Here is a 72,089-nt window from a genome sequence, read left to right as displayed (position 1 = left end):
TTGGGGGATTAGGAGTCTGTTGTGCCAAGTTATTTGGATGGCTAAGTATAGGTCACAGTTTGGTAATTTCTCGGTGATAAATAATTAAAGAGAACCAGAATAAATGAGGAGGACATCTGAACTGGTCTGGTGTGAAACAAGGTCCTTATAGCTAGGGGTAGGCACACAAATTAAGAGTGGAGGGGATCAGCTGTTCTGCTCATGCAGCCGTTATGTAAAATGACAGGTAAAAGAGGCTTTCCTAAGCCACCTGGGAGAGCTTATAAGCAGGAGAGCCACTATCCAAGTGAGAACAGAACCCATCATTTCTGCAGTCTAGGGGCCATTTGGGGTGGCTGGTAGGAGGTTGGGGTACATTAGGAGGGTGACATTGGAGTTCTGGCCCTACACCTTTGCCTTCTTCGCTGCTAGGCCCATGAGTTTGGCTTCCCACCATGCCCATCTCCCTGGCTGCCTCTCTGGTTTTCTTCCCAGTATATTCCAACATTTGTGCATACTTGCTTCCAAGTTGCTTTTTCCCACATTCTGATTTCTCTCAGAATTCTTGTTTGTCTCCTGTGAAAAGCAACCCAATTCAGTATTTGTTGACTGCCTATTATGGTCAAAGCCTTGTGCTACTGACAAACAAGAGGAAAAGGGAAGTTTTTCCTTAAAGGCCCCGTCTAATGTGGGGAGGGAGTAGAGACTAAGACAAACACACAGGTAACCCCAACACACAAAGAATCTGGCAAGTGCCACAAGAATAATGAGTTGTGAGAAGATTTTAAGGACAATGGTCATATTCAAAAGATTCGGTGGAGAAAGTGTATTACAGATGATCTTTAATGGTAACCAAGTTTCCTAGAGGTAGAGAAGGATGGGAAAAATACTTGGGGAAGAGCAGGAGCAAAGGCAAAGAGGTAGGGAAAGGTGGTGTATATTTGGAGAATAGCAAGCAGTGGCATTTTGTCTGGGTCCTGGAATGAGTAGAAGACCAAGAGGGCACAGATGTAGGCTGGGGCCATTCAGAAGAGGCACTTCAACTTTCTAAGCAATAAGGGCCCCTGAAAGCTTTTGAGAGGCCAGAGATGAGTACTTCGAGAACCCTGACTTAGTGTGTGCAGACTGGAGAGCCAGATGGATCAAGTTACCCGGTGTGGGTAGGATAAGAGCCTGGTGGCCCTCAGGAGAGGACACAGAGGGCCGCCACATGTTGGTACACAGAGTCCAGGAAACCATGGAATCAAGCTAAGGAGGAAATGCCTCCAGACTCTACTTTTTCTGAGATAAAAAGCTCGCTGTTTTAGACATATTCTTGAGATCTGGAGAGGTCAACGTTTTCCTGTCATACACTAGAAAGACAAAATCAAGTTTTCTCCCCAAGCGGATCTTCTTTCACCATTGACAAATTCACCCTCCTCTAATAACAATAGCTATTCCATAGGGATCAATAAGAAAAAAAAAAACAAAAGTGAGCTGAAGGCCAGAGTAGCCTGCCTTCTTTGTGCCTCAGAACTTCTAAGGAGCCCGAGTGTAAATGATTTTATCCTTTCACATAACAGTTTCCTTCCTCCCCCCATACTCTTAGTTCTATTTCTCCCTGATTTTCACAGCATCTGTGAGGTCTCCCTTTTAAATGGCTCCATCCCTCTTGCTGCTTTTCAATATTCCTCCTGCTCCAAACCACCACGCCTCACTTCAACCATTTTAAGAACCTCTTCACTGTCTGCTTATGCTCTTAAACATTTCCTGGACCTACCCTTCAAGCCACAGCCAGATAGACATCCAGAGTGGCCCTTTTCTGAGTGAAGTAACACCACACAGCTGTCTTATTTCAACTCTCCAACAAGCATGCCCCCATAGGCTAACATCCGAAGTCTTCAGCAGCCTATATGGTCCTTTGTAACCCAGCCTCTGGCTCTGTCTTTTCCTTGCGGTGTACCTACTCAGGCTTGGCCCCTGTTTTCCCCCTCTGCCTGAAATGTTCTCCCTCAGACATTTTTATGGCCCACTCCATCATTTTTGGGTTCTGTTAATGCCACCTCCTCAGAGAAACCTTTTTGGACCACCTCATCACTATCTCTCTGCTAAGCCTGCTTCATTTCTTTTGGTAGCTTTGACCACAATCTTTGTGTAATATCTGTCTCCTCCAGTAGATACAAGCTCGATCAAGACAGGATCTCAGTTGTGCTCACCTCAGTTTGTTCAGGGCCTGGGTAAAAGCCAAGTTCTCAATAGATAATGAATGAATGTGGAGATCTTCTTTGTAGAAAACACTTTCCTCTGATTCTGCTTCTGTTTCTTGGTCCTCATTTGGTCTGGTCTTTGAAGGTTTTGACTTAATACTATGACCTTGCCTCTTGTCTGGCATGGAGCTAAATGTTTCTCTCCTTCATCTCCCACCATTTGTGATACTTTTATGGACTCCTTAAATTTAAATTTGTCCCAAGATTTACTCCTTACTCTCCTTTCCCTCCCTCTTCCTTTTCTCTATCTTTATTTCTTATCTTTGTGCAGATGAGACCCAATATTACTTTCAACCTAGACCTCTCTAAACTTAGTCCTTCCAGTACCTACTGGGTATCCTAAAGGCACCTCATATTTCATATACTTAAAAATTTCTTTCTCTCCCTACCTTTCTATGTGTTTTAACAGTACCATTATCTTCTTGGCTCCCAAGCTAGAAGTCTTAGAATCATTTTTTTATTCCTCTTTCAGACCCCTTTTCCTAGTGGTCACCAATATTACTGGATCTTCCTTCTAAATGGCTCTTAACTCTCTCCAGCTATTTCCATTCCCATAACCACTACCCATTGCCTGCCTGGCCAGAACCAGCTTGACCTCTTTGTTGGTTCCTTTCCTGCTTGGAGGCCCTTATCTAAGCCACCCCCCTGCCCCATCTCTGCTTCAAAAAGTCCCCTAGATTCTGCACCGGCAAGCGTCACTTCACTGATGACGATGCATTCCCAGTCTAGGTTAGGCTTTCTGCTTGTCCCTGTATTGCCCAAGACTCTCAACCCTGCTCTTAACTGGACGTCTAGAGGCCAGGTAGGCCAGACCACTCACTTCACAGCCTAGACCCCAGCTCCCATTTCTCAGAGCAGTGAAGGTTAAGGTTACTTCTTCACCAGCCCCTGCTTCCATTTTCCCCTCCTAATTCCTAGCTTCAGATAAAAGAATCACTTTTGAAAGAGTTGCTTTAAGCCTTGTCTACCCTACTATGAAATTAGTGGCACTCTATTTCCTAAATAATGGAGACAAAATTCCTCAGCTTGAAACTTAAGCTGGACTGTGGTCTACATTTTTTAGCCATAGAATTCCTAAAATGGTCCTAAGATACAAATGCATAAAGGGGCTGGGAAGGCAATAGGAGTGAATAATATATGGGTCCTGTATAACATGATAAGGAGTGGTGGAGACTGTGGCAAACAGGAGAGCCTGTGTCCTGTTTAAAGAGGAAGGCCAGCTCTTGGCACAAAGAAATTTGAGCCTAGGATTGCCAGATGTTCTGATTATTCTACAGAAACTAGAAATTTGAGGTTTTAGACAAAATTTCTGGAGTTTTAAAATGTTGGCCTAATATATATATATATGAATGAATATGGTACAGTACAAGTCATACTGCAGGCTGGATCTAGCCACAGAACCACCAGTTTGGAATTCACTCTCTATATCTCCCAAACCAGCCAAAAGCTCTGAACCCACACTTGTTAAAACAGTAATAATAGCAATAAGCAAGTGTTAGAACAGTGTTAAAGATCTAGCTCCAAACTGAGACCTTGTCTGGTATAATCAGAAGGAAAGAGAATTAGAATGGTGGTAATTTTCTCAGGATGTGAGTCAATGGCATTTGCTGCTTGGTCAGTGTATAACCTAAAACCATCCTGTAGCACCAGCCGAAATGACTCAGTTTATGAAAGCACAGACACAGCATTTCCCAACCTGGTGTAAGGTATATGAGAAATGCTCATTGTAGTAAATAGGTAGCATTTCTAGAGGCCAATAGGATACCATTCTTCAAAGAGTCTGTGTTCCAAACATTTGTTTATCAGGGTTTTGGTTTTTTTCAACATGGTCCCAGAAGCAATGATATACATAGGACCACAGAAGCAATACCACCAATGGATTACTTTATATTTCAATGAAAAGGGTGGCAAAGAAGGCTGTTGCAAGTGTATGGTGTGGTGGTTCAATCCTAGAAACTTCCTCTTTCCTGGTGGCCCTGGTCAGATACAGACCTCTGGTAGGCAGGCCTTCAAGGAGGAGCATGAACACAAGGGTTGAGAAGAGTGTTTCACAGCATGGTTTCTGAAGTCCCGCTAACCACACACCCTGGACTTGTCATTAGCATTGTCCCTCGAATGGCCCTCTTTGACACTGGGGGCTTTCAGGTTTGGCTGAAAGGAAAGAAGGTAAGAGCACAAATGTGGGGGAACATCTTTCCAGCTGTCCTGGAGCTGAAAGGGGCCACAGGACAAGGCAGTTTTCTTTTCTGACAAGGATGCTAGTGCAGTGAGGTTGCAAGTGGGAAGGGAACCACATCTGGAAATGTCTCTAACTTATTCAGGTCAAGGGTTTCTCTTAATTCCCCACTCCTCCCAGTCTTGCCTCTCCCCAGGAGTAGGCTGGAGGCATTTCCTTTACCTAGTATTTCACTCTTTCTCCAGAAGCTCAGCAAGTGAGGCTGACAGCACCCCAGGGGACTCCTACCATTTCCTCAGTCTCCAGGGAGATGCCTCCTGAATGAAAGAATCTAAAAAGAGATACACACACATTTATATATATGCCTTCCTGTTCTCTCAAGCACCAGAATATTTTCTGCTCTGTGCTCCCACACTCTACAGCCTCATTATCTTCTCTGAGATTTTTCTCTCCTTCCTCATACCACTGCCTCTGCTGCCGCCCCCACCACACACACACACACACACACACACACACACACACACGCACTTCTGCTGTTATCTCTGAGGGCTAGGAGAACTACTGAAAAGAGAGAAGCATTTCTAGAGCTTCATCTACCTCTCTTTGGTCTCAGCCTTGACGTATGAATACCAAGAAAGCTGTTCCCAGAAGTGTTAGAGGGAACATTGCTCTTTCCCCAACCCTATTAACTCTCCTCCAATCCCCCCATCAATCACTGACCCCATCACTCATTTCAAGGCTTCTTTTAAACCTAACTTTCTTCAGTCAAGACAGCCACAAAAAACTTTTCCTCCTCGCTTCTTTCCTATCTTTTGCTCCATTCTCCCATCCCCCTAGTTTGGGAGACTGTGCTGGTTTTTCTATTTTTTCCCAATTGGTGATATACAAAGCTTAGAATAAGACACCTCAGGGTGTTCAAAAAGTTTTGTACATTTGTTTGTAAACAGTATTTTAATTAATTTCCAAATAGTATGCTAAATGATTTTCCTCAACCTCCAAACCCCTCCTCAGGTGAAGTATCTTTAAATATAATGCAATGGACCCGATTGTTAATCTGAAAAGTACAATAAAAACACTATGAGAGCTCTTATTCCATTGCTGTCACCGTCCTTGGCACAACTCATCTCACTCAGATCTGCCTGGGAGAGTCTACTGCCATCTGCCACCATGACAAACTTCACAGTAGATCAGATCCGGGCCATCATGGAGAAGAAGGCCAACATCCTAAACATGTCCATCACTGCCCACGTGGACCACAGCAAGTCCATGCTGATGGACTCTCTGGTGTGTAAGGCCAGTATCATTGCCTCCATTGGTAATGGGGAGACCTGCTTCACCGACACCTGGAAGGATGAGCAGGAATGCTGTATCACATTGACCAAGAGGTCAATGGCTATCTCCCTCTTCTATGTGCTCTCAGAGAATGACTTGAACTTTATCGAGCAGAACAAGGATGGTTACAGCTTCCTCATCAACCTCATCGACTCCCCGACATGTGGTCTTCTCAGAGGTGACTGTTGCTCTCCATGTCACCAACAGTGCCTTGGTGGTAGTGGACTGCTGTGTGTGTGCAGACAGAGATGTTATCGTGGCAGGCTACTGTTGAGCGTAGCAAGCAGCTATGATGAACAAGATGGACCAGTCTCTGTGAAACTACAGCTGGAGCCCGAGGAGCTATGTGTTCTCAGGGCTGGTGTCCACTGGCCTGAAGGTCAGGATCATGGGGCCCAACTATACCTCTGGGAAGAAGGAGGCCGTGTCCCTGAAGCCCATCCAGAGAACAATCCTGAAGATGTTGCTGTTACATGGAGCCAACTGAAGATGTGTCTTGTGGTAACATGGTGGGTCTGGTGGGCATGGACTAGTTCCTGGTGAAGACTGGCACCATCACCACCTTTGAGCATGCCCACAATACACGGGTGAGGAAGTTCAGCCTGAGCTCTGTTGTCCAGGTTGGTGTGAAGACCAAGAATCTGGCCAACCTTCCCAAGCTAGTGGAGGGTCTCAAACAGCTGGCCAAGTCAGACCCTATGGTGCAGTGCATCACTGAGGGGTCAGGGGAGCATACCATTGCAGGAGATAGGGAGTTGCACCTGGAGATCTGTCTGAAGGACCTGGAGGAGGACCATGCATATATTCCCATCAAGAAATCTTGACCCCATAGTCTCATACTGTTAGACTGTCAGGAGTTGAATGTGCTCTGCCTGTCTGGTGAACTCTGTCCAAGTTCTCCAACAAGCACAACCAGCTGTACAAGAAGGCAGCTGTTCGTGAAGCCTTACCCTGATGGCCTGGCTGAGGATATTGACAAGGGCAAGAAAATATGTGTGGTGTGCACTTCGATGTCTACAGTGTGACTCTGCATGTGGACACTATCCACTACGAGGGTGGCCAGATCGATCCCTACTGCCTGGTGCTAACTTTATGCTAGGAGGCTGACCAGCCCTGGATCATAGACTCTATCTACCTTGTGGAGATCCAGTGTCTGGAACAAGTGGTTGGTGGCATCTATGGAGTCCTGAACAGGAAGTAGGGCCATGTCTTTAACAAGTCCCCAGTGGCTGGCACCCCCATGTTTGTTGTGAAGGTCTACCTGCTTGTGAATGAATCCTTTGGCTTCATCATTGGCCTGAGGTCCAACACTGGTGCTAAGACCTTCCCCAAGTACATTTTTTTTTTTTTAAGATTTTATTTATTTATTTGTCAGAGAGAGAGCGAGCGAGAGCGAGCATAGGCAGACAGAGTGGAAGGCAGAGTCAGAGGGAGAAGCAGGCTCCCTGCGGAGCAAGGAGCCTGATGTGGGACTCGATCCCAGGACGCTGGGATCATGACCTGAGCTGAAGGCAGCTGCTTAACCAACTGAGCCACCCAGGCGTCCCCCCCAGTACATTTTTGACCACTGGTAGATCCTGCCTGGGGATCCCTTCCACAGCAACAGCCACCCTAGCCAGGTGGTGGCTAGAACGTGCAAGTACAAAGGCCTGAAGGAAAAGTATCCCGGCCCTGGATAATTTTCTGGACAATTTGTAGGCAGCCCTCTCCACCACCCTGAGTGGGACTCTGCACAGCCCTTGCACCTGGCTGACAAATGACCATAACAACAAGCCCTCACATTCTCCATGACACCTTAAGACTGTCCAGACAGTGATGCTCCAACTGACAGGTGCTGGGCCACACTCAGTGCCATCACTCAACATGAACACTTGATGACATTTCTTTCGATATTTATTCCAAGATTCAGAAGCAATAGACATGCCCTGGCAGCAGAGACTTATTTGGCCGATAGGGAAGTGAGATGAGACATGCAACACTTTTTTTTTTTTTTTCCATTTCAGAAACTCAAATGTCCAAAAAGAAAAGGAAAAAAAAGGAAAGAAATATTAATGCACTGAGAGGTTTATTTTGGGTAAATGGCTCATAGTGGATTTTCTCCCAGAAAGAGGGAAGGAATAAGCAGATAGACCTTTTTCTTTGGACAGAAGCCAAAAGGCAGGAAACTTTGTGCGCTGTCACTGTAAGCACCTTCAGCCGTATCAGTGCCATTAGAATAATAAATTTGATGGTGACAAAAATCAAAACAAAATACTGAGAGTATCCAAAACCTGGAAACATAGATAAAATTGGGTTTTCATTGTACTTGTTTAGATTAACAATTAAGCCCACTATTTTAAACAGAATGATTCCTCACATGAAATGTAGTTGTAATTGAAAACAGAAATGTAAATTCCTCCTGTGTTTTTTTTATTATGTTCAATTAGCCAGCATATTAGATTTTGATGTAGTGTTCAATGATTCATTAGTTGTGTATCACACACAAGCACCCTGCCTATTTCCCTGTGATTTGAAAAAAAACTTAACAAGTAGACAATATGATTAGTACACATTCTCCATATAGTCTTTGGAGCTAAATGGATTAACATAAGAGCTATTTGTCTACATGTAAATCCTCTCATGAGGGTGATCAATTCAAATTCAGAGTAAGTTTATAATATATTTATCAGGATACACCAAAAATAAAGATGATTTTAAATTTTGCATTTTAATGAAATCCTAGAGACTCCAATGAGAAGTAGAAAAGTCATAGTGTCCTATTTCTCCTTTTCTCTAAAAATAAAATTCTTTTTACATAAATATTCTATCTATATTACACAATAAATCTAAATAATTGAGAGAGAACTTGTGCTCAGAATCTTGTCACCTCAGCAGAGCTAACTTATCATTTGACCCTGCTCCCTTCTAACTCTGGTGAATAATTACAATGGTGCATTCTCCCATCTTCAATTAACACTACCTCAAAAGCATATTCCATGTTGCTATGTAGTCTTTGTAATTTGAATTTTAATATCTACATCATATTTTTAATTATTCCCCAGTTGTTGGCCATTCATTTTGTAATCTTTTCCATAATAATTAACGCCATGGCTAATCTTCATTTACTTAACATTTTCCCATATGTTCTTCCAAACATTCTAGGAAGTAGGATTAAATAAAGGTCAAGAGCCTAGATGTGAGGAGGTTTTTAGTTCACTCAGTGACCAACCGACTCTTAGGGCTCCGCCCATAGCCTCTTCACCTTTTCCATCAGAGACAGACTATTCTCTATCAGAGATTTATCAAGTGGCTGCAGTCCCCCAGTAGACTTCTGGGACAAGTTCAGAGTCCATTTCAGAAAAATTTGGGCTTAAATATTATGACTTTTAACCCAAATGAGCTTGCTCTATTTTTACTACCAATGTTTCTCAACAAAAAGTAACACCAGCACTTTAAAATTATAACAATTTTGCTGAAAAAAAAAAGTGACCAAGGAGTGATTTAGAAAGTTGTATTCTCCAATAGTAAATATAAAATTTTCTTTGTTTTAATTTGCATTTCTTTTATATTAGCGAGATTGAACTAGTTTTCATATATTTGTTTACTAGTTATTTCCTCTTGAATTAAGTGACTCTTCCTCCAGCTCATTTACTTGTGAGAATCAACTATTTTTGTATAAGCATTTTATATAATATAGATTTTAAGCCTTTTAAATATGTGCTAATATTTTACAGTTTATTTTTTATCATAATTCTAACTATGTTAATAAGCTATATCCACCTCCAATTCTCACAGTATTGCTTCTGAAAGCTTTGGATATAGACTTTGGCTCAAAGGGTAATTGAATTTGTATAAATTACTAACATACATGTTTCCAGAACCAATAACACAAAAGTGTCAAGTGTTGGGATTTTTACAACAAACCAGGGTTAAATGAAGGAAGTATCCTTGGTCAATGCTAAATTTAGGTAATAACTCTTTTCTTTTGTACCATATAAACAGAATATTCAGTTAATATGGACTGGAACTTGAGGGAACCACAATGTAGATATTGGGGTTGGGGATTTGGAATACAGAGAGACAGGAGCTGGGCTTTCTTGTGATGATATGAGATAAGGTCATAGGGTTTGGGATGGACAGATGACGTGTGGACTGGGAGAACTGAGTTAAGAGGAGTTTCTCTTTTCTGCCTTTCTTTTTTTTTTTTTAAATATAATTGATAATATATATTCCGTTCCTTTAATCTAGTCTTTCTGTGGTATTACAATATCTTGCTTACAATTATCGTTATGGTACACTTTTTTTTTTAAGATTTTATTTATTTATTTGACAGAGAGAGAGATCACAAATAGGCAGAGAGACAGAGAGAGAGATGAGGAGAAGCAGGCTCCCTGCTGAGCAGAGAGCCCAATGCGGGACTCGATCCCAGGCCCCTGGGATCATGACCTGAGCCGAAGGCAGAGGCTTAACCCACTGAGCCACCCAGGTGCCCCTCTTTTCTGCCTTTCTACATTCTTTTTCAACCCCTTTCTAATCACCAGCTCAGATTTACATAGGAAGTAGTTTTACAAATATTTTTATTGTCTCCCTTCATTTCCTTTCTTCTTCTCTTCCCAAACTCCTTCGCTCTTTCTTTTTCTTTTTATTATGCAGGACAGTGGAGTCAGACAAGCAATCCATGCCCTATCATTTGATTTTTTTTTTAAAGATTTATTTATTTGAGATAGAGAGAGAGAGTGAGAGCAGGAGAGGGGCAGAGGGAAAGAGAATCTCAAGCAGGCTCCATGCTGAGTGTGGGGCCCAACGTGGGGCTTGATCTCAAGATCCTGAGATAATGACCTGAGCCAAAATCAAGAGTCAGACGCTTAACTGACTGAGCCACCCAGACCCCTTGTTACCATTTGATTATTACTTGACTTTTGCCAGGTTTTTTTTTTGAGTCTCAGTTTCCTCATCTGTAAAATGGAGAATATAATAGTACCTATTTCTAGAAGGCTGCCAGGAAGATTAAAGAAGAAAGTGTTTAAATGCTTAACACAGTGTGCTAGATTACTTTATTCACAAATATTTGATGCTTCCACCTTGGAGAGGATTAGACTCTCCAATCCTATAGATGTCAGTCGTGGCCATGAGTCTTGATTTAGTCAATGAAATATGAATGGAGGTGACATACAACACTTTGAGGCAGAAAATTTAAGAGCCAGTACACAGTTTGCCATGTTTTCTTTTCCCTCTGCCATAATGACTAACAATGTTCCAGACAGAAATTGTTCTATCATTCTGAGTTTCGAACTGAAGAGGGTATAGAATAGTCACAGTCAACATGTGGTGGGCCTGTAGCAGGAACAAGCAAAAAACCAAACCAAACCAAACCAAAACAAAACAAAAACACAGAAAACAAAACAAAAACAACAAGCAAACATTTGTTACATGTTTTAAGCCACTGAGCTTTGGGGGTTGCTTGTTATCACAGCATAACCTAGGCTATATTGATTGATAAACACGGTATCACATTGTAAGAGCTTGTATAATGATTGGTGAGCTGTTAGTCAACATCTGGTGCTCAGATAGGTGTAAAAGACATTTGAGTTCTGACCAGCCAGAATGGAATGTCCTTGATCAAACACAGTAACAACTTCAAAATACATGAAGTGAGAACTAATAGAACTGCAAGGAAAAATAGGCAAATCCATAATTATAGTCAGAAATTTCAATACTTAGGGACGCCTGGGTAGCTCAGTTGATTGGACGACTGCCTTCAGCTCAGGTCATGATCCTGGAGTCCTGGGATCGAGTCCCGCATCGGGCTCCCAGCTCCATGCGGAGTCTGCTTCTCCCTCTGACCTTCTCCTTGCTCATGCTCTCTCTCACTGTCTCTCTCTCAAATAAATAAATAAAATCTTAAAAAAAAAAAGAAATTTCAATACTTATATCCCAACAATCGATTAAACAAATAGAAAATCAATAAGGACATAGAATACTTGTACAACAACCAACTTGATCTATTTGACACTTATAGACTATTCTGTCCAACAATAGCAAAATACACATTCTTTTCAAGTGCATACAAAGCAATTATCAAGATTAACTATATTCTGGGCTCTTTAACAAGTCTTCATTGAAATCACTCAGAGCACATTCTCTGACTACAAAGGAATTAGAAAACAATAAAAGAAAAACATCTGGAAATCCCTAAATATTCAGAAATTACACTACACAATCCTGTACCTGTGTACCAATGAAGAAATAGGAAAACCAGAAAACATCTCAAACAGTAATGAAAATGAAAGCATAATGCAGCAAAATTTGTGGCATACAGCAAAAGCTATGCTTAGAAGATCTATACCTTAATATCTTATATTAAAAAAGAAAAATGTCCAAAACCAAGAATCAAGCTTTCAACTTAAGAAGCTATAAAAAGAAACTTTAAACCAAGGTTAAAGAGACTTTAAACCAAAGTAAGCAAAAGGAAAAAATAATTAGAGCAAAAATCAATAAAATAAACATGGACAAAAGAGAAAAGGAATGAAACCAAAAGCTGGTTTTTGAAGAGATCAATAAAATCAAGAGATAAGAAGGGGCGCCTGGGTGGCTCAGTGGGTTAAACCGCTGCCTTCAGCTCAGGTCATGATCTCAGGGTCCTGGGATTGAGTCCCGCATCGGTCTCTCTGCTCGGCAGGGAGCCTGCTTCCCTCTCTCTCTCTCTGCCTGCCTCTCCATCTACTTGTGATTTCTCTCTGTCAAATAAATACATGAAATCTTAAAAAAAAAAAAAATCAAGAGATAAGAAGAAGAAAGACAACAATATTATAAATCAAAGAAAGGACTTCACTACAGATTCTCTAAATGTTAAAAGTATAATAAATTTATCAATAAACTGACAACTTAAATGAACAAATTCCTTAAAAGACACAATCAACATTGATTCAAGAAGAAATAGAAAAAATGCTTAGCTTCATGTCTATTAAAGGAATTAAATTCCTAATATCTATTTTAAAAATTGAAGTCTGAATCTGAGCCCAAGTCTAGACCCAGAAACCTCTACTACTAGTGAATTTCATCGAAAATTTAAGGAAAAATATCATCAGTTCTACATAAAGTCATTCAAAAAATAGAGGGGAGGAAGGAATATATCCCAACTCATTTTACAAAGCCAGCATTACTAATATCAAAACTTGTTAAAAATCTAAGAAAACAACTTACCAATATCATTTAGGAATGTACATGCAGAGATCCTTAGCAAAATATTAGCAAATAGAACTCAACAGTATTAAAAATTATACTAGACTATGATCCAGTAAGTTTATCTTGAGGGATATGAATTTCAAATCAACCACAAAAACTGGTCAATGTAATTTACCTTATTAACAGAATAAAGGAAAATACAATATATTCATCTCAATAGATAAGAAGAAGCACTTGATAAATGTTTCATTTGTAATAAAATCTGTCAGCAATTCAAGAGAAGGGAACTTCCCAAAGTTGTAGATGAGGACATCTACAAAAGCCTGCAATTAACATCATACTTATTTATAAAAAGACTGCATTAAAAAACACAGGAGAAAGTCTTTAAACCTGGGATACGCAAAGTTTCTTAAAAATAAGGGTAGGGGCACCTGGGTGGCTCAGTGGGTTAAAGCCTCTGCCTTTGGCTCAGGTCATGATCCCAGGGTCCTGGGATAGAGTCCCACAAACGGCTCTCTGCTCAGCGGGGAGCCTGTCCTCCTCTCTCTCTGCCTACTTGTGATCTGTCAAATAAATAGATAAAATCTTAAAAAAAAATAAGGGCAAATCATAAAGAGTGATAAACTGAACTTAACTGAAATTTTAAAAAACCTCTATTCTGAGATAATATTAAGGCCATAAACAGACAAGCTAAAAATTGGAAGAAATTGTTATAAAATGTACATTTCACAAAAGACTGGTATCCAAAATATATAAAGAAGTCCTACAACTCAATAGTATAAGATGAAGCAATCTAATGAAATAAGGAGCAACTAATCTGAATAGATACTTGACAAATAAAGATATATAAATTGCCAGTAAACACATGAAAAGATGCTCCATATCATCAGTCTTCAGGGAAATGTAAAGTAATACCACAATGGATCACCATCACATATCCATTAGAAAGGCTAAAATTAAGAAGACCGAAATACCAACTGTTGGGAAGGACATGGAGCAACTAGAGCTGTTATGCATTGCTGGTAGGAACACAAAGTGTCACAAATCCTTTGAAAAATAATTGGGAAGTTTCTTAAAAAGTTAAACATACACTTATCCTATAACCCATGAATCCCATTCACAGTTATTTACCCAAGACAAATGAAAACCTGTATCACTATATGCCTGTACAAAAGTCTGCAGCAGCTTTACTCCTAGAATTCAAAGGTGCAAACAATCTAAGTGTCTGTCAGCAGATGAACTAATAAATTATGAGATAGTCATACAATAGAATATTACTCAGCTATTTAAAGGAACTACTAACACATGCAACAGTATTGATGGTCAAAAGAAACTAGACATAAAAAAGTACATATATATGATTCTATTTATATGAAATTCTAGAAAGGCAAAATCTGTAGTTACAGAAAGCACATTATTTGCCCAAGACTAGGAGTTGTGGGTCAGGGAGCCTGGACTATAAAGGGGTACAGGGGAACATCTTAGGGTGATGAAAATTTGTGGTTTCTTGACTGTGGTTGTAGAATGGTTATTACTTACTTGTTAAAACTCATTAAATCATAACTTAAAGTGGGTGTATTTTATGGAAATTATACCTCAATAAAATTTATCTCCTTAAAAAAGTTACAGATTGGGGCGCCTGGATGGCTCAGAGGGTTAAAGCCTCTGCCTTCAGCTCAGGTCATGATCTCAGGGTCCTGGGATCAGGCCCCACATCGGGCTCTCTGCTCAGCCGGGAGCCTGCCTCCCCCCCTCTCTCTGCCTTCTCTGCCTACTTGTGATCTCTTTCTCTCTGTCAAATAAATAAATAAAATATTTTTTTAAAAAGTTACAGGTAGTGCTTTAAGGTCACACACACTGAACATATCCTCTTGGGTTGGATCAGCTCTCACTTTTAGTTGTGTGACCTTGGACAAATTACTTAAATTCCCTTTGCCTCAGTTTTATCACCTGTGGCAATAGGATAATAACAGTACCTAGTTCACAGGATTGTTGTGGGGATTAAATGAATTAACACACATAAAGCTCTTAAATCAAATGGCAAGTATTAATATTATTACTGTAATTTTTATTGGTCACCTGGCCAGTCACAGAAAGGCACAAATATTTAAAAATGGGCCACTCTATGTTGTTCACTTTTCTTCATCACATCTTGTTCCTTGTTCATCTCCAGTATCAAGCACAGCATGATAGGCATGGGGTATTTGATAAATATTTGTCAGTGGATGAACTGTTTAATGAATGAACACTTACTGGACATGTTGCATAAAATATATAGTGATAGAGAGTTTCTGTTTGGGGTGATAGAAAAGTTTTGGTGATGGCTGCACAGCATTGTGAATGTAGTTAATGTCACTGAAATATATGGTTAAAATAGGATATTTTATATTATGTCTATTTTACTACAATAAAAGGAAACATGTATATATACCTACTGAAAAAGAACTGCAGCTTTGGATTTCAGTTCTGCAGAGGCTATATATAACCTCAGAAGAGTCACTACAGTTCTTTTGTCTGTGGCTTAAATGTGGAGGAAGATGTTCATTTGTAGTGACTTTTAAGGTCTTAAGATGGGGATATTATCAACATCCTAATGGAAAAAGTGAAAATTTGGATCTACCGTGGGGTGCATTAATAAATAAAAAAGCTTGATCTATCAAACATCTGCCTAGTAAGATAAAATTTCCACCAGCTACACTACAGCTTTCTTCCTACACTAAAGCTATAAAAATATACAAGATTCAGCACCTGTTTGTAAAATTATGAATTGAAATATCTTGAGTTCCAGTGTTACATTACTCAATAACTATATGATTAACATTCTTCCTCTTTAGAACTTATGTAACACAATTTGCTTGCATATCTTGAACACTTCTATAAAAATACTAATTTTGTTGATATGGTCCGTTTTTAGGAAATGTTCTCAAACTGACAGCCTGAAAAGTATCATAAGTTTATTTTAGACACTTCAAGCACTTGAATGAGTGTTCATCTTACGGCTATAAAATATTTACCTGTTCCTCCTTCCCTTACCGGGAATTACTTAGGAACTAATTGTGTCTAAAATGATTAAAATCACATAACAAGTACAGAGGAAAAAGAGTTTCTAGTGGTTAAATTAATTTTGACTTGTATGTAGCTATACTTCCTATCAAAAGCCAGAAAAAAAAAAGATACTCAACAGTTCCACTCAAAAGGAAAGTTTTATTCATTTCCTTCCTCCCCACTTCTCTCTCTACTGCTGCAGGGCAACCACTGGAGAAAAGAGGAGGCGTGTTAGATTCCACAGTGGCACCTACACTGACGTAGAGTGTTCTGCTGCCTGTTGTGTATTTTGGCTCTGATAGACTATCTAAGCTTCCATTCCCTTATTATCAAAATACAACAATGATAAGAGTTTCTCTCCCTCAAGGAATCTAATTTACTTCACAGTTACTAAACAGCAAAGAGCCATAGGGAGATTTCTTTTTTCCTTTTTTAAGAAAAGAGCTAAATGAACCACGTGTATTATTTTCTTTACATAGGCTAAGGCTTTGAATAAAATAGGGATGGGCGTTTACAAGATATTTTAAATATTTCAAAAAGCCAAGTAACAATTCTATCAATACTAAGACAAAGCTACCTGGTTCTACATTTGGTTTCCAATTTTCATAGCATGCTTATTAAATGCTCTAATGAAAGGTTATATATGTTTAATCAGAAATGGAAAAGTAAATTATTATAGGATAAATGTATTTTGTTTATTAGACAAATGTTTTTAAAAATATGAGTTCCTGGGGCACCTGGGTGGCTCAGTTAAGCAGCTGGGTAGCTCAGTTAAGCAGCTTTGGCTCAGGTCCTGATCCTGAGGTCCCAGGATGGAGCCCCACATTGGGCTCCCAGCTCAGTGGTGAGTTTTCTTCTCTGCCTGCCTCTGCCTCCCCCATGCTCTCTCTCTCAAATGAATAAATAAAATCTTTAAAAAAAAATGAGGTTCTTATAAGAAAAGGATAATAAAACAAATCCTTGGTGATGAAAATGATGGGAACCAGGAGCTTATACTAATTATTTGGTAAGTAGTCATCTTTCCATACTGCTGCTGCCTAAGTGGGTATTTATTATTTGTGATTTATACCCTACCATTTTCTGAAAACATTTAACTTGTCTCATGCTGGCTAAATATTCTTTCCATATTTTGGTTACTTTCTTACTTAATGAGATGGTAGAATCCTGAAGGAAAAGGAAGACCAGTCTTAGATGTCTGAACTTCATTCTGTTTTTCTAACAGACATTTTCTGGCAAAGTAGGTGTTTTCACCTTGTCCTACTCATTGACCAAAGCGTGGTTGGAGGAATTTTCGGGTCAGATCCATTTGTGGCCCTATTTCAGCAAATGCATACTGACAGCCTACTGTGTGTCAATCCATGTAACTAATGTCAAGTGTAATTAGGTGAAGGGAATGCATATTAAAAGAGTAGGCAGACTGTTCAAGGTGAAGAAATAATTTATGCAAAAGGCATGAGGCAGGAAAGAGCTGGGCTGGTCTAGGGAAATGAAAGGACAGTAGGTTTAAGTTCTGTGCATGCAGGAGAGCATAGAATGAGATGAGCTTGGAGGGGCTAGTAAAAGTCAAAACATGCCTGGCTTTGTAGGTCATAGTAAGAAACTCTTAATTTACTCTCTGACTGTCCTGGGTGAAGAGCCTAGGACTGGGGCAAGGGTAGTAAGAAGTGTGTCAGAGAAATCAGTTTGGAGACCTGGTTTGGCTTAGACCAAAGTTGTAGAAGGGATATGAAGAGAAGTACATTGAGATTTATTGTGAAGGTAGGAAATAGGATTTATAGATGGATCAGATGTGGGAGAGGAGGGAAAGGGAGAAGTTTCTGGCTTGGGCAATTATATGAAATGAAACACCATTGCCTTGGAAGACTCTTAAGTTGGAAGACTGGGAAAGAACAGGTTGAGCTGGGAGGTCTTGAAAGGGAATCAAGAGTTTGGTTGGGGGTATGTTGTGTTTGAAATGCCTGAGAGATGTTGAAAGAGATGTCAAGTTAGTAGCTATATTTACAAGTCTGGAGCCTATTAGATATATGGTTGATCAGCATATACTGGTGGTTTTTAAAGATATAGTAGAGGAACTCCATATTTTAGAGATTGAAGAGGAAAATGTAAGGAGACAGAAACAGGGAAAGGGAGTAGAAAGGAAATCATAATGTGTAATATACCAGAGGTCAAGAGAGGAAAATGGTCAGCTGAGAAGTTTGCAGCTTGATGCTACTGAGAAGTGAGTAGGAGGAGAGTAAAGTGTCTATTAGACTGGATGCCACCAGGGTTACTAGAGGCCTTGAGTAGACAGTTTCAGGAATGTGAAGGATACTGAAGACAGACTGAAGAGCAGGTGAAATGGAACAAATGAGTTTGAGACAGTACAAGCAAATAACTCGGGGAGTTTAGGAAACTGTATAAAAAGGAAATTCAAGAATGACAGATTTGGGGGGGTGCAGATGGGGCTGAGATGAGCTAAATTTTTTGGTATGGTGGGCTGCAGGTGACCGCAGAGCATCCAAGTGAAAGGGTCTTGCAGAAAGCAGGATTATGACTGGAGAGAGAGTTTTGAAACCATCTATGTGTAAAGCTGGGACAAGAATCTCTGGCCCAGATGCCTTTTTAACGAACCCTATCCATGTTTAAGGTCCGACAGAAAAAATTCAGCGTGTGATCCCTCTTCCAGACATTCATCTTGGACTACTCAGCTCAGCTAGTAATTACTCTAACCTCTCTCCAGAATCTATAAGCTACCTTAGTCCTTTACTTGGCCCTTTAGGGGTTTTCTGTAAATGAAATTTCTAGAGGTAGCATTTCTGGGTTGTGTTGTATGTCTTGAACCAAGATGTCGGAGGACAGCTGCCCCCTGTTAGGGACTATGGGGGATTGTAGAAAAATTAATGAGATATGCTACCTCTCTCTGTTCCTTTTCTGAGTGGCATGTTCCTTCTGCTGGTTTCTGCAGCCTTTGCTAAATAAATCAGGAATTTAGACTCTTCTGGGTTCACCTAGTGTGATATCTGGGCCGTTCTTTCAATAATGGAAAAAAGAGAAGAGCTACGAAAATTAGAGGAGGAGGAGGGATTTTGGATGTGGAACCCATTACATATGACTGCCAAGAAGTTTCTTCAGCACTTTGATGAAGACATTTAAGATTCCTCATTGGAATGCTTTCTTATGAGAGTAGCACATAGATATATTTCATAGGTTTCTTTCCCTTTTTTCAAAATGACTTTAACATACACCTACTCTAAGTTATCATCTTATATGAACGGATTCATTTCTCAATAATAATTACAGAAGCCACTATGTGGGCTCACTACTCCAACAAGAACATAAAGCATATTGTGTATCAGCTTAAGTATGTGGAGAAACAGTGAACTTTTTCTTGTTCTAGTGACATCCATTGACTCACACATGGTTTCTCTGTGTCCTGACACTGTAAGTTCAGTGAAAAGGAGACAGGAACACAACATGGACACAATATAAGAGATGATTTGTAGTTCACCAAAAAAGGAATATCTTGTTACATTAGCTTCCTAGAGCTGCCATAACAGAGTGTCATAAACGGGTAGCTTAAAACAACAGAAATGTATTGTCTTCTAGTTCTGGAGTCCAGGAACCCAAAATCAAGGTGTCACTATGGCCTTGCTTCCTCTGTAACTTGTAAGGGATTCCTTCTTTGCCTCTTTCTAGCTCCTGGTGGTTGGCCAGAAACCTTTGGCATTCCTTGGTTTACAGCTGTGTAACACCAATCACTGCTTTCCTTCTTAGATGGCATTCTCTGTGTCTGCAATGGCCTTTTTTTTTTTTTTTTTTAAGGACACCAATTATATTGGATTAGGGGCCTACTCCACTCTAGCATGACTTTATCTTAACTAATTACATCTATTTCCAAATTTTTGTGACACTATGTCCAAATAAGTTTATATCCTAAGGTGCTAAAGATTAGGACTGCAACATATCTTTTTCTGAAGAGACATTAAGTCAACACTTAACACTCACAACTTTTCTCAAGAGAGTGGTAGGGAAGGAAAGGAGGGAGAGAGGAAAAGTGGTAGTCACAGATAATGGTTAGGCAGCTACTTGTCCCCATTCCTGTTTCCAGACCACTACTTTCTTACCTTTTTATAACTAAAAAGAGGGACCCCTGCTATTTGGCTAAACTATCCTCTCTTCCTTTTTTCTGGTAGGTGCTGTTATATACTGACAGTTACTTCTCTGCACTAAATATTGGGCAGTGGTTCTCAAACTTCATTGTATATTCCAGATCACCTGGAAACTTGGTAAAAATATATAGAAGCCCAGGCTCTATCCTACTTCAACAAGCCTGTCTCTGTATCTTTTAATGGCTCTCTAGGTGATTCTAATATACTCTGAAGTTTGAGAACCACTGGCCTTGGGCACATGGCCTGTAGTCTTTCTACCTCAACATTTGCCATCCACAAATGTGGATGTGACTCATCCAACACCAGGACTCTCATTTCTTGATCTCTTCCCCCTCAATGACCTTCTATTCCACTCCATCATAGCTTGCCCCTTCCACAGCTACACTCTGGATCTTGCCAGCATTATCTCACTAATCTGGAGTAATCAGTATTATAGGGAATAAGCTGCAATCCTTGAGGGCAGAATTATAAGGTAAGTTCTCTTTTTGCTTCCAATTGCCCTTTCAACTACCTCTCTAAACTAGTTCTTACTTTGTTTTCTTTGTTATTAGAGCAGAGTACTAGCTTTTCTGGCTTTCAGGTGATAAAAATTCTTCTCAGAACTCTCAGCCATAAGATAGTCTCAGTGCAATCATTAAAATGTTCAATAGAGTTTGAGACACATTCAAAGCTAAGGCTCCTCTCTCCCTTCATCTTATTACTGCTGCTTGCTGGAAAGCCTGTGGAGGGAGAAGGGAATACCTATGGTCAGTTCTTGTTCCTCTTCACCCTACTCCCAGTTCAGCTGCCTCTGTACACTCCAGGACTGGATCAAGAGGAGAGAGGAGAGGTTGTCAAAGTTTCACTTGGTTGTCATGGACACAATCCACCATGGGATGGCAAAATTCCATTGCTTACTCTTTCCTTCGATGGCCATTTTTGTGGGTTTTGAAGAGATGCTTCCTACTTGGAACACCCCAGTAAGCTCCCATGATGGAAGCAATGTCTCTCACCTCCTACTGGCTTCCTACAATTTCTTCCTCAGTCCCTGACCATCTAGTTCCCACTCCCTCAAGCTAGTCATGGAATCTGGGACAGCTCTAGACTGACTGGTTCCTGCCATAGGCCTGTATCTGGGCCGGGGGAAATACTCACCCACCCTTGCCTAGCTGCTGGTGGATATATAATCTGCTCCCAATACAGCCTTACATGCTTCCCACCTCATTCCCCTCACATACACCTAATTTGGTCAGAGCATCTCTTACCAGCCCTCACACTCTTCAAACTCAAGGAGGCACATTTGAAGGTCTTCAAATGTTTTCCTTAAAGTATCTTTCTCATGTCATTTGAGAGAGGAGCACAATTCTCTTCACCTAGAAAAAAGAGAAAGAAAAAGCCCAGGTACTCCAAAAATTCTCCAAAGAACACTTGTCTTTCTATTTTTCAATTCCAATGTTTGCACACACTCCAGGAGGGTGATGGAGTAAGGGTCACAAGACTAATTTGACCATCTCTTTGCAGGTCTCACATAGGTGATATAATGCCTCATTATAGCACCTTTTGTTTTCTTCTGTCTTTAGGGCCTCAACCAAAACTAAAACAGAAAGAACTCCAATTAAACATCCTGTTTACACAAAACACTGCTCCCTAATTTAGAAAATGGCTAGTTTGCTTGTTAAACAATTCTCACTAGGATCATTACTTGACCTCAAGGGGAACCTTCTCTGATTCATGGTCCCCTTTACTTTCTCTAATCACTAGCCTTCTCCTGCTTCCCTCACTGCCAGGTTAGATTTCATAGTCCATACTTTTAGTACTTCTTTTGCCAATACCATAGTTTCCTTTGTCTCTTTACCATTTCAAAACATCAGCCTTGAAGAACTTCAGTCTTGGATGAACTCAACAGCTCATATCCTCCATGCCTGCATCCAGGCAACTGTACACCATAACTGAGAAACATAAAAGGACACGTTGATATGACTATAATCTTCAGGTCACTAGCTCTGGCCTCTCAACTCAACACTGCCAACAATTCTATTATATTTCTTTGGCCAATTGGCTTTCTTGCTCTCAGGAAGGGTCACTTCATGTGTTTCCCACTGTTCTCAACCTTTAATCCCCTACTCTAGTTCTTACTCTCAGAAAATATCTCACCTTTTATTTCCTGGAGAATACAGAAGTCATTATCTTGTAACACCTTCTCCCTAGCAAACTTACTACCCAACCCACACCTGTACCCATCCTATTCTCTTCCCCTGCTATTAAAATAGAGATGCTCTTTAGTCTAAGAACAATTATTCTGTTCCTTTGGACCTTATTTCCTTCCACCTTTTTTGGAACTATACACCATTAATTATCCCTTCTTACAACTTCAATATCCCTCTTCTGGATTCTTATCAATATCTAAACATATTAAAAGTCTACCCCATCTTAACAAACCTGTAACAGCTTATACTGAAAAGTAACTATATACCACTATTGTTCTAAATATTTCATATATGCAAATTATTTAATCATGTTGTCCTATGAAATAGGTAGCATTTTTAATCTCCATTTGAATCCACACAGATTCAGAAAGATTACATAATTTGCCCAAGGTCACACAGCTGATGGATAAAGTGGGATTCAAACATAGGCAGTTTGGTTCCATAGCTTTTTCTACTCACTGGATACCCTGCTGGTCTGTTTTTATTGTCTGTTGTTTCTCCAGGTTTTTATTGCATTGTCTTATCTCCTCAGGAACTATTTCCTTCCCCCCTCCAACTTTTATTATGGTAATTTAAAAATTTACAGAAAAGCTGCAAGAATAGTATAATGGGTACCTCTATATCCTTTATGGAGATCCACACACATATCTAAGTATACAAACACATACACAGGTAGTTACATATGGCATGATTCATATTTCTGTTACCATAGTATACTCACTATAATTTTAGTATATGTGCTGCCGAAGCAAGCACAGCTCACTATAATTGCATAAAGTACAGCTTCACTGCTCGAGCTTCAATCTTCAAATCACCTTATAATTAACAGATGCCCATCATGATCGTTGACAGTGTCAAATCACAATACTTCTTTCAAAATTTGTCAGTGATTGGTCACTGCACATCTGTTATTCAGTTCAAGCACAGACAACAAAGCATGCAATTGTGTTGTTTCTTTTTCTCCCAGTGATAAATTCACATGACACTTTTTAAAAAAAGATTTATTTATTATTTCATAGAGAGAGAAAGAGAGAATGCAAGCAGGGTGGGAGAGAGAGGGAGAGAATCTCGAGCAGACTCCATGCTGAGAGCAGAACCCCATGGGGGGACTCGATTTCATGACCACAAGATCATGGCCTGAGCTAAAATCAAGAGTCAGACACTTAACAGACGGAGTCTCACATGACACTTTATGAAATAATATTTGAAAGAGTAATTGGCCAGAAAAGATGAAAGTGCAGGAAAGAAAAGTGATAATACTGAAAGTGAAATTTGAATCAAGCACAAATGGAGTTATAGAAGAGATAACTGAGAATACTGACACTGCTACTATTAGAAACACTCTAGATATACAGCCAGAGGAACTTACCGAATGCAGAGTTATCGAGATTAAGGAAGAAAGTGATTTTGATGAAAAGCTTAAAAATGTCTTGGAGGAAGTGACATTGGCAAAAACTTCACACTAAAAGAACTTTGAAGATTTCACAAATTTTAAATGCAAATGATAAAATGATTCAAGCTGATCCAAACTAGGATTATGACAATTTGCAAAGGTACAGAGAAGATGCTTGATCCAGAGTTTTATAATCAGAAAAACTGTTCAAACTATCCTAAGTTTTTCACAAAGAAATATAATACTTCAATTCTCAACATTTCTAATGCTTTAAATTCTAGTGTATCAAATAAAAATTAGTTTTACTAGTTTTTAAATTTTCCTACATTTATAACTGAATGTCATAATGTTTTGACAAAAATATTTATACAGGTCATGGAACAATGGTAATTTTTCCCACTGGTTATGAAAATAATTTTTCACAACTTCATTTTACACGGTCATTTGAATGCTGCACTACTAGAAAAGTGAAGATTGCATATAATTATAAGTATTTTTTCTTCCTGAACCATATGAAAGGACTCTAATATGATGCTTCACCCTTTAAATAGATCAACATGTATCTTTTTCCTAAGAACAGGGACATTCTTCTACACAATCACATTACCTCTTATTCTCAAAAAATTAAACATTGATACCATAATATATCTAATAGTCAGTGCATATTAAAATTCCCCAATTATCTTATTGATATCCTTTATAGGATTTTCTTAATATCCAGTATCTATATAAAGATCAGACACAGCCTTTAATTTCCTTTAATCTAGAACAGTTCTGCTTTTTTTTTCTTTTCCTCTCATGACATTGATACTTTTTAAAGAGTTCTGTAAAATGTCCCACTATTTGTATTTGTCTGATTATTCCCTCAGGCTTAGATTAAAAATTGATGTTCTAGAACTTGTTCTTTCACCTGCCCTGCTCCTACTCCTCAGACAGGGACGAGGTAGTTAGCTATTGTGAAATTTCTGTAATGCTCTTCTCTCCATCTTATTCTTTTTTCTATCTCCTTAACCAACCAAAAAGTAACCAACAAATCCTCTTCTTTGCAAAAAACAAAACCAAATAACTTCACAACCAAATTCCTCAACCTTCCCATACTTGCTTAGGAATGACCAAAATTCGTCATCCATTTCTTCATTTGTTTGTTTCAAGGAGAGTCCCTCTTTTTATCTCTTGGTTACTCAAATGTCCATGTGATCTCAACTGCAATCAAAATCTATTATCAAGACTGAAAATTCTTAAACTAAAATTGAAATGATTACCATCAGTTTAAAGGGACACATCTCCCAGAGGATGATTTTGCCTTTTAGCAAAGTTCTGTGAAGAGGTATACCCAGGGCCTATCCAGTTCCCAAGGCATAACAGACACTGACATTTTGTTGAAGTGAATATATAGCACAGTGGGCAAAATGTCCAAAGATTTCCAAATCAAACTGTCTTAATTAAAGCACTTATTTCAGACTTATAACTGTTTCTATTGATAATAGTTTATACAAGAGAGTCTTGGATGACCAGGTAGGCATTTGAAAAAAATCTTTGAAATGCTCTTGCTTTAATCTTGGCCAATAAAATAACTCTCATAATATAATTATCACAGATGGCTTATCTCACCAACTAGTCTGTAAACTTGAACTCAAGGAAGGCATTATTACACATCTTAAGGTCTTGTTCTCCACAACTCCTAAAACATGCCTTATCTGCAAGTAGAATTCAGTAGAAGCTTGCTAAACTCAAAAACATTTATACGTATATATATTTTATAGGAATACTACATGGCTGATGATTTGTTATTTTAAGCGTGATCATTTGGTTAAGTTGGTGTGTGTCAGATTTCTCTATTGTCAAATCACCTCTTTCCTTTTGTTACTAATAATGTATAAGGAGATACTCAGAGACTGTGAATATCCTATTTTCTAATCATTGACCCAGTGGTGTTAATATCCATTAATAATTATTTCCTTATCAATTACTATTTTGATGGTTACAAACTGATTTGTTTAAAAGATTTTATTTGTTTATTTGACAGGGAGAGACACAGAGAAAGAGGGATGACAAGCAGGGGGAGGGGGAGAGGGAGAAGCAGGCTTCCCACTGAGCAGGGAGCCTAATGCAGGGCTTGATCCCAGGACTCTGGGTTCATAACCTGAGCTGAAGGCAGACACTTAATGACTAAGCCACTCAGGTGCCCCCAGAAAATGATTTTTTAAAGATTTATTTATTGTAAAGAAAAAGAGTACATGGATGAAGGGGCAGAGGGAGAGAGGACCTCAAGCAGTCTCCCCACTGAGCACAGAGCCTGATGCAAGGCTCCATCTCAGGACCCTGAGATCATGACTGGAGTGGAAATCAACAGTCTGATGCTTAACTGACTGAGCAATTCTGGTGCCCCACAAAGTGATGTTTTAACGTTATCAATCTATCTACATTTTTTAATTGGCATGCCTCTGTAAAGATGAGTTTTCCCTCCGCTTGTTGTACCCTTGCCCTTTGCGTATTTTATCAACTCACAGATTCTTTTTCATTCAATATGTTATAATAAATTGCATTCCTTATTTTTATCATTCAAATTGCCCTATTTGGTCCCTCAGAAGAACCTTTAATCTGGCCTCTGTGTCCTTTGACATTTTCCATTGGTTTGTGAATGCTTATCTGGTTATTTTTAATTGAGTGTCAGATATTGCATTTAGATAACTGTAAAAATAGTTTGAGGCCTAGAATTATATTATCTGTCTCCAAGGAGGATTTATATTTGCTTCTGGCAAGAGGTTAAGGCCACTAGCAATTCTAGATCACCTTAATCCAGTTGGAGGACACGAGAGGATTCGAAGCTAGGAGGGTTAGCCTATTACTGGTTTACCATTATTTCCAGTGTATCCTTTGGATCCCACCTTATAGCCTATTGTCACTCCCCTCTGACCTTACTCAAACTTCAAATTTATATCCCTCCCTCTGTTAGTCTGTCGAAAGTTCTGCTTAGCTTCTCAACCACCTCTTTGGGAAAAGTGCCACTAAACGTTCTGCTCACCTCCATGGATTTGTTAACTTCATTCTTCATTTTAGCTCCTAGAATGATTTTAAAAATACTTTGTTAAAAAAAGAAAAACAAAAACAAAAGACAAACAAAAATATTTTGTTCAACTTTTGTGGGTTTTCTCAGTAAGAATGTAAGCCTGAATTACCAAATCAATTACTGGAAGTGAAAGTTCCCGTTACCACAGAGTTGACTTTTAAAAATAAAAATTTTGTCATGTCATTTTTCTAATTAAAACATTTCAGTGACTGCCTGTTTTTGGTTTAGACTCACAATCCCAAGTTCAAGAGTCACATGCTCCCCCAACTGAGCCAGTCAGGTGTCCTCTGCCTACTTTTCTTCAGAATCGTTTATTAGGCCTGAAGGTCTATATCCTCAAATCATCTCCAGCCACTCTTCCTCTTGCTTTCTACTTTCCAGACCCACTGGCTCTCTTCTGCATGCCACACTTTCACAATTCTGGTTTTGCACACACGGTTCCCATCCCCTGACCATTGTTAATTGTTCCCACCCATCTCTCTCTGATCAAGTTAATGCTTAATCATCAGAGCTCAGCCAAATGTTTCTTCACTAAAGAAGCCCTTCCTGGCTCCCCCAGCCTAGATTCATCTTTGTCCTGGAACCCTGCTCTTCTTCATCAGAGCATTTACTGAAGTTTGTAATTATATGTTGATTTGAGTAAAATTTATTTTCTTCCATATGCTAAATGCGGGCGTGGATCCTGTTCATTTTGCTAACCAGTGCATGCCCGGCAACTATGCATAGCAAGTGTTCAATAAAATAGTGGAATGAATAAAAATGATCATCAATCAACAAGTCCTTTTCTCAGCCATTTATCTATGCAATTAGCCCATTTATTTCCACCACCAGGACTATGCTTCAGGTTTTGATGATGCAGCTGACATTTCCTGGTTTTTAACTTTGAAGTCCGATTTTTTAAAAAGTTTCAGTTTTCATTTTTCTTATGGTCTCATTGATTTCATGTCAAAAGAGCATTATTTTTAATCAAAGAAACATTATTTTTTGGTGACTTCCAAAACTTTAAAACCAAGAGATTACCTTGGTTTCAGTGTAAACATACTTAGCATTGAGAACAAGTCCTTCAGATTCTTGATTCTCAATTTAGCTAACTCATCAGAAAGTAAAAAATAAGAATTTCAGGCAGGTGATGAAATAAAAATGACATATCACATAATATTGTAAATATTTTCTTTTGCTTAATATAGATTTTCCTGGTAAATACCATCAGTTTTGCATTTGAAGATTAAAAAAAGTTGCTTCTTTGGAGTCTGTAGGCAAGAAGTCAATAAATAATGGGAACTGTAATTGATAATATGAGATTTTGTTTCAAAACCAAATTTATGCTTACATTACTAGAAACTTATAAGAGCCTTCACTGATTTTTTATTTTCATATTTTACTATGCTTGACTTGGAGTTGGCTATGTTTTCTCCCTCTAAACCCATAGAACATACAAATGTCAACTGTTTCATTTCTTTAGCCTCGGAGTAATTTCTTATTCAGTCAACTTCCTTGAATGGAATCTTCACTAACAAAGTTAGGTAAAGGAAACTGTAAGTTAGCTTAGGTTAAAGGAATTACAGTTTACCTCTGCTGAAGAAATGAGTAGACACACCAACATTGGACAACACCTTACTTCCAAGCTTTGTGAAAATAAAATTCCCTCTTCTGCAAATGCAGAATACAGCCCAATACTTTTTTTATTTTATTTTATTTATTATTTGACAGAGCAAGACACAGCAAGATAGGTAACACAAGCAGGGGGAGTGGGGGAGGGAGAAGCAGGCTTCCTGCTGAGCAGAGAGCCCAATGCGAGGCTTGATCCCAAGACTCTACTAGGATCATGACTTGAGTCGAAGGCAGACCCAAGTCTGAGCCACCCAGGCGCCTCAGTCCAGTACTCTTTAAAAAGATATACTTTCAAGATTCCTAACTAACTTTCATGTCAAATGAAGGAATCAATGTGTTTGCTCTTAGCTTTAGAAGTGGGGATATCCTTAGATATAGCAGCAAGCAGTGCTAGCTTCTCCCCTACCTTTAATCTTCATTATCCAACCATCTACTAACCATCTCCACTTAGATATCTATTACATCTCAATCTTAACATGTCCAAAATTACAGTTTCCCCTTGCTCCCAAAAGCCTGCTTCCCACAATCTGCACCATCTTAAAGATTGACAACTACATTCTTTTAATTGCTCAAGCTACAAAGTGACAGGTCATTCCTAGCTCTTCAGTTTCCCCTCTACCCCAAATCCAATTCAGCAGCAAATCCTCTCAGCTCTACCTTCAACATGTGTCCAGAATTTAATCACAACATCACTGCCATGGTTACCACACTTGTTCATTCCCTAGACTATTAACTGATCTTGCTTTTGCTCTTGCCATCCTACAAGTTCTGCTACACATAGCAGCCAGAATTAATCTTTTAAAATGTAAATTATATAGATTTTTATGTCACAGTTGAATCCACAGTCCCTACCATGGGCCTAAAAGGTATGTAATCTGGCTGCTTCTTTGACCTCTTCAGCAGAACTCTTTTGTTCATTCCACTCCAATCAAACTGGCTTTTCTGATTTTCCTCTAATATGCCAAATTTACCTCTACCTCAGAGCATTTGCATAGACTGTTCTGTTTACCTGGAATGTTCTTTCTCTAAATATCCTCATGGCTAGCTGCTATATCTTCTTTAGGCTTCTGCTTAAATATTTCCATTTAGGAAATGCCTTTCCTGCATGGCACATCATTTTAAAAATTCACCTCATTCCCTTATTCACAGCTTAACACCTTAGCCAGAGTGACTATATATCTCAGTTTATCCAGGGCAGTCCTTTTTTCATCTGCATTGTCTTGACATAATTACAGATGATTATTCTCAAAGTGTTCTTATTTGATAAATTATGTGGTTGTATACCCTTAGCATGTCTTATTTGTACAGTTTTCATCATCACCTGATACCACTTCTATCTCTTCCCATTAGAATGTTGATAAGAGTTGACCATTTTCTTCTCTGCTATATCCCTAGCCCTTGGAAATGCCTAGAACACATACTCAAATATGTGATAAATGAATGAATGAACAAATGAATGAATGAGTTGGGGTCATTAACTACCTGATTATCTTAAGTGTTCTCCTGGGAAGTAGGGAGGAAGAGATAAATAAAACATAGCTCCTATTCAATGTATAAGCTCCACCTGAGAGATTCTGTTTGAGTGGTCTTGTGTAGAGACTAGAAATATTTATTTTTAAAGTGGCTCAAGTAATTTTCAGGTATAGGTCAACCTGAAAACCCATGGCTCAGGAGTTATCTGCATAGTGGAGGAGTCAAATGAAAGGCAGGAATGCATCAAAACCATTCCTCTTCAGTGAATGGCAAGGGTAATCCAGTACCCAAATCACCACTTAAAGTTTGGACATCAATATGAAAACTTATACTATGTACATGATACTTCACAGTGTGGCTGGCCAGGACTACTGATGAGTTAAATTCCTAAATTCCATTGTTGTTACCGAGAAAAGTCTTGAGTATTGGCTTTGCAGAGCCTGAATGGCAAAAAGAGAAACTATTATGAGCAAGAATGTCTCATGATAATATAAATGAGGACAGGGAAGTTTCCCCACAGAGAACTGATTCTGGGACCTGATGAAATGAGCACTTGGACACAATTTATTTGCAATGAACAGCTTTGGAACCAAACCAATTAGGGTACATACCCTAATTATATCCTTAAGATAAACTCACACCAGTATAAATGCTGTTAACTCAGATGAATCTCTGAACATAATTTTCATCATCTTTAATTAATTGGGAATTCACTTTTTCAAAAAGTAAATGGCTTTTTCCCCTTATTAAATGTAGATATGGGGCACCTTGGTGGCTCAGTGGGTTAAAGCCTCTACCTTCAGCTCAGATCATGGTTCCAGGGTCCTGGGATCAAGCCCTGCATCAGGCTTTCTGCTCAGCGTGGGGCCTGCTTCCTCCTCTCTCTCTCTGCCTGCCTCTCTCCCTACTTGTGATCTCTGTCTGTCAAATAAATAAATAAATAAATCTTTAAAAATAAATGTAGATATAATCCAAATAGAAACAGCTGTGTTTCTTAACATGCTAAAGAATAATAACTCTAGATACTTCAAGAAATCTGCTGCTGGTAATTCTCTCCTCTGACAATATGCAGTTAGGCTTAACTCCTCATTATATATTCTTAGCACTTTGCCTGTATACCTCTATTTTAGCACTATCACCGTAGTGTTTGTTTATTTTTCTATTTGGCCACACCCTGGAAGTCTCCTTCCCTCCCTGTCTCCCAGCCCATCTCAAGTGTTTTAAAAGACTATGAGCTCACAGACACATGAAAAAATACTCAACATTACTCGGCATCAGGGAAATACAAATCAAAACCACAGTGAAATACCACCTCGCACAAGTCAAAAAGGATGAAATTAACCAGTCAGGAAACCACAGGTGTTGGCAAGGATGTGGAGAAAGGGGAACCCTTCTACACTGTTGGTGGGAATGCAAGCTGGTGCAGCCACTCTGGAAAACAGCATGGAGGTTCCTCAAAAAGTTGAAAATAGAGCTACCTTATGACCCAGCAATTGCACTACTGGGTATTTACCCTAAAGATACAAACGTAGTGGTCCGAAGGGCCACGTGCACCCGAATGTTTATAGCAGCAATGTCCACAATAGCCAAACTATGGAAAGAGCCCAGATGTCCATCAACAGATGAATGAATAAAGAAGATGTGGTGTATGTGTGTGTGTATACATAAATAAATAAATACATATACACACATGTATATACATACACACACATACATACATACATGCACACAATTGAATACTATGTAGGCATAAAAAAAACAACATGAAATCTTGCCATTTGCAACAATGCAGATAGAACTAGAGGGTATTATGCTAAGCGAAACAAGTGAATCAGAGAAAGAAATTACTATATGATCTCTCTGATATGAGAATTTGAGAGGCAGGGCGGGGGGGTTGTGAGGGGAAAGGAGGGAAAAATGAAACAAAATGGGACTGGGGAGGGAGACAAACTGTTAAGAGACTCTTAATCTCAGGAAACAAACTGAGAGTTGCTGGAGGAGGGGGATAGGGATACAGTGGCTGGGTGATGGTCACTGGGGAGGGTATGTGCTATCGTGAGTGCTGTGAATTATGTAAGACTGATGATTCACAGACTTGTACCCCTGGAAAAATTAATACATTATATGTTAATTTTTAAAAAAAAGACTGTGAACTCTTAAAGCTTACCTAGGGAATATCTTCAAAGTGAAGAATCCCTTGCTCTCTGAGATTCAGATTCAGAAAGTCTAGGATGGGGCTGGAGAATCTGCAGCAGACTTTCACAGGCCATCTGGATGGTCAGTTCACAGACTCTACTATAAGAAACAGACAGAAAGTAAGAACTATCTAAGTCATCATTGCATAACTAGTACCCGGCACACATACACCCAATAAATGTATTCTAAATCAACTGAATGAATGATCCAGAAAACATCTGCAGACTTCTCTGAGGGAATCATTTTGTATAGACCCAAAACCAGTTAAATCAAACAGCACTTTGTGCGCTATAGGAATTACTCAACAGGCCCAAAACTGAAGGGGAATTGAAGAGCATACTTGATTGTCATGCATCCTGTGACAGGAACAGTCCAGCAGATGATTAGGGAGTTGACAAATGCAAATCTTAGATAAACAGAATAGTTTATGATCTGGCATAAACATTTTAGAACTTATGCTATTCATATTTCATCTATTTAATTTTCTGCTAGGCCAGATATCCTCATCTTTCCCAGACAGAGGTGCCTTACTGCTTCATCAGAGGTGGAGAAAGATGAGTTTCAAGAAAGAGGACATTACAAAGAAGAAATATTTTTAAAACCTGAAATTGGTCCTTAAAGTGAATATTCTATCATTTTATGAAAATATGAATCTTAAGTGCACATTTATCAAAGCATGTTCATGTCTGAGTCTGAATCGGCCTATCTCTGAGCTTTGAATTAATTCACCTTTAATTTGTGCTGATTAAATTTCTTACCTTTAGTTGCTCTGACATATTCTCTAGCAGGATTTTCCAATCTTTTCCCATCAACATCATATTCAAAACCCACTTTAGGTAGATAAATTCCAGCCAAAATCTTTTCTTGTTCTAGAATCCTAAGAGTGCAGCACTCCCTCCAAGGGAAATAGGAAATCTTTCTTAAGTAAGTTCCAGGGGTTAACCCATTAATAAAAACATCAACACAAAATTTTCAATAATAGATTTTATGTTTAAAAACAGTAGTAATTCAGTTGCCTAGATAATAAGTTTCACTTTTCTTTCACTTTGACTATAATAGATACATGCAGTTATGAACTTCCTTTGAGTCAAAGAATTAAGTTGTCTTTATATAAACGTAGTCAGAAAACATTATAGCCTGGACTTACCACTCACAGAGAAGGAATTGCTAGTCTACCATTTATGCACATTAGCTGCATTCTCCATGTAATTTCACTATAGCATTGCTAAGAACTAAGGTGTCTGTTTTCAAATCTCAGTCTTTCATTGTGCTGAGTCACATTAGTCACTGTTTCCTTCTTGATGTGGCAACCAGAAATGATTATCCTTCTATCAGAAGGATGTTGGGAAATTAACTAATTAACTATTACTAATAATTGTGAAAATAGAAAATAACATATTGATACTTATACTTCATAGCATGTATTATGCTAATGAAAATGGGAAGTCTGGGGTCACTTGAAATTTCAAGGGAGTAGTTCTGGCTTTTATATGAAAAAACTGTTCATTGAAAGTACTCTACCAAACTGATCAGCCATGCCAAGGCAAATGCAACAGACAAGGAAAAGAAATTACCGATAAAAGGAATAAATGGAAAGGAAATTAAAATATTTTAATGCTATAAATATATTTAAAAAGAATTAAATGGCTTAGGGCCATATATAAAAAGTATACACCTACATATGGCATTTATTTATTTACTTATGTATTCTTAAATTTTTGTTTTTAATTTGACACAGAGAGATCACAAGTAAGGAGAGAGGCAGGCAGAGAGAGGGGGGAAGCAGGCTCTTCGCTGAGCAAAGAGCCTGATATGGGGCTTGATCCCAGGACCCTGAGATCATGACCTGAGCTGAAGGCAGAGGCTTAACCCTCTGAGCCACCCAGGTGCCCCAGCATTTATGTTGCCAGGTATAAGTTTGTGCCTTTTGTAGTTTTAAAGAGTATTCAAAGAGGAGCCACTTATTCATGTACGTTTTCTTACAATATTTAATTCAGGAACTTGAATGTGATATATACTCAGTAAATACTTTTTTAAAATTAATTTATTTATTTTTAAGATTTTATTTATTTCACAGAAAGAGACACAGCAAGAGAGGGAACATAAGCATGGGGAGTGGGAAAGGGAGAAGCAAGCTTTCTGCTAAGCGGGGAGCCCTCTGCAGGGTTCAATCCCAGGACTCTAGGATTATGACCTGAGCCAAAGGCAGATGCTTAAGGACTGAGCCACCCAGGAGCCCGTAAATTTTTTTAAAGTGAATTGACAAGTTCTATGACAAAGAACCAGTGAGGTAAAACATCATAGTTACTTGGAATATTTGATGACTATTCGTTTAAAAGATTGTGCTAACATGGAAAGCTGCTTATAATATAGGGTTTAAAATATGAATATACAATAATCTTATAACAATAAGGGAAAAAAAACCCTTTTGAATAAAATAAGACCAAACACAACTGTAGCAAAGTGTTAAAATGGGACTTTAGAAGGTTCAACTATGGGTAATTTTTTTTCTGAGTAGCATGTATATATATTTTTTATTAACATATAATGTACTATTTGCCCCAGGGGTAGAGATCTGTGAATCATCAGGCTTACACAATTCACAGCACTCACCATATCACATACCCTCCCAATGTCCATAACCCAGCCACTCTATCCCTAACCCCCTCACGCCCCAGCAACCCTCTGTTTGTTTTGTGAGATTAAGAGTCTCTTATGGTTTGTCTCCCTCCTGATCCCATCTTATTTCATTTTTTCATTCCCTACCCTCCACAATCCCCCCACCCTGCCGCTCAAATTCCTCATATCAGAGAGATCATATGAAAATGGTCTTTCTCTGATTGACTTATTTCACTCAGCATAATACCCTCTAGTTCCATCCATGTAGTTGCAAATGGCAAGATTTCATTTCTTTTGATGGCTGCAAAAGATTCTTTTGTCTTATGTCTTATGTCTCTTATGTCTTCTCTGTACTTCTTTTTTCTTTAATAGACCTATATTTCTTAATCATAGCATTTGGTATACCTGTGAAATTGGCAGGAAATGTTATAGGACTTGATGCATTACTTTGACAGCTCATATTTCTGACATATGGTTATGTTGCTATCTAACTGGTGGAGTTTGCATGCAAGAAAACCAGTTAGAAGATAACTATTATAGTTTATGTATTAGTTTATTAGCTAAGAACATGTCTAGCTACACATAACAGAAAACAGAAAAACTAAATTGGGGTTACAATGAGTTCCAGGGTAGACAGTCTAGGACTACCATAGCAGCTTCAAGATGTCATGAATGACACAGACTCCTATCTTTCTGTTCCAGAATCCCTAGCTTGTGGATCCCATCTTTATATTTCCCACATTATGTTCACTTTTGTTTTTGTCATGAGGCTCCATCTCCACCCCATGGTAGTATTCTAGAAGGAAGAAGAAGAAACGCAAGGTGTGTCTATGTATGTTAAGGAAAATAAATGCTTTTCTAGAAATCTTCATCATATGTCCAGAACTATATGCTATGGCTACTCATAAGTGTATGGGATCTTGGAAAATGAGTTTTTTTGGTTAGGCACATTGCTAGCCCTCTGCCCGCCCACTCCCAAAGTATCAGGCTCTTTCTGAGAAGAAAGGGGAATAAGTAGTATCGGCTGCCCCTTCTCATACAAGGAATACATTCATCTCCTCCCTAAGAGGAACAATCTCAGAGTCTCGCATCCAGTTACGATAATGAGCTCAGAGGCCAGGATCTAGAAGTTCCAATGATATGGAGTACTCCCAACAACTGTGTGGCTCTTCATGCTCTGGCAACCAACTTTTAAAGAAGAGTTTTTTGCCTCAACACCCCTAAAATAATGGTAGATAGGCAAAGTACAGGATATTGGTAAAAGTCCCATTCAGGAAAGGGGAAAATGAGAAACACATGGTGGTCACTGGTCCATAAAACATCTCCAATCCTGTTGGATAATTAGAAATCTATGCCCTTGGTCAGTTAATCTGTCAGTTCCTGATTCTGTTCTATAGGAGGACCTTCCAATTCCATTTTTCCAGGGGTCACATTTGAAGTGGACCTTGTAGAAAATACCTTCTCTGGAGTAGTAAAACATTAACAGTCTGGGCAGCCTAGATCCAAAAGTCGTGAGTCCAGAAAGTGCCATTTTTCTCTTTGGGGCAATTGACATTCTGAAAGTCATAGTGGAAAAACTAAGAACTAGCTAGAGTTTTCAACTGCCTCAAGAGACATGGGTAGGGAATGGAAGGTGAAAAATTTGTGTTCAGGGCCTAAGGAAGAAAGACTTTAAACTGGAATTCCAAAGGGCTAAACTCTGGAAGTAATTTTAACTAGTAACTTTTAACTATTAATCCATGGAATAAGGTGGTCTACCCTTAATCCAAGTGACCCCCAATGAACCACACCTTCTTATATTTGTATTCATGGTCTCCTGTGGGTCCCTCCCATGTAGATGCTGATCTTGTCATATGCCTTGTTCTGGTGACAGACACATTAACAACATGATGCAAGCAAAAGCTTGCATATTGAGGCTTGTCCTCTTGGACTGCTTTCTCTTGGAACCCTAAGATTATCATGCTGTGAGGAAGCCCAAATGAATCCTGAAGACAAGGCTTACAGAGAAAAACTAAGGAATCCAGCTAATAGCCAGAACAGAGGCCCAAGACATATAGCCCTAGATGAGCCAGGCCCAGCTATTTGAACCATCCCAGTTGAGACCCTAGGCATCACCAAGCAGAACTGAGCCACATGCACTATGCACTCTCTGAATTCCTAAGCCAGAGAATCCAGAATCATGGGCAAATAAGAACTGTTATTCTAAATCACTAAGTTTTGGGGTGGTTTGTACACAGCAATAAATAACTGAACTACTACGAAAATAAAAATAATGTATAACTTACTGTTGGGAGAGAATAGAATTAAAAATATTTAATCCAAAAGAAGGCATGAAATCTAAGGACCATGGAACAGATTGAGACAAAGACCAAATAGTAAAAATGGTAGATTTAAACTTAGATACTTGCTTCTAGGTAACTCTATGTAGGGGTAGGCACAGACCAAGACACTGTCTTAATACAGCTGTTAAGCCTGAAAATTCTATCTTACCTATTAGTGTCTGAATTCTGTCCATATCATTACTATCTTAGTTGAATGGCCATGACTTGATGCAATTTGAAATAAGCCGCTGGGGAGGTACTACCCTTAATCTATTTTTTGCTGGTGTTTCACCCAATCTGGTTTTGAAGAGTTTAAGAAAGCTCAAAACCATTATCTCTACTACTACTGCTGCTTAGCTATTATTTTTACAGGCTTTCATGTTTTGTAAGGGAATAGTTGGCTTTTTCAACCCAGAAACTCTCCGAATTATGGAATTCAGTCGGTTTAGATTTCAGGCCACCGGCAGAGAGCATCTCTTCGCAAGCAGTGTTCCCTTCTCCTTTTCTGCCAGCTACTGGGGGATATAGCCATAATTAACTTTTTTTTTTAAAGATTTTATTTATTTATTTATTTATTTATTTATTTGACAGAGAGAGATCACAAGTAGGCAGAGAGGCAGGCAGAGAGAGAGATAGGGAAGCAGGCTCCCTGCTGAGCAGAGAGCCCGATGCGGGACTCGATCTGAGGACCCTGAGATCATGACCTGAGCCGAAGGCAGCGGCTTAACCCACTGAGCCACCCAGGCACCCAGCCATAATTAACTTAGAGCAAAAGGGTCTTTCTTCTCCGATATATAGTGATTATATGAATCTAACGTAGTGCCTCTACTTCCATCACTGAAATTCAATATAGGAAGGGCATTTTATAGTCCAGAAACTATAGCAAAGACTTTTATAGACCAAGACATTTTATAGTCCAGAAACTATAGCAAATTCACATGCAGTGTATATTTTAAACACGAATACATGGTGTTCTGCAAGTTCCATGAAAAGAGGCATGGCGTCCGAGTTGATCAGGGCTGTAGCCTAAACCTAGCTGCATGCCTGGCACGGAACAGACACTCGACAAACATTTGTTGAATGAATAAATTAGTCATTACGGTACTTAAAAGCTTTCTAGAACAGATTCGCGCTTCTACTGTCAAAGCCCCAAAGCCGAGTTTCCTTTCTGTCAGGCTACGTTCCCCCTGAAACAGTCGCGCTAGCGACGGCGGCAGACCGGCTGCCGACTCGGGTGCACGGCTGGGCCACCCGTCAGGCTTGGGGCGGGCGACCCCGTCTGGCCACAGCGGCTGTAGCAGCCGTTTGCCTCCTGTCGGGGTCCCGCGGCGTCAAGGGCAAGAGGCGTTTTGTGAGGAGGCAAATAAAGCCAACCGCACAGAAACGGCTCGTTCTGTCTCACATCCTCTCTCGGGTGCCCGGGTTTCCTCGGAACCCAGTGACCCTCCGTGTGTCTGCGGGCAGGTAGAGCCTGCCCCACACGGCCCACCCTTCCCCTCCTCACAGCCGCGCGCTCCCCAACGCGCGCAGACCTGGACTCGCCGGTACCCAGCCGGCGCGCGGAAGGACACGCCCCCTCGCGGGAACACGCGGCCATCGCACGCACACTTCGCGCGCCTCCCTGCAAGCGAGCGCGCACGCGCACGTGGGGCGGGCCTCCAGCGCGGCACCCACTGAGCGCCCGGCCCTCTCACCCCACCCCTCTTCCCCCGCTGCTCAGGCTCCGCCTCCGCGACGGGACAGCCGAGAGGAGGCGACCGGAAGCCACTTTAAAGCAGAGCTCCCGGTGACAGGCGAGAGAGCTGGTTCGGCAGTGCGGTCGCGGCTTTCTGCACTCCCGGCGGCGGAATGGCCCGTGCGCTGCTCGTCGCGTCTCCGGCCTGCGACCCTTAGACGCCCAAGCCCGCTCTCTGCGCCAATCCTCCCGCGCGGACGCTACCAGCGAGCCGGCGGTGCGGCGGCGACTCGGCTCCTGCGGTCGCTTCTCTCAGGCTGCTCGATCAGGTGAAGGGCTCCGGGTGGGCTCTGAGGGGCGGGCGAGAGACCCTAGCTGGGATGGCGGGCGCGGACGGTGGCGCCGGCCTCGCAGCCTTTCGGGGGATCTAGGGTGATTGATATTTAGACTGTGCGTTTTCTTCCTGCCGAATTCATTCGGATCCAGTCAGTATCGGGATGGGATTGGCTTACACTTACTAATCACTTACGACCTCGGGCAGGTGTATAAATCGGAGGGAGACACTGAAGGGTTTAGTCGCGGTCGCCGGCGTCTCCGGGTTCCCACTTGGTCTGGGTGGGCGCGGGGGGCGCGTCTATGCGGCCTCCCCCGCCGGGCGGACCCCGAGCGCTCTGAGGCGGAGGAGCAGTTCGCAGATCGAGGGGCCGGGCACGGCAGCTGAGGGGAGCCTTCCGGCAGACCCGCATTCCGGCTGCAGCCCAGAAGTTTGCAGGCTGTTTTCAGATCAACTTTGAAGGCGCAGAAGTGTTCGCCTGTTTCCTCGCCGCCACCCCGGGAGCCGCCGACCGCGTTTCCCCTTGCACCTCTCGGCTCCTTTCTGCGAGCCTCCGAGACTGGCAGGACGATCCTGTCGGGAAGGTCTGTTGAGGAGGCGAGGAAGAAATTAACTGTGGAAGGCGCCGTGAGGGGCTTCTGGGATGGAGGGAAGCCTGGGCGGGGCGGGGGGCGCTCGTTGGGACCAGGCTGCAGCGAGGGTTCGGGGGCGCCCCGGTGCCTGCCGAGGGGCATTGAGGGGGTGGGATGCTCGGGAACGCCGGGAATTGGCGGAGCCGGGCGGCGCCTCAGCTGCGCTGCGCTGAGCTGAGCGGAGTTGGCCCGGCCCGGGGGGCGGAGCTGCGAAAACCGCCGCGGCCGGCAGGAGGCGTCTGTCGGACCCGGGCTCCGCGTCCCGGAGTCGCGTCGCAGCTGGTCGACGAGGAGTCCTGAGTTTGCAGATGGTGGTGTCCGCGCTCGGTGCCAGGGGCCGGGAGTCCCGGAGGACTGGGGACATCACGAGGCGAGGGGTGGAGCGGTAGGTCGCCTGCAGCGGGGGACCGGAGGAAGTGTCCTTCCAGTCTATTTTTCTGTTATGCAAACTAATTGAGGAACTAGGTTCTAGTGACTTCCCCACTCCAGCCACTCCTCAGTTCTCTTTCTTTCAGAGCCTGGCGGAGGGCAATAACAAGAAAAGTTATAGTGTGTGTGTATGTGTGTGTGTATATACACCTCCAGTGTCTCTTTTCCCTTGATTGGAGGTGAGAGGAATGGCGTGTGTGTGTGTGAGTGTGTGACCGCGCGCGTGCGCGCGTGCGCGCATAGACACGCGAGGGAAGACACAAGCGGATTTAGTGTGGTGGAGAGGGAATACCACAATCTGTGCCAATTGTGCCTTGAGGCAAGATCACCAAGTGATGAATAATAACGCCTGGCTTGGCTGCTTTCCAGTTGATTTATGTCTTATGTCAAGTCCCTCCTTGTGAAGCTTTCCCTAACAATGCCAGCTCACACTGAACTCTTTCTGCCTTTTTCTTTTGTACTTACCGTGTGCACTAACACCTGGTTATATACAGTTGAGCATTGAAGAACAGGGATTTGAACTTTCCAGGGTCGCCTATATGCGGAATTTGTACAGCGGAATTTGTACAGTACTATGAACATGTTTTCTCTTTCCTGCAATATTCTCAATAACATTTTCTTTAGCTTACTTTGTTGTAAGAATACAGTATATAATACATATAACACAGAACGTGTTAATCAACTGTTAATTCTGATCGGCAGTAGGCTGTTAGTAGTTAAGTTTTTCGAGAGGCAAAAGGTTAAAAGCGGATTTTTCCAGGGGTGAGTTCCCTGAACCGTCCCCACTCTGGCCTAGTTCAAGGGTTAACTGCACTGTGTTTTTGTTTATTTCTGAGTTTGTTCATTATGAATGTTCTATACATAGATTCATGAATCTCTCCAATGAGAACTTTAATACTTGTTATTCTGGGTAGTCAGTTGGAGGTGAGAGGATGTTGACCTATAAAGGCTAACAGAACTACTCATTTAACAGGTGCATTTTCTTCAGTGATTCGGTTAAAAAATATTATAGAGCACCCACCGTGTGCATTGTACTCACATGGTACTGATCACTTGGGAGGAGTATTTGATGAAGTCATGGGCCCTAACATCAATGATCTCTTATTCTTTTGGTCAGTTGGCCAAGAGAGAAGATTAATTGCTCATCACCATCTCGTACAATGCTTAGTAAATATTTTCAGAATTGGTTAATGAATGTTAGACTGTGGAGAGAACTGTCATTTTACAAACTTTTCTTTGCTTTTTACTTTAGGTTTTAGTTTTCTGATTCTTTGAAAACAGCACTTTTTTTGGTCTCAGGAGTTCATTAGGAAACACACATTTGGTGTGTGTTTTTTATTCTTGTATTATTTTTCTATAACATGCCTTCATTTGTTTTAATAGATAAAATCATATATGTAACTTTTCTGAAGACAAGGATAAGGAGGCCCTTTCTAAATTATGAAGTTGTGTTTTGGTTTCTAAGACAGCGTGTAGTGTTTGCTGCTGATATAGCTTCTGTTGCTAAACAATCAACTGGTATTCCTCCAATATGGTAATGTTTGGGGGATTGTAAAAGTAGACCCTTAACATCCTTGGGGAATATATTGGAATTTAGAAACACTTCAACATGCTCCTGGCTTTCTCCTGTATAACATTTCAGTTGAGAGCCCCTGTTTCTTGACTATATCCTCATGCTTTTAAATTCACTCACTATTTAACTTTGAATTTTATCCTTCATTTGGTGAACTTTTTTTAAAAAAAAAAAAAAACAAAGAAACAGGTTTTGTCACCTCCTAGGATTGGTGATAAAGAAACAACTGTGAAGAGAACCACAAAGTAGATATGTGGTTTCCCTGTTGTCATCTGTTAGCCACACTTATTTTTACCCCTCACCCCCCCACCACACTCTAGACTTACAGTAAAAATTCATACCCCAGCAGAATTACCAATTGTATATTGTCCACAAATAAATGTCAAGAGCCTGTTGGAAGGTTTACCTTTACCTGCTCTGGGTTTTTGAATAGCCTTAGCTTCTTTGGAGCCTTAATTTCTCAATAAAATTTAAAATTAACTCATAAAGATGAAATATGGTATAAGACAAGTGACCTCACGGACTTAGTCACAGACTGACACAAAACATTTTGATGAATGAATGGGAACCAGTTGTTGTCAGCTTGTAAAAATGATCATCTTCTTTTCTTTCCTGGTAGGATTTTTAGACTCTGAGGAACAATTGGAGCTAATCCACACCATGGAAATGGAAACCACCGAACCTGAGCCAGACTGTGTAGTGCAGCCTCCCTCTCCTCCTGATGATTTTTCATGCCAAATGAGACTGTCTGAGAAGATCACTCCATTGAAGACTTGTTTTAAGAAAAAGGAGCAAAAGAGATTGGGAACTGGAACCCTGAGGTCTTTGAGGCCCATTTTAAATACTTTGCTAGAATCTGGATCACTTGATGGTGTTTTCAGATCTAGAAACCAGAGTGCAGATGAGAGCAGCTTACATGAACCTATTGTGAAAAAACCCCTGGAAATCAGTCCATCATGTCCACCAGCAGAAAATAGTATGTCTGTTCTGATTCCTGATGGGACAAGTGTTGGGGGCCAAATACCAGAAGCCCATCCTTCCACTGATGCTCCAGAACAAGTGGTTCCAATCCAGGATCACAGCTTTCCACCTGAAACTCTTAGTGGGACGGTGGCAGATTCTACAGCAGGGCACTTCCAGACTGACCTTTTGCATTCAGTTTCAAGTGATGTTCCTGCTAGTCCTGACTGCATAGACAAAGTTATGGATTACATTCCAGGGGTTTTCCAAGACAATAGTTTTACAATCCAATACATTTTGGACACCAGTGATAAGTTGAGTACTGAGCTCTTTCAGGACAAAAGTGAAGAGGCTTCCCTTGACCTTGTGTTTGAGCTGGTAAACCAGCTACAGTACCATACTCACCAGGAGAACGGAATTGAAATTTGCATGGACTTTTTGCAAGGCACTTGTATTTATGGCAGGGATTGTTTGAAGCACCACACGGTCTTGCCATATCATTGGCAGATCAAGAGGACAACTACTCAAAAGTGGCAGAGTGTATCCACTGATTCCCAGGAGCACTTGGAAAGATTTTACTGTAATCCAGAGAATGATAGAATGAGAATGAAGTATGGGTATGTATTTATAACTACTTTAAAGCTGTTAAATTCTATAGAGAAGGTCAAGAGGCTAACTGCTTAGTAGGGTGGTTTCTTTAAGTAGTAATCTGACAGGTTTTATTCTTTTGGCTATTTACTACCCTGATTTTTCATGCTGGTTGAATGCAGACTATTTACCTAATCAGAAAATGAAGGTTTTATGATTTGACCAATTCATATGTCACCCTGTGCAATATGTATATGCCTGAGAAGTTGCATATACATTGAATACTGTGAATCAGATACTGTTAATTGCACAAGAGAGTTGGCTTTTGAAAGAAAGTCTAAGGTTAATCTTATAATAGCATAAATGATGAGTATCAAATTTGTCTGTTTTAAATATTTGCATATTGAGTAGTTTCTGTTTTTTAAAGGGAAATAGTATTGTTTGGAGATTATTATGGCACTCTTTCCATTTTGAATGGCACAATTTTTCTGGGGACTTCTTCCCAAACTTCTGAATCATGTCCAAACATGTTAACATTTCTTTTAGTTTCCTTAAGCCTTTTTACCGATAAGTTTATTGTTCTATTTATCTTACAGATAAAATTTTTCTGCAATTCAGGCTGTTTTCTTAGACCTGAATAATGAGTTGAAGGGAAAAATTGTTAATAGATACGTTTATCATTTAAATAAAAAAGTTATCCTCAAGTTTTTGTATGCAAGGCATGTACATAAATAATCTACTTCTTTTAAGTGTGGATGCCCAAGCAGTAGTCACTTATAGGGAATTGAAATTTCCACATCTCAGTTTGTATTTAATTGAACATAAAAATGAAGAGGAAAATGATAGTTGCCACTTGTGAAGTTGCTAGTGTAATAATTGAGGTATAGTAAGCATTAATTTTTATTTCTAGTTGTTTCCCCTGTAGTATAGGAGTTAAAATATGTGATATTAATGGCTATTTGTCTATGACCAAGAGAGAGGGTTAAAATTATATGATAGGAGAAGAATACATCTGTCTGTGCTACCTGACTTGGGAGACAATGAGGGCGACCTGACAACTTCACAGATGATGAATGGCCTAATGATGATGAATGGCCTGATGCAGTATGGGAAGGCATGACCCATAGGAAGGAAAAATACGCTGGTATCGTAACCCACAAGTCCAAGAGAAACCCTTTTTCCCTCTTTTAATTATCTCTTTGAGAGAGCAAGCATGCGAATGGGTGTGGGGGGGTTGTGGGGGAAGAGGGAGAGAGAGTCTTCAGCAGACTCCATGCTGAGCAGGTAAGGTCTGGAACTCGTGACCCCACGATCATGACCTGAGCCTAAACCAGGAATAGAGCATTTAACCGACTGCACCAGCCAGATGCCCCCAAGAGAAACACTTTCTTCACAGTCCTCTTTGTCACTGTTCACAGATAACTTGAGTTACACTAACCCAGGTGTCTGTGTCTGGAGAGTTAGCAATCAAATGGTGTCAGTAAACCATTTCTAAGTTGTTTAATTTTGTTAGTCTTGATGTTAACCCGTGTTCAACATAGTACCCGGGCATTGCTGACATTGTAGAAACGAGTTTTGTGTTTTATTTTTTTTTTAAACTTGCTCCCTTTTAATATTAGGTAAGTGGTTTTCTCTTAATATTACATTATTTCGATTGTATAGTACACAGGATCTTTGTGTGTCTTTAGCAACTTAATTATCATGAAACTAGAACTCTGCATCTTGTGTTTCAAAAGGAATGCATGGAATAAGATCAGAGACAATATAAGATCCAGTTTTAAGGCATTATTATATAGGAGCCATTGGGATAAAAGTAAGATAATATCAAGAATGTAGCTTAAATCATGGGTAGCTCAGTTGGTTAAGGATCCAACTCTTGGTTTCAGCTTAGGTCAAGCTCTCATGGTTGTGGGATGGAGCCCCCACATTGCGCTCTGTACTCAGTGTGGAATCCACTTCAGAGTTTCTATTCCTCCCTCTTTCCCTCTCCATTCCTTTCCTCCCCTGCCCCCCAGTAAGTAAGCAAGTAAATAAGTAAATAAATAAATGAATAAATAAAATATTATTTAAAAATGTAGCTTTCTAATCATTAATGTATTATTTTGATAATATCAGGTAGTCAAGATTCTGTCTTGCTTGGGTCACAAAATTCTTATGTCCTGTAATAAAACTAAGTACTTTTAATTTTTTTTTTTTTAAAGCAAGCATTGGAGAAGAGAAAGATGTTTTCCATTTTATCTCAAAAATCTTTTAAATAAGGTATTGTCCAAAATCTGTGTTGCCCATGAGCTAGCAATTCTAATTGTTATATCAGGGTAATTAATTTTATATATACTTTCAAAGCCACTGTAATCCTTCCATCTCCAGATTGCAAAACTGCAGAATAGTGGCCTCCCACTTCACTCTTATGAAGCAAATTTCCAGTCCGCTGAGTACTTCAGCATCTTGGTACATAAAGTTACTTTCTGAATTGGTCTGGAAGAAACTAGCTGGATTATTGTCCAACACATTATGTTCTGTTGCCATGAGCAAGGCAAGACAGGTATTTCGATCTCAAAAGAACTCTTAGGTCAGCAGCATGTTGGGTATTTTATTCTTTAGTAAAATTACTAGGCTAAAGAATTAGGCCTAGATATAGGCCTATCAGTGTACGTTGTTGGATCAGTAATAAAGTAGTTTGGAGTGAGTGCTTGATTTCCAAATCTGTTTTAACGAAACTAATGTTCATTTGACACTTGAGAGGAAAAGTGTGAGTGAATTATTGTAATTACTAATGCTGCTGCCACATTGTTAGTGGTAGTGGTCCTGCTCTGATAAAAATAGCAAAAAGTATTAACAGTTAATTATTAGTAAAGTGAAGTTCTCAGAGACAACAGTAAGAAATACAAGATTGTAGATAGCTAAGTGTCAAAAATTAGGCTTTTGGGAAATTGACCTGTGGTCATTGCAACCTGGTTTTCCTTGTATTCCAAAGCGATGTTGTGTTTCCTGGCAACAAGATGCAGATAACGGCATGTTGAGCCTTGCTGAGAGATTCACAAACAAGCTGGAGCAGCCCAGGTTCACATGGTTACCACATTATTTGGCTAAAGCTATTAATCTCTGTGGTCAGGCCTGTAAAGCTGGTCTATCTGTACTGATTGCACATAACCAGGAAGTGTGTGTTCAGCTGTGTATATGCCCAAGTCTGGCCCAGCAGTCTTTGGATTCAGAAATAATGAATGGCAATTGTTTATCCCATTTGTTTTCAACAGTTTATATGACTTGGAAAATGATTATATACCATATCCCTGTCACTTCATTGTGTGGAACTTGGGGAAAGTTCAAAGTTCTGGGTCTCTAGCAGAGACAGAAGTTCATAGTTTCAAACTGTACAGATAAAATCCTTTGTTTTGCAAATGTATTGGGTTTAACATCTAAATTAATCCAAATTAGATCTGCAATATTCATTTCACTCCCAAGAATGAAATTAGGAAGTTGAGCTACGTGAGTTCACAGGTCTCTAAGATTCTTGGGTACTAAAAACCTTAAAAAAAATAAAAAAGGATTTCAATAGTAAATGCTTATTTGGTTCGTTGTAATGAAATAATTTTAATTATTCTTTGCAATTTTGTCTTTAGCCCAAAGTATGATACAATCCCACTGTCCTTTCTCACTCTGCCCTTATATATCTCCAGATGTTTATTGCTGACATCAACTGGAAACTAGTTGTATGTATGAACTCCCCATATTCAGATGCCAAGGCTTCTTTTGCTCACGGGATGGGCTTTGGAGAACTTCCAAATTCCAAATACACAGTTAAGAAAACAACATTGGATGTTGTGTTTTTGATTAAGAAAACATAGTCTCTGACAATTTAGGCAACTCATCCTTAGTAGAAAATGATACTAAATGGCAGGACTAAGCAGTTTTGAAAGAGCTTTACTAACTGTGTAGAATACTGTTGTGGATAATTGAAATTGTGAAGGATGTGCATATTTCTCTTGAGCAACTGAGATCACCACTGCTTTTCATATTACATTCATGTTAAAGTGTGCCTGAATACAGAACATTCTTCTAGTTATTACCACCCATGAAGGAAAGGCACTCTGCAAACTTCATTTGTAGGTAATCTGTAGGTGAAAATAAGTCCCAAGTTAAGTGATTATTTCTAATCCTGAATTCCTAAAAGAGGGGGAGGGTGAAGAAGAAAGTACAAACTAGATACCATAGTTAATTTTGCTTGGAGGCCAGTGTTCTTTTTCTCCTCTTTGGGAATTAAAGCTTATCAATCAATATGAGAGGGAGTTTTACTAGGCTATATGGTGTTACAGTCTTACTTTGGAGTTCTTTTGATTGTTAATTGCTCTTAGAAGGTTGTTGATTTTTTTTTTTTTTTAATCTATCCAAGAGACAATACCATTAGATGCCTTCACAGGAACTTAGTGAAAGAAGACAGAAGTGTTATTAATGATAATATAGAGCATATGCTGCTATTTTCTGTTTGACTTGCAGAGTGGATTATCTATAAAGTAGAGCAAGCTCCTGACTGAACTATACTGGAATAGTTAAATTAGCCAAGTTAGCTCTGGCCTGCACAGCTGTGATGATATAGGAACTAACTCATTATGTGTTATTGATAACACTGGAGAGAGGAGAACAGCTGAAACTTACTATGCCTTGTGACTTTTTGGTATTTCTTGAATATACACAGCTGGATGAGTTTGAATTTATTTTAAAAATTCCTGCCTAAGAGAAAGAGAGAGCTCCATAAGCAAGAACTGTGTTTGAAGTGACTTTCAAAATGTGTGCCTTCTGCTTTAGGATAAAGCAATCCAATGAATTATTTTTTGTACCTCTTTGTGCTCTATTTACATATGAAATAAAACTAATTGGCTTCTGTCTGTACTAATCCAGCGAAGTTACTGGATCTGTGTAGAGCTATCATGGGGATCAATAGCAATCATCCATTTATTCCCTTTCTGGGTGTTTTTTGTTTGTTTGTTTGTTTTTTGTCTTTTTGTCAATAAGCAGATTAGACTTTTTGAAGCAGCTGTCACCTGACTTCAGGTTGGGGTCAGTCTGTCTCTGAAGTATTTACTAGAATTAAAATGAACCTTCAAAATGTCAAAGATGTATAACTTTTAAATCAAATAGTTGAAGGAAATAGCTTAAGGTTACCTGGCCATCCCTAAAAATAATTACATGATACAGTATGCATTTTCTTGAGTTGACTCTAGAGTTTTTATGTTTTATTATAAATGGAAAAAATAAGTGTGCTCCATTCATCATTTAAGATTTCATTCTGTGCATATGGACATGCAAACACTACGATTTGATCAACTCTACTATGTTCCTATAAATCTGTTTCCTATTGTTACACTAGAATTTCTAGATTCTGGATTCGCATTCTACCATAAAGCAGGTAAATTTATAAATTCCACCGGTGTATCTCTGATCTTAGTTGGTGATCCCTTAGTTTTATATTGGGCTTGGAGGCTCTTTCTAAAGGGTTAAACAGTACGTAGCTCATACAAACCTGGGATACTCAAGAAATGCTACTAAAATCCAGCCATTTGAGATTATGACTGATTTCCTCTGACCTCTTTTTTTCTTATCCTCTGATTGGAGACCACTAGATTTTGCATCCTTTGATTGTAATAATTTTTATCACATTAGAACCTGAGGTCCTCTTAATGTAGATCAGTAACCTTTAATAATTACTAGTGTCTTGTTTGAGAGTTGCGCTTTTCTTTTTGTGGCAGGAAAACTTCAGTATATGTATCATTTTTGCAAAGGAAAAAACATATTTTTTTTTTTAAAGATTTTATTTATTTATTTGACAGAGAGAAATCACAAGTAGATGGAGAGGCAGGCAGAGAGAGAGAGAGAGGGAAGCAGGCTCCCTGCCGAGCAGAGAGCCCGATGCGGGACTCGATCCCAGGACTCTGAGATCATGACCTGAGCCGAAGGCAGCGGCTTAACCCACTGAGCCACCCAGGCGCCCAGGAAAAAACATATTTTGAACTATAAGATGATTCTTGATTATTCCAGCACAACTTTATAAGGCTGGTTCTGGTAATTAGATACTGGTAAGTTTTACAAGAAATTCCCTTCATAAAAGCAGCAGAATTTCTCTTTTAAAATAAAACTGGGAGTCTTAAACTGAAGTGAAGTGAAGTGAATATGAGTGATTTTATATCTTTTTGGAAGATAACAAAGTGCAGAGGGTTTAGTTATGTTCTGTTTCATTCTGGGTTTGAAATTTTTGAGTAATAGCCTAAGGTCTTCGGTTGAACCATACTTTGCAACACCATAAGCACAAACTATACAAAAGAATAAAATACTTCTGAAGTTTACCATTTCTAGGAGCAAACAAATTACATTTTAGATATGAAGAACCTCTTTAATAAAATGTATTATTATATTTATAGGTTACTTATGATAGTGCTTTCTAGGGGCCAGGAATTATACTGCACAGACTTGTGTCTGTTTAAAATCCCTGTAAGTGTTAAACCTAGTCCAGCCCAGTCCCTGACACTTGAACTATAAGCCTTGATAATTCCTTGTTAATGGGGGAATTAGAAATTGCAGTAAGTTCTGAAATACATTTTGAAATCTGGGGGAAAAAAAGGATTTTGTGCATAATAAATTCCATTTATTCAACTTGCTAGTTTATAAGGTTTATATTTGATTTGTGCAAAATTATAGTTGCAGTCGTATGCTAACTATAGCCACTTCTGTGATCAATAACTTAAATTTTAGAAGTTGATGATATTAATGAACCTCTAATTGTGAAATTTAAACAATTTTCCTTGCTTACCTAACCTGTTACTGTTGCTAAGACAAGCATAGAAGGGAGTTAAGCATTCCTATTTGCTGTGTCCACACAGCAAAATGGTGTCTGTCTCCTTGATCTTTCTCTGCTATATGCTGTATACTTTTAACACCCGCTTGGCCAGTAAAGAACCTTTACATGGTCATCACAATGAAAGGGTATGCTCTTAGTGAGAATGCCAGTGACTCTTCCCTTTCACATTTTACAGAAACCAGTGATTTGCAAGTATGTGTGCCACAGAATGTGCCAGGAGTATATTAGAATCTCCCATGACTAAGTTATTTGAGAAGGAGTTCAGGAAATTTATACTATTTATGCAAATGGATGTCCTTTATTTTGGCTCTATTGCTTCTAGGAAGGATTTGTTAATTCTCTTTATGTGAAACATAGCACTTCTCATATGACTGGAAAATATGTTTAGGGCAAGCTTAGAGGAATTTCTCTTTGTTAACAATTTTTTTTCTTTTGGGGGGTGCCTGGGTGGCTCAGTCAGTTAAGTGTCTGCTTTTGACTCAGCTCATGATCTCAGGGGCCTGGGGTCAAGCCCAGCATCAGGCTCTCTGCTCAGTGGGGAGCTTGCTTCTCCTTCTCCCTCTGCTCTGCTGCTCCCCCTGCTTGTTCATTCTCTCTCTTTTTCTCTGTGTCAAATAAATAAATAAATTTTTTTAAAAAAATTTTCTTTTTGGACTGAGATTTTTTTTTTAACTGTCCCTTCTCATTTAACATATAGCCATAGAGTTTGGGTGACCTTTGCTTGAAATTTTTATCAGCACTGAAGAGTGGGGGAAGAATGGCAGGGATAGAGGCCCAAGGGTGAATTTGCTTGCACTGTGTATGCTCTCAGGATCTTGCCTGCACCTTGTGATCTTCACAGCTCCTGCAGCTGATCAGGGCGTAGAGAGGGCAAACGGCACAAAATACTCTAAATAATTTCCTGCTGCGGTTGGTCTTTGGTTTCTGACTGCCACCTGGCTTTGCTCTTTCATTTCATTTCCAGGCGTTGAGAGAATAAAAATAAGCACAGGAGAAATAGATTTGCCTTCTGAGGTAATAAAAAGAAAGATATCCTTGAATGGGGGTAGAATTTATGAAACACAAGGCACTTTGCTTGCTTAAGACGTTTGATTGTCCAAATGCTGCCACACATCAGAAGTCTTGTATAAAGGATTCTACAATTGATTTGTTACCAAAAATTTAGGCTATCTTAACTATTGATAAAACTGAATCTGTCAGAGAAACAGATTGGCTTCATAGATTCCTCTCCCCCAGAAAAAGTTACTGGTTTAAAGCCATATTGAAAGGTTTTGTGGTCACAGTTTATGATATGTACACAAGAAAAAAGGTATCTCCTAATATGTTTTCTGTAGGAAGCCTTTTTTTTTTTTTCTTTAAGAAATTTGCTTAAAACTCTCAGGAAGTGTTGAATTCTCTGTATGGTTAGTTTGCATATATTCAAATCTCTAGTCTTGAGAGCTTCTTAGTCATCTCTGGGTTTCATAATAAGCCATCGAAGTGTATATTTTTAATTTGCTCATTTCAATTAGTTTATCTGTACTAAGTGGGGAAAAAGATAAGGCTAAGTTGAGAAAATTCTGAATAAAACCCTTTTATAAAGAGTTTGTAGTTTCAAAAGTTGATCTATAAATTAATAGCCTGTATTTTCTCCTGGTGGTTATTAGAAGATTTATTTTATGATAGTTGTTTATAATTATAATTTCATTTATGTGTAAATGAGTTCTGAGTTATTTGTGGTTATTTGAAAGCAATTATTTTAAGGTAAGTTGAGCATTTACATACAATTGATTTTGTAATCAAGGAGGAAAACTGTATAAGCAAATATATTTTAGCCCTCTTCCAATGCTGTTTAATTCTATATTCACAAAATTTAATCAATCAGTATGGTGCCCTGAGTACATGGCAGTTTATATTGGCTACTTTGAGGTAAGATAGAAACTTCACAGTTCTAAAAATATTTCACTTAACAAATGGGATATTCACTCATCTTCATAAAAGGCAGTAACTGCATAATTTAAGGCAGTATAAGGTATGATACACATTTAAAAAAAAATCTGTTGTGTGCTTTCTATCCCAGCTATTGTAGAAATTAAGTTTCAGTTCCTCTTCAGGCCATGGTTGAGAAGTATGTCTCACTTAAGTTACCTTCTAGGAGCCTCAGGACATGTGACTGAACTTGGCTAAAAGTTAAGGCTGTATGACATTTCTGATGTCTTCAGAGTGCAAAATTTAATCCCATGCCTCTGTAAATAGATAGCAGTGAGATTTTCTGATCTCTTAGGTGTAATTTTTATTTATGAAAGATTTTTAGGCTTACCACATCTTATTAGAAGGTTCTTTTGTGTTCTTTCCTTTGATCTGGTAGTTTTGTAGTAAAAGCAAACAAAAAGCCCAACATAACAAAATTTAGTAGGTTCTTTTCCTCAAGTAGATATTATAATTTGCTTTTAGTGGTTGCATAGGGCAGAGGGGACTTCAGTGTATGGTATTTTTTAGGGTTTAGGAAGCACTTAGGTGTACTCAAATGTGTCTTGGTATAAAGGTTTTTGAGAATAAACTATGTTATGTGTTTGTTTAGTTCTTCTCATGCTTTTGGGGAATATAGAATTACAAAAGCTTAAAAATGATATTCGTTCATGTAGGGAATCTGCCTTCCTTTTGTCTCCTCTTATTTATCCTCTCATTTTTATTTCACAGTGTTCATTTCTATAATGACTTTAAGACTACAGTTAGGGGGTGCCTGGGTGGCTCAGTGGGTGAAGCCTCTGCTTTCGGCTCAGGTCATGATCTCAGGGTCCTGGGATCAAGTCTCGCATCGGGCTCTCTGCTCAGCGGGGAGCCTGCTTCCCCCTCTCTTTCTGCCTGCTTCTCTTCCTAGTTGTAATCTCTCTCTCTCTCTCTCTCTCTCTCCCTGTCAAATAAATGAATAAATAAAAATTTTTTAAAAGTAAGACCACAGTTAGATGTCTCACAATTTGTAAATTAACCATGGCATTTAACACACAACACAGATCAATGTGATGCTAGACAGCATCCACTCACTAACTTGGTCCCTTCCCATTCACCTGTTTCCAAGATGTCTCAGGAGGCACCAAGGGAGCAGTCAGAATTTTGTCTTAAAATGATCACCGTTTTAAGAATTGATTCCTGGAAACTCATTGTATCTTAAAGTGAAGAATATTTTTGCAGGGGGCCTGGGTGGCTCAGTGGGTTAAGCCTCTACCTTCAGCGCAGGTCATGATCTCAGGGTCCTGGGATGGAGCCCCGCATCAGCTCTCTGTTCAGTGGGGAGCCTGCTCCCCCCGACCCACCGCCTGCCTCTCTGCCTACTTGTGATCTCACTCTCTGTCAAATAAATAAATAAAATCTTAAAAAATATATATATATTTGCCTACCCAAAATTGTTTGAGATATTTAGAACGATGAGCTAAATCCATGATCCAAGTTTGATGTTAATTGTTTTACAGAGTGAGCTAAGCCTCAGCAATCCTGTCTTGATTTGGTCAGGGTCTCTTTAGAGGTGGACCGATTTAATTGTCAACATTTGATTCTTAGCCCACGCACAACTACTGAGGGTCATATGTGTAATAATGGAAACTTCTAATTTTGATCTGTAGGCATGTCTGTATTTATAGATACTTCTGGATACAAAGAGGGAAAATCCAGTTGGTACTAAGACCCATGTCATAGTGTAGAAGTTAAATATAGAATTTTAACCTCTGCTACATATTGAAAGATGTTGCTTATATAAGCATTTATAGAAAATTTTTTATTGCCCCAGTAACTCTGTATTTGAGTCGGTATTAGCAAAAATCTTAATAACAGAATGAATGACAGTTTACTATGCTTCTGAAGCATAAAGTTAGAATACGTAGTCCTCTGAAGTTAAATAACTACACTGCTCTCACAAAATACGTTGGTATTGTATATGCCATGGCTTGATTCTCATCATCTTGTAACATATTTGAAGGGATATATAAACTGCTAGATATTCCAACATTGCTAAATGAGTTCTGGAAACATCAAAGCCAGGTATCAAAAGCCAGCTATATTTTGTGTGCCTGTGAAATTTCTTTAGCAGCAGCAAACATGTCCCATCTGTCATGCCTGTCTCAAGTCCATAGCAGAAGAGCTTAAATACTCTATATACTTCATTTGATCTTTATCCTACTATTGTTAATGACCCTCAGTTTTGGGAGAAATTTTCACTCTACATCACAGTAATAAAATGAGAGGACCTATTAATTGTGTCTAGTTAGTCGGCTGATTAGAGCAGGTGTGAATTAGTTTGACATCACAGATTTATCCTTGTAGGAAAATAGTTAACTCTTAGAGGATGGAAGACAAATTTCTGAAATCTAGCCCCTCTGGTTAAAACTGCTCAGAGTAGGGTCAAAAAATTTAATTGACCATTGCTAAAGACTGACTTCTGTATTTTAGTTCCATCATCTTCCCACTTAAACGTGTTCCACCTCCTATAATTCCTGTCTCCTATAATGGCACCTTACCCAGTCATCCAGATCAGAAAAATGGGACACATCCTAGACTCTACATTCCCTTCGGCCTCACATGTAATCCCTATCTTGTGCAGTCAGATTTTGACTCTTTAATAACTTTCAGAGTCTCCCTGCTATTGCCTCCTTAGTTCTCTATCATCATTTGTCTTGAATAGTTCTAATAGTTACAGATGGCTAAGTCTAAGAATAATAAGTAATAATAATAATGAAAAACATGCTGATAAATATTTAGCAAGTAAGTGCCTGTCTCCACCCTTTCCCTCCTTTTCCCCACCGTGTCCTACCTAAGATAAACAAATCAGTCCTCCACACCATCATTGTTGGAGTAGCTTTTTAAAAGGCGAGTCTGAACTTTCTTGAAAACAGCCCAGTGATTCCTACTGCCCACAGAATCAAGTCCTGACCTCTTAACCCAGCATACAAAGCTTTTCATTATCTGGCCCCAGCCAACATATCCAGTCCAGTCTTATCTCTTATCATCCCCCTCACACACATAACACTCTGACCTCTCACATGAACTGTATGTACTGCCCACTCTTGGGTCTCTTGTGCCTTGTTTGGTTGGCTTCAGCACATGTCAGTCACTCTGCATGTGATGTCCTGCCTCCCATTGTCTGCGTGGTGGCCTGCCAGACTTGATTCTCATTTCATCTACTCTAGGATACCTCCCATGAATACCTTTCCTGACCCCATTTCCAGTAGAGGTAGGCCCTCTGCCTTTGAATCGTTCCCAGAGCACCTTTGTGCCATATTTCACACCATACCACTGGGTTTGCTTGTGTGTGTGTGTGTGTCTCTCTCTCTCTCTCAACTTACTGACTCTGGCCCATTTCATCTTATCCCCAGCACACAGTCCAGTGCTTAGTCAGTGTGTCTACTTAGGATTTTTTTGTTTTTCACATTTCTTTATTGGTTTCAAACAACTTATAAATACAGAAAAATTGTCTAAAATGGTTATATTCCTTACTGGGCTCCCAAATGCATAATCCCAAGAACTATTTATCTAACAAAGAGATCATGTTCTTACTAATTTCTGTTTCATTAAACTTAAAAATAGTTTTGGGTTTTCATTATGGTTCTGTTATTTACATCATGGTCCCCGCTTACTTTCTTTTGTATTTGAAGTGTACACAGAAGAAATGATGGTTGTGGGACATTTCTTTCTGACTTAGGTAGGTGTAGGTGCTCCATGCATAGATAATAAATAATTGAAAAATGTCTTACTTGGTATGTCAAGTTATTTGTTGAGTAGGGGGAGAATCATTGTTATAAAGCATCTAAATTATGAGAATGGGTGTTATTTTCAGAATTTTAGATTAGTTTTGTATCTGGATTCTTACATCGGTATGTGTGGTAGTGTGTTTGTTGGTGAAGCATACAGAAGCAGAATTGTTAATATTTCAGCAGTCCTAGTTCATTCTTTTGTAGCAAAAATCATCAATCTGTTTATAAGATTTTTTTCCTGATTCATCTTGATAGGGTTATATCTTGGGGAAGTCAGTACTGATTAATTTAGCCACATGATATATTTAGTTAAATCTAAATCCTATATAGTGGCCATCTCCCATACTCTCTCTTTTCTGGCCATCCCTCAGTGGGGGATGTCTTTAGGCCTTATAGAGTTCTCATCTACCAGGATTATTGCACCCTGCTTTACAGAGCTTCCCTCTACCTCCGAATCTCTAGCATTGTCTGTTTTGCTCAATCTTCACACATCCAGTATTTACTGCTTTGACCCTTTATCACCTCAATACTCTAAATTTGTACTCTTAAATTTGAGGCTCTGAGATCCTGGGCTTACTTCCTCAGTTCATGGCCTGACATCTTTCATGTTGCCTATTTTACGCTAGTTCACGTGTCCTTATCTGCTTTGTACCCCTGTTTAATAGAGTTCCTTTTCCAGCTACTTGCATTTCTCCTGTCCCTCCCTGTCCCTACCCTTCTTCAACAAGCAAAATGCTTGAATTATTTTTTTCTTGTTCTTTTACACAATCCTGGTATTTATTTTCTTTCTTTACCGGTATTTTTTCCTATTATTTAAACTATTCCTAAAATCCTTTCTCTTAGAAAAAGCTATGTTTGATACAGTAAAGCCTCTTAACTTTTCCTGACTTGATCCATTCCTAGACACCAGTAACCACCTCTTGTTCCATAATGCTGCATGCTAATTCTTTATCCTCTCATTCCCAGGATGTACTTGCCACTGATGAGTTTAGTAGGCAGATTGTACGGACTCTGGTTTTATGTTTTGTTAGTTATTTCTCTCTTGAAGCCCCTGTAAGCCAGGAACTACATCTGTTTAATTCTTTGTGTATTGCCTAATACAGCCCACCATCACCATTACCACACATACATGACTCATAAATGCTTTCTCATAATAGGAGACAATGGTTTGATAAAGAAGAGTGGTGTATGTTGAACATTTGGCATCTGTATCGCATGCATTTTTTACTGATGCAGATGGAGGAGAAAAGAAATTCTTGGCTTTGGATTTTTTAAGCATTCCCTGTTTAAGGGAGAGCAGGTGGTAAAATTAATCTTATAAAAAGATAATTTAATGTTTTTCAAATTTGTTGTTTTGTCTCTGCAAAGTCTAGAAAAGCATATTGAAAATCAAATAGAGCTAAAACAGTACTTTGATACATCAATCCAAAGAACAGTTGATTGTAGTAAATTAGGATTTGTCATAGAAATTTCATAATATCCAATGGACTGAAATGCACAGAGGATGTGGCAAAAGCTGCAGTTTTAGATGTCTTTCTCATGCAAATCATTATCTATGAAGTCTTAATAATACAGGCTTAAACAGAAATTGCTAGAGTGGTGTCCAGAATAAAATCTGGTACTTTAACAACAAAAAGCATTGGCTGTTTATAATGCATATTAACATAATAACTGCTGTTCTACGAATTCCTTAAAGAAAATACTGAGGATTTAACTCATAATTGGGAACACTTACTGGGAAATGAACTTAAAGCAAGAAAATCTGTTTAGATCTGGAAATTATGTTAAGAGGGAGAAACAGGTTAATATCTCTTGGCTCAATATCAGATTCTCCTAAAATTAAGTGAAAAACGTTTAAGCAACTTGATGTGAGGTTTAGTTTAGGTATAGGAGTTCCGGTTTTCAGCATTTGTTCTACTTTTTTAAAGAGTTTTCCAGAAACACTTTTTCCTTTTGAATTAAGTCCCCTTATTTAACATAAATAATTTTAAACCAAGAAGTGTCCAAATGTAACTTTAAACTACATTTTATTGTCTTATTTCCATTTCACACTTAATTAAAAGTATATGGTACTTTTAAGATCATATCCTCCTTCCTTCTTCCTTCCATCCTTCCTTCCTTCCTGTCTGTTCTCCTAAGCAGGGAATCAGGGTTTGGGGAAATGCCTTAGGAATTTTTAAAGGAACATACTGCTTTTATTAAGTTACATGCTTCATTGGCACCATTAGTTGGATATATGACTTGAGGTGGTTTTTTTCCCCCCCAAATAGAATCTGTTTCAAAAATTATGAACATGAGGATAGAGGATGGTAGATTTGCCAGGGGTGTTTATTGAGAAATGTTAATAGGCATACATGGAAAAAAAGGAAGAGAGCGTTGTGACAATTTTGGAAGGATACTTTATAGCCCTCATCATGGTGCTTCAGTATTTACCTAGTTTATTAAAGGGGCTGAAGAGTGGCTGCAATAAGTAAATTGTTTAATTTTGTGTAACCAAGTTTTTTTCAAACATTTGACCACAAAATGCTTTTTACACAGAATACCTATTAACAGTCCTTGAAACAAGTGTTCCTAGAGCAGAATTTGGAAAGTGTTGTACTAACCAACAAAAGCCCTAGGTCAAAATTAATACCTTTTCAAAATTCTAATTTACAACAAGGAAATAAGTTGAATATTGGGAATATTTGTTCCAACACCTGGATTCACATGAACCAGTCATTTTGAGTACACTATACCTGGAGTATCCTGTGTATTATAGACCTCCATTTAGAAATCTGTGGTGGATGGGCTCCTGGGTGGCTTAGTTGGCAAAGCGTTTGTAGGTCATGATTTCAGGATCCTGGGATCAAGCCCATATCAGGCTCCCTACTGCAGGGAGCCTGCTTCTCCTTCTCTCCCCTGCCCCTGCTCATGCTGTCTCTCACTATCCCTCTCAAATAAATAAGTAAAATGTTTTTAAAAAAGAAAGAAAGAAAGAAAGAACTCCATTATGAAAAGGGTAGAAAGATGAAGGAATGTGTCTGGAAACTTTGTCACTCTGCTGATATCTATGATGTTACTTTATGATGTATTTTATTTTTCATATGTTCTTAGGGATATCTTGAAAAATACACAAAAAGAACAATACAATGAACATTTTTCCAGTTATTTAAAATAATGGTTAAGATATTTCAAACACTAGATGAAGTTCCATTAGAAAAGAGATTTTAAATGGACCACCCATTAGAATTCCTTAAATGATATTGATTCATATAATGGGATTTTCCCCCCAAAGTATTGAGATATTTATGAAGTGCTGATTCAGCAGCAGCAGACAAGAGATAACAAAATGACAAAAATATTCTCACAGCCAAACTTCATAATAATCCAAACTATCTTGCTCTTCATGTTTTGCCAACTTCTCCCCCTCCAACCCCCGGGACAAAAGATAGTATTGATATTGGGTAAAATAGCAATACTGGTCTCATCTGGGGTTTGGTGGGTTTTTTTGTTTTTCTTTTTTTCTCTTTTCATCAGGCAATATTGTGTATTTTGTATTGATAAGTAAACTGATAACTCTGGGAAAAAAGGCAAGCTTTAAGAGAAGTTTCTTTTGTTTCTCTGTCAGCTTCATCTTCAAACTGACTCCCTGATTGGCTGAAACCCGGGTTTGGGGGAGGGTGGGATTATGTTGATTGGTTTAGGTCTGTGATACTGTGATACTGTGGGATAAACATCAGTCAGTGTGGTACCATAACTCCATGGCCTGGAACCTTTGGTCTTGTTAAGAAAAGGCATGTAGGAGGGGCGCCTGGGTGGCTCTGTGGGTTAAAGCCTCTGCCTTCGGCTCAGGTCATGATCCCAGAGTTCTGGGATGGAGCCCCGAATGGAGCCCCGCATTGAGCCCCGCATTGGGCTCTCTGCTCAGCAGGGAGCCTGCTTCCCTTCCTCTCTGCCTGCCTCTCTGCCTATTTGTGGTCTGTCTGCCAAATAAATAAATAAAATCTTAAAAAAAAAAAAAAAAAAGGCATGTAGGAAATGGAGAAACAACCAGTAGTGTCCTTTTTACTCCAAATAAGTTTTGAAAATTCTACAGCATGCTATACTACATATTTTTAATGTCTGATGAGATGTTTAGATATTTCTATTTTGCAAATATATTAACAGTTCTTTTTTTGGGGGGGTCTTTTTAGAGGACAAGAATTTTGGGCAGATTTGAATGCCATGAATGTGTATGAAACAACTGAATTTGACCAACTACGAAGGCTGTCCACACCACCCTCTAGCAATGTAAACTCTATTTACCACACAGTCTGGAAGTTCTTCTGTAGGGACCACTTTGGATGGAGAGAGTATCCTGAGGTATTTACAGGTTCTTTTCCCCAAAAGTGCATTTAAATTTTTCTTATCTTTCACTGTCCTTTCCTTCTAATCCTTTACAACAGTGACTAAACAGAACAACAAATATAAGAGCTTACTGATACAAAATGGAGTCTTGTTGATATAATTAACATTATTCTCAATTTTTCTGAGGATGTATTTCTTTTCACTGATCTGGAATCCATAAATACCACTGTTATCAGAGAGGTAAAATGCTTTCCTCAGTATCATAATACTGTAGAGACCAATATTTACATGGTAAGTACTCAGACATAGTGCTCCTTTAGAATAATTTTAATGAGATGAGCACTAGTATATTTCTAGCTGTTTCTGGCTCCTTGGCTCATGTTCACTGAATCATGTGTTATACTTAGCATCTCGGAAGTCTAATGGGAAACAAGCACTCTTAAGCCCCTGGAAGAAATACTTGAAAATGTTTATTGAGCTGTGGTCAGGCAAATCAGTCATTTAAAATTGTGTCATATGTGTACATGGATCCTTAGTGTGAGATGGTAAGAATAGCTTCTAAATCAAATCACAAAGTAAGGTTTTAAAATGATGATGGGTTTACTTTGCCTCTTAATGAGAATTCAGAGTCAAATTTTAAAACAATGAAATGGACTTTAGAGATTAATTTTACATTCCAAAGATCGGACTTCTTTGATTTGATTAAATTCATTTCCAGCATTACAAAAAGGGATAACTGACTTCTTTACCCTTTGGAATTTTCTTTTAAGGCAATAGCAAAAGAAAACTACCTAAGTATAATATTAATTGGTTAATAATACATAATGGAATTAAGATTTCTGAGACTCTTTTAAGTAATCACTAGTATCTAATACCTTCCAAGGAGAATAAAAGACTATTTAAAATGTATTCTCAGAATACATGTCCCTGTGTTTTTCCTCTGAAAGATTTCTTGGATTTGGAACTTAACTAGTTTCTTTGAACTATATACACTACTATCTTTAATCCTCTTCTGAAAATTCCCTTAAGAAATATAAACAAATTTCTAGGACATTGTTAAAGCCTCAAAATAGAGTTGATCCCTGGGCCTCACATGTTTCATAATAGAAATCCATGCTCTTCTGAAGAAGGAGCATCTTTCTATTCTGTTTCTTTCCCCCCTTGCCCCTCCCCAAAAATCCTGAGTGTAAAAGGAATTAATTTGACTCTCTGCACTTTATTGAACCTTTTCTGATGTTAACATCAAGGTTAACTATTTTTGCCTTTAGTTACAGTAACATTTTTTCATATTTCCTAGTGATTGTTTTTTTCTAACTTCTTTTTCCTTTACCTTCTATTTTCTACTCCAGTCTGTTATTCGACTGATTGAAGAAGCCAACTCTCGAGGTCTGAAAGAGGTCCGATTTATGATGTGGAACAACCACTACATTCTTCACAACTCATTCTTCAGGAGAGAAATAAAAAGGAGACCCCTTTTCCGCTCCTGTTTTACACTGCTTCCGTATTTACAGTAAGTGTCAGTGGAAAGCCTTATCTTTACTCTCATTTTATGTAAATATACAACTGAATGACAAAGAGTAAAAGATTTTAAATTAAGAGGCCAACTTGGTTAATACTTCTAGAATGTGAAATTTTGAGTTATTCTATGGGTTTAATTCTTCAGAATAGAGTTCAGATAAGCTACAATTAACCTAACTAAAAGAGTGATTATCCAGTTGATTTTTTTGAACTGAAAAGCAAAGAGAAGTAACATTTTTGTACAACAAAAAAGTAATTATATCGGGGATAAGGCAGTTTTTTGCATTTGCTTCCTGAAAGATTGAGTTTCCTGATGATAACCATCCATGTAATGGTGCTGCTTCCCAGAACAGGTAAACTGCAAGGTCAAGCAGGGAGAGCCCTTCAAGGTGGCATTCTCCAGTTCTTCTTCCTTGAGTGAATTTTAATAGGAAAGATTCTTCTCAAAGAATCTGCATTCTCATTTTCTATGTAAGGCCCACCTTCCTGTAATACTCCCTAAAATTACCTGTCATACTTCTAGGTTGAAACTGATTTCAACCTTCTGAATTGTAGGTGAGCTCTTCCATTTTCTCAAGTCCTCTTCCCCACCCCAGATAGCCCATCAGTATATCTCCATAGATGCAAAAAGGTGGAGCCTGTTACCAGTAGCATGGCCATCTTTGAAAATTAGGAACTCTAGGGAAATCTTTGTGTACTCTCATCGGATATACCATATTTAGAGGCTGCTTTTTAGAAATAATGCTAGATTTACTTGGTTTTATGAACTGGGGAGGTCTAGAGTAATACTGGTTTTTCTCTTCTACTTATCTTAGAGATGTTGTTTTTATATTCTGACTAGTTTGTTTGTTTGTTTGTTTTTCAGTCTCAAACTGTATTTTTCCCAGATCATTATGACAGAATTTTAATGATTCTAATTATGATATTGCAAAAGGAACATTAAAAACAAAATACAAATGAATAAAAATCCCTGAAATGCTCAGTATCCAAAAGCAATTTTTAGTAAGGCTGGTTAAGAAATATATGCTGGCTTTGGGTAAATGTGTGCTTTCTTCCTAGTCCAAGTGTGAAAAATTTTACCTTGTAGGGTTTTTTTTTTTATTAGAAACTAATAAAAATGCCATTTCTGTGATTTCACTAGCACAGCTGGAGATAGTGTCAGCGTCCAGTAGTTAGGAACATATTGTCCTCCTAGTGAGATGGTAGAACTCATTAGTGAGACCAGCAGCTTGGCATGCTGAGCCAATCAAGCAAGATGGAGCTTCTGAGTGAGAGTAAGAATGCTCAATCGAGTGCTGCATTGATGGGGGACTTTTACAAAATGGTGAACATTGATTTGTTTCAACCCTAAGACAAGTAATTATGAAATAATCCCTCCCCCTCTTTTAAAATTTAGGCTTATTTTGTAAAAGTACGAACTATGAAAATACTATAAGCAGTATTAGAATTAGTGCCACAAATTTGGCACCTTACTATAAGGTAAGCCTATAACGTAGGCTTATAAGAGAACAAAGAAAGTCAGTCTGTTATTTCTTCCTTTTTCTTTCTAAAATCTCCTGTTTAGTCTTTTTGTCTAAAACAGCGTTAATCAGGTATAAAGTAAGAGCTTAGCAAATCAAAGAGATTACGCAGACACTTCAATGAGAAAAGAGCAGAGAAACAAGCAGCAAGTTCACCAGGATGGAATGGGTAAATGCAGCCCTTCAGTTCCTATCTGCCCTAGAGTCTGGGGCCCTGAGGCACTCAGACTGGCCTAGTGGAGAGTAGAGAGGGATTAGTTTTAAAAAGCAGGCTGCAAAACAGATTCCAGAGAGACTATGATTTTAATCTTAGCCAGGAAGAAAGTTTTGTTCTTAAATGTTAGTAAATGTAGAGGGTCAGATTAAAACGTAAGTGTCAAAAAAGGCTATAGTAATCATGAAATAAGAGATGCCTAGAAATTGGGAATGCCAGAATAAGGGAGCTGAGGAGAGGGGCTGGCTGACTTAATCTATGAATTTTGACTCCTCCTAAGTGAGAATTTCCCTGGTGCTTTTAATTCCTTCCAGTTTCATTGAGCTATAACTCACCTACAACTCTGTCAGTTTAGGGTGTACAGCTAATAATTTGACATACATATATTGCAAAATGATTACCACAATGGAGTTTAGTTAACATCTATCACTCATAGTTACAAAGAAAGTATTATTTCCTGGTGCTTGCTGCTTTTCAGTGAGGTTGATAAAAAAGCTTATTCTTTAATATTCTTAGAATATTTAAGCTGAGGCTGCATAAGCAAACAAATCTCAAATTTAGAGATGTAGGAGTTCATTTCAGCCAAAAGGACATCTATCCTGTGCAGTCACTCTGTGGTCATGGGAAAGCCTGATAGGGTTTTACTTCTCCCCCCAGAAAAGATAAAATGAATTAATTTTTACTTTGTCACTGAAAGTGGGTTAGGAAACATCTTCTGAAATGGCAAGGAGAGGGAAGGAGAGTGTAAAAGATGACCTTGAATTCTGAAAATCCATTCTTCAGAGGTCCTTGAGTGCAAGTTCTAGACCCTTCAACTTTGCCTCTTTGGAGAAGGCTGGTACAGCACTGTGAAGCACATGGTATGTCATTGGAATACCCATGAGCTAAACACAAACTCAGCAGCCTCAGAAAATAAAGCCACATTTATAACTGTGCTTGTAATATGTATTTCTAATTCATGGCAAGTATAGTGTGTAGAAGTTCATCAGACAGCTGTCTATATGCATTTTAATGTTTTAGCCCAATTAAGATACTGGCTTATTAAAAGTAAGCATCTATAGATGGGAATGTATGATAATTATGAATATTAAATCTAATCTTAATGTTTTAGGATGGTTAGGATTTACTTATACAGGCTCATCTTCAAGTATCTATGAATCTTTTTTGGTCAGTGCCAGGATTTCAGTACGGCTGTGACAGCAGCCTAAAACCTGTTTTGGGTAAAGTGGTTGGGAGAATTTTTATTTTCCTTCCCCAACTCAGAAAACTCTTTGGCAGACGCCTGGGGAACTTAGTAGGTTAAGCCTGTGTCTTTGGCTCAGATCATGATCCCAGGGTCCTGGGATTGAGTCAACACATCAGACTCCTTGCTCAGCAGGGAGCCTGCTTCTCCCTCTGCCTGCAACCCCCCCTGCTTGTGCAAGTGCGTGCGCCCTCTCTCTCGCTCTTTCTGACAAATAAATAAAATCTTTAAAAAAAAAAAAAGAGAGAGAGAGAGAGAGAGAGAGAAACCTCTTTTGGTAACTTCAATTCCTAATAAACCTGGAAATCTGGTAGGCTGGAATTTACTCTTTTTGCAGAGCAGGACTAGAAGGAACAGCTAAAAATAGGGAACTTATACTCTGTGTTTCCTGCCATTTCTCCAGAATAGTGATGGCTTTTGAAGGAGTTACCTTTCAGAATCTGATTAAAGCAGTGGGGCCTCTCTTCAGAAGAATGTGCCCGTGAATGAAGGCTCCAGAGGAGTCTGTCAGGGCTTTATGAAAATGCCTCAGAGAACAAGAACTATTATGCCTCTTCCAGGAAGGTTAGAGAAGCCAGTGCCCCCTTTAAATTGACCCCTGAACTGTATGGATTCTGTAAGTCCTGGTTCCTCTCAGAACTCCTGTCTCTGTCTCCCAAGGGATCTTGAGGCATGCTAAATCGTAGGCACAACCACTTGAAGGGGGGCAGGTGTTAGAGAAGGCAGTTGTGCCTCTATAGCTTTTTAACTTCTTATCAAGCCATCTCTTAAAAGTCAAAAGACTGTGTGAGATGGAGGTGGTGGTAGTGGGAGTCAGGCAAACCTGCATTGCAGCCCTAATATACATCCATCACTTTCAAACCTTGAGGGGAAAGAGAAAGAGAGAGAGAGAGAGAGAGAGAGAGAGAGAGTGTGTGTGTGTGTGTATGAATTGTGAAGTATATAGCAGTGGAAAGAGTATGCATCTAGAAACTATGTAGATAGGCCTGGATTTAAATCCTGTCTCTGTTCTTTGCTACTATGCTAGCAGTTTCTTTATTTGAAAAGTACAGATATCCAAGCCTTATTGCTGGGTTGTTAGGACAGTAACTGATAATGTATGTAAAATGCCTGTCCATAGTATGTGCTTACTGTAAGGCAGCTTGATTAATGAGGAGGGTAATGGTAAGATATACTCTTGCAGATGAGATGCACAGTCACTTACGGTTGTAACTTCTGTGTTACAAAACTCTTTTTGAAAATTTTTAGTTTAATCCATTTCACAGACTTACTGCTTCCTTGTGACCATCACTCTATGCTGAAGAGTGTTACGGTACCCTGGCCCTGAATCTGGGTCTCAGGGCCAGGAATTTCTCTCTCTGATCTTCCTTTTTGTTCTGTTTTGAAAATGGCCAAGAAATATAATTTAAATTTAAGCATTTAATTGAACATTAAATGCTTAATGTTCAGCTGCTACTTAATAGAAAGTCACCTGTCAAAGTGACTAAAACTAAATTTAAAGGTTCAAGGATACACATTCTGTTGTCTGAAGCTTAAAGTAATTCGTTTCATCTTAAGCACACCTAAGGCTATAAAATTTGGATACAATTGACGACCTTGTTGTTAACACATGACATTGAAAGATGAAGCAAATGCCAAATGTCAGCTTTCAGTGCCTACTCCAGTGATTTTTGTTTGTGTTATACAGAAAGTATAAGCTTTTTAATTTTTTTTTAAAGATTTAGAGAGAAAGAGAGCCATGTGTATGTATGCATGCAGGAGTGGGAGGCAGAAAGCAGAGGGAGAGAATCTTCAGGAAGACTCCCCCTGAGCATGGAGCCTCCATAACCCATAAGATCATGACATGAGCCTAAACCAAGAGTTGGACACTTAACCACTTGAGCCACGCAGGCACCTCTAAGCTTTTTTATTTTTAATATTTCATGTCATCTTCCTGTAAGCTCCTTCTTTCCTGCCTGCCTTTGTCTCCCCATCAATCTGCTCCCCGCCACCTATAGAGCCTTTAGTCATGGTAAATTTTCTGCTTAGTACAGCAAAGTTTGAAGAATACATATATTATCACTGCTCTCTTAGAGTTTCTTTAACTGTATAGGCAAAAGAGGAGTCTACAGTTCAAAGTGAAGATATTTATAAATTGTCCCTTGCTTGCCTGCCTGCCTGTAGCAGTACATTCCAGAGTTTTCTCCACAAGGAGGAGGCTGGGAAGAAGCTAATAATAGGTTAACTGTGTATAGGCAATGTCACTTGGAGACTTTTTTTTTTAAATACATAGCATATTCTATATTGTTTTTTAAAACAAGCACTTAAACTATACAAATTACAATTTTAGGTACTGCTTTAGAGTGCTATAATATGAGATGTACTTAAATGTTTTACATTGACATTTCTTCCTCTCCCTTCCAGGACACTTGGTGGTGTTCCCACACAGGCTCCTCCGCCTCTTGAAGCAACTTCATCATCACAGATCATCTGCCCTGATGGGGTCACCTCAGCAAACTTTTACCCTGAAACTTGGATTTATATGCATCCATCTCAGGACTTCATCCAAGTGCCTGTTTCTGTAGAGGACAAAAGTTATCGAATCATCTATAATCTTTTTCATAAGACTGTGCCTGAGTTTAAATATAGAATTTTGCAAATACTGAGAGTCCAAAACCAGTTTCTTTGGGAGAAATATAAAAGGTGAGTCAGCAGTACGACAAATTTAAGAGCTTTTCTTAACCCACTGAGCCACCCAGGCGCCCTAAGAGCTTTTCTTAATGTACTAATGATAGATGCAGAACATAATAGTAAAGACTTTCACAAAATCTATTATGTTTGTATTTTTTCATGTATTAACTCATATATACTCTTCATAACAGACCATGTAAGTTCAGTAACTTGCCACAGGACCTACAGCTAATCAGATAGATATGTGCTGGAGTTTGAACTTTGGCAGTCTAGCACCAGAGGCTTTGCTTTTAATTACTTGACTATGCTGCCTCTCAAATCAACAAAAAGCAAATGTAGTACAAAAGGAATACATGCAGGTTTGAGTAATCTCAGAATTAAGAGATACTCAGGTTGGTGGAATTCGACAAAGAAGTTATCCTGAGAAAGTAAGGTTGTGAACTAGATTTGAAATGGAAGAGATAGCAAGTGAATAAGTGTTGGGGTGGCGGGGGGGAAAGGGGCTCTTCTTGCCTGCAGTGGAAAAGATCATTTTAAACTTTTAATATGATCTCTGATGGCATTTTGCCCTTGAAAGCTACTTTAACATTTCCTCATCATTGAAACCATAATGAGTTTATGACTACATCTTGCCTGTTAAATTGATCTATACCTTCCTTCTTCTGAATTCCCTGTCCACTCTTTTCATTAGGAAAAAGGAATATATGAACAGGAAAATGTTTGGCCGTGACAGGATAATCAATGAGAGACATTTATTTCATGGAACATCCCAGGATGTGGTAGATGGAATCTGCAAGCACAACTTTGACCCTCGAGTCTGTGGAAAGCATGCTACAATGTTTGGACAAGGCAGTTATTTTGCAAAGAAGGCAAGCTATTCTCATAACTTTTCTAAGAAGTCCTCCAAAGGAGTCCATTTCATGTTTCTGGCCAAAGTACTAACTGGCAGATACACGATGGGCAGTCATGGCATGAGAAGACCCCCTCCTGTCAATCCAGGCAGTGTTACCAGTGACCTGTATGACTCTTGTGTGGATAATTTCTTTGAACCTCAGATTTTTGTCATTTTTAATGATGATCAGAGTTACCCTTATTTTGTTATCCAATATGAAGAAGTCAGTAACACTGTTTCCATTTGAAAAATCTTGGTACTGCTAAATTATTTGATACGAACTCAATCCAGCATTTGTAGCAGGTTTTGGATGGGTGGGACAGAGTGGGGAACAGCATTGGACATTAATAGGGCACTTTTAAGACCCATTTTTTTAAGTGCTAGAAAGTGAAAAATTTTTTAAAGAAAAACACGAGTTTTAAAATGACCACTTATTCTTTAATTATTTACTAATTGTTGTTAGTGTACTCAGTGTGGAAAAGACTACAGATTGCCTACTCTTTTTATTCACACTTGTACATATAGGCAGCAATGGTATTAGAAGCATTTTTAAAAAGAAACTGAACAGCCTAACCAATTAAATGTGACTTAAGCCTGGTAGAAGTTTGGCCAAATGAAATGGAGGCTGTGAGCAAATTGAGGATTCTGTTATTTAAAATGATAAAACAACTGGAGCTAATACTACCATACTTATTCCCTGTCCAAAGCATCACTTACGGTGTAGGATAAGTTCATGAAATTCTGGTGGGTGGAAGGAAGTTTTTATCCTAGCAGCAGAACTGAAATATATCACCCAAGCAGAGAGCATTGGTGACTTTAACTGTTCTGCAGAATTTACCTGAGGATTCAGAGGAAGTAAAAAAAAAAGGAACCATTTGAAAAATTTTTGTCGCCAGGAAGATTTTTCACTAACTGGTTATATGAAACATGATTCTTATGTTGTTAAAACTGCAGCCTTAGAAAACTCAGCCTCTTCCATTATCATCTACCCCAATCTGAAGGAGCTGGGCAGCTAATTTGGTTAAAGTCAGTCTTGAGGATTAGTAGTATTACTTTTAGAGTTTCCGACGTAGGCCCCGACTGAAGGTTTTAGAGAAAGGAAGTACATCTATAATTGAATTGTTAAGGCTTATTACCGTGCTTCGCACAAAGTAGACTCTCCAAAGTATTTGTTGGCTTGGAAATACTGTTAAAGGTGGTTATCCCACCCTTTGCCTGCTTTGCCAGATGCAGCTGGGTTCCCCGGCTGACTCTATTTTACACTACTTAATGGAAACACAAACTTGGAAATTGTGCCACTGACCCAGCTGGAGCAGTGTTCGGTGTGTATGCTAATACCTCAGTTCAGAGAGGTAGCAGCTAGGTATACTTTGCCTTAAGCAAAGCCAATACCCGGATTTACAAAAGTGGTAGTGGTCGTTCACAAAAGAATTCACTGTGGAATTCTTTCAGATACCAAGCTCTCCTAGTATGTTTGTGGCTATTTCATTTACACAAAACTTTTCAGGAACTCCTGTGTTGTTTGAAGCAAGATATATCTATCCTGATGTCTCAGTGAATCAGTCTGTTTAAGCACTTATCAGGGCTTCCACACAATTATTTATTTTGCCCTAGTTGATCTCGTTGTTTGCTGCCATTGGCATGAAACAGCCAACTGTGGCTGTTACAGTTGTACTTTCAGTCAATTATAACTTTGTAAACCAGTGATTCCCAATCTTTTTCAAGTTAAGACACCTTACCATTGCTTATTTGATTTTATGAAACTTGTTCCTTTTTTTTCTCCTTAAAGGAAAATAAAGCTTTATGACATATTTATTTTTTTAATAAAACTAAGCAAAAATAAAAGTTCCGGTAATTCTTTAAAACTTTTGTTGTTTTGGTTCCATTTAAGATAAGTGAATTCAGCACATAGTGGATGATCTGTCCTTAAATGCTTGTTGACTGGTTGAGTGAATATGTGACTGAGCGACTGAACAGACCCAATCAGAGCCTGCTGCTTAAACTTTTGTGCTCCAGGAGTCAGCAGAAACTATATTAGGTAGCAGTCACATGTAAGTTTCACAAGAGAAGACTGAATATTTTATTTTGCAGGTAAATATTTGAGGAAAAGGGAAAAGTTGTCATATCAGCAAACAGCTATAGTGAAAAATGAGCAGATTGTCCCCATCAACAGGTGCTGATGGAAACATGCGAAGGAATTTTAGAGATCTTGTCAGCACTTGAGCACCTTAGCTTTCAGCCAACTTAAAGTGATCTGATTTGGAAATGTGAGCATCTCTGACAGTACTTTCCCTCCAGTGTAATCATTTTTAAATTCCTGTATAGTACTGTATATTGTTTTAACTAAGCAAGAGCTGTGGAGTCAGCCTAAATTTTGTAATGGTTTCATGGCTTTAAAAACATACTGAAAAGCATTCAGTACATCTTTCTCCCTAGTGACACAACTGTAATTTAATTTACATCATTTCAGAAAGCTGGAGCTTAACTCTTTTAAACTATGGTTAAGATTGCTAGGGAGAGGCTGCAAACTCCTTGAGATATTCCGTTGTCATACAGTCTTGTAGACAGGAAGGCTTTTTTTATATGTGCAGAGTTTAGAAATACTGGATCCTTTATAATTATAAATTCTAAAACCCAACTCTGTGCTTTTTGCAACAAACCTGTTTATTTTGGTAAATGATTATTGAGATATTGAAGAGAATCATGAGGGCCCTGTTCTTTAAAGAAGAATTTTTATTATACTAGGTCTGAGACTGAAAAAGAATGTGTTCAACACCCAAACAGTGCTGTACAGTCAATTTAAATCAGAGGGGTTTTTCTTTCTTCATTTAAGGAAGGTAAGATGACTACAAAATGTTCCTGGTTTTTCTTACTTGGGATCAAATAATCAAAATGTATTTAGAAAATTCTGTATGATACTTCTAAAATCAAATCCATATTGTTTATGTTGCTGTTGTGTGTGTGTGTGTTTAAATAACTTAAGCTCTTCAATTCTACCATAATTTTGGAAAAATCACCTTTTTTATGGTTAGTTTTCTCATATTTGAAACAAGTTTTTTTTGTTTTGTTTCATGGAGGTTTTTTTTTTTTTTTTTGAGAGACTACAAATAAGAATAATCCAACTTTGAGATCCTATAATGCAAAAATGTTTTGTAAAGTCCTGTACTAAACTGATAGTGTTTTCATCTTCAAATTAAAAGCCAGATACAGGTGTGCCTGAATGGCTCAATTAGTTAATTACCTGCCTTTGGCTCAGGTCACCATCCCAGGGTTCCTGGGACTATTCCCTGCATCAGGCTCCTTGCTCAGGTTGGGGAGTCTGCTTTCCCTCTACACCTCCCCACTCCCATCCTCACTTGTGCTTTCTCTCAAATAAAATCTTTTCTTTTTTTTTTTTTTTAAGATTTTATTTATTTGACAGAGAGAGAGAAAGCCAGAGAGGGAACACAAGCAGGGGAAGTGGGAGAGGGAGAAGCAGACTCCCCACTGAGCATGGAGCCCAAAGTGGGGCTCGAGCCCAGGATCCTGGGATCTTGACTTGAGCCGAAGGCAGATGCTTAACTAAGTAAGCCACACAGGTGTGTTTTCTTTAGATACCTTTTCTTTAGAGAAGAGAGTGTTGGGTTTTAAAATCTGACGTACCCAGTTAATTGATTTAGGAACTTAGTGCAGGTAAGTTAAAGAAATGAAACAGTGCTTTATACCTTTTGCTAACTTTTCTCATAAGCTATCATGATAGAAAAATTTCCAGTTGAAAGGTTTCATCAGCATTATTAGTTGGTCTTATTTGATATGTTATTATTTAATTCGTGTATCTTCTGGGAGCCTGTCAGATGGAGCTCTTCTAAAGCTTCAGTCTCAGGTGAATGGAAATGTTTGTGTGTTAGAAGTGTCCCATGGACACTTTGCTAAATTTTCCAAGCTAGAGCAGAAGTGTCCAACCACTCTAAGAATATCGGAATTTCATGAACTTAATGTCCGTT

General features: G+C 39.0%; 1 protein-coding gene and 1 pseudogene across 2 annotated transcripts; both read left to right on the top strand.

Annotated features, from left to right (window-relative positions):
- The first annotated feature begins 5,568 nt into the window (after nucleotides 1-5,568).
- On the top strand, nucleotides 5,569-7,431 carry LOC132010124 (elongation factor 2-like; annotated as a pseudogene).
- A 31,267-nt stretch (nucleotides 7,432-38,698) lies between these two features.
- Nucleotides 38,699-69,917, top strand: TIPARP (TCDD inducible poly(ADP-ribose) polymerase). Of its 2 annotated transcripts, none has more exons than XM_059391678.1 (6): nucleotides 38,699-38,963; nucleotides 42,222-43,179; nucleotides 59,896-60,064; nucleotides 61,399-61,559; nucleotides 66,948-67,226; nucleotides 67,906-69,917. In XM_059391678.1, exons 2-6 carry the CDS (start codon nucleotides 42,263-42,265, stop codon nucleotides 68,351-68,353), a joined length of 1,974 nt encoding a protein of 657 aa, XP_059247661.1. In that variant the 5' UTR covers nucleotides 38,699-38,963; nucleotides 42,222-42,262; the 3' UTR covers nucleotides 68,354-69,917. The 2 variants fall into 2 exon arrangements, with proteins under 2 accessions (XP_059247661.1, XP_059247662.1); XM_059391679.1 differs by lacking the exon at nucleotides 38,699-38,963 and adding an exon at nucleotides 39,915-39,985.
- Nucleotides 69,918-72,089: the final 2,172 nt, after the last annotated feature.

Source organism: Mustela nigripes, chromosome 2 (genome assembly GCF_022355385.1).
Source record: "Mustela nigripes isolate SB6536 chromosome 2, MUSNIG.SB6536, whole genome shotgun sequence".
NCBI classification, from domain to species: Eukaryota; Metazoa; Chordata; class Mammalia; order Carnivora; family Mustelidae; genus Mustela; species Mustela nigripes.
Note: the sequence above shows the minus strand (reverse complement) of the source record. Positions and strands in the feature narration are given on the sequence as shown.

What these genes read in the sequence shown, in the direction of transcription:
- TIPARP (XM_059391678.1), top strand. Translation starts at nt 42,263, where the DNA reads ATGGAAATGGAAACCACCGAACCTGAGCCAGACTGTGTAGTGCAGCCT. An exon ending in AGAATGAGAATGAAGTATGG is followed by an intron (nt 43,180 to 59,895) that starts GTATGTATTTAT and finishes GGGTCTTTTTAG; the next exon opens with AGGACAAGAATTTTGGGCAG. An exon ending in ACACTGCTTCCGTATTTACA is followed by an intron (nt 61,560 to 66,947) that starts GTAAGTGTCAGT and finishes TCTCCCTTCCAG; the next exon opens with GACACTTGGTGGTGTTCCCA.